This window comes from Chenopodium quinoa, unplaced genomic scaffold (genome assembly GCF_001683475.1).
Source record: "Chenopodium quinoa cultivar QQ74 unplaced genomic scaffold, ASM168347v1, whole genome shotgun sequence".
Classification (NCBI taxonomy): domain Eukaryota; kingdom Viridiplantae; phylum Streptophyta; class Magnoliopsida; order Caryophyllales; family Amaranthaceae; genus Chenopodium; species Chenopodium quinoa.
Window position 1 is genome coordinate 87762 of NW_018745538.1, and position 72089 is coordinate 159850.

Here is a 72089-nt window from a genome sequence, read left to right on the forward strand (position 1 = left end):
GTGATTTGGGAATGAAATGGAGGTGAGTATTTATAGAATTTTTGGGGAGCAAATTGGCAAAAAACTAGCCGTTTTTTTGGCTTATTAAGGAGCTAGCCGTTGCATTTAAACGGTAACATTACCGTTGGCCCGCGGGCCGTTCCGGGCCGTGCCTACGGGCCGTGCGTACGGGCCGTGCCTACGGGCCGGCACGACGGGCCGTGGCCGTGCTCGTGTCGGGCCGTGCCTGGGAATTCTCAGCCCTGTCCGTGGCACGGCACGTGGCACGGGAGTTGACCTTCGGGCCGTGTCGTGCTTGTATTCGGGCCGTGTCGGGCTGCGCCGAACGGCGGGCCGTGCCGGGCGGCACGCGGGCCAACCCGGCCCGTGCCCAGGTTTATTGGCGATCACTTGAATTATAATCACAATAACCCTAAACAAGATTATTAATTATCTTATTAAGCGTGGTTGCAAGTACCAATTCCCTTTAACCTACAATAAAAGGTGATCAAGCAATAACAATATACAATAATATGCATATCAAGCAACATAATGAATAATAATAATAATAATCAATCATAATCATGATAATAATCATAAATATTAGGAAGAACATAGGAAGCATCATACTTTTAATCATACTTAATATTAAAGATACCCTAGACATGATACTAGGAATCATAATAATATAAACATGATGTCTACATCATAAAATCAATTAATCAATAAAGTACTTACTTGGATGCCTCGTACCTCTTTCTAATTACAAAATACACACGTTAGTAACTTCAAGGAAAATAATAAATCAAAACAATTCAATTAAATAATTAAAAGAGAGATTTGGGACCAAACCCTCGGAAGTTAAAACCTTTCACGTCTAGGGCGAAGGCAACTTCGAATATGGCTAGGTGTATCAAGATCTTGTGAATGCGGAATTTTGTATGAAAAACCAAGGTTTAGAAAAGAATGCTAAAAGATTAATGTTATTGAAAATTGATGAATGAATGATGAAGATAAAGAGAGTTAATGAATAATTTTGTAAAGAGATTGTTGATGAATGATGATTGTAGATGGTGAAGATAGATGGTGAATTCGTCCATGAAAACGGATTTTTGATACGATATTTATAGAGAAAAACATCCAAAAAAAGATAATTTATCAAAACAGAGTCTGAAGATCGCAAAACCACCTTGGCGCCAACCCTGGCTCATTGGCGCCAGGTCCAATGGCTAGCGCCAGGCGCCAATGGCTGGCGTCTGGTGCCAATCCTGATTCCAGGCGCCAAGGCCTGGGGTTGGACGCCAAATTGGATTTCAACGCGTTTGCGAAAATCTGATAAATTTCCCGTACTGGAAGATAAAATAATATAATTTCAGTCGAAAATGCTATTTGATCTAATTAAAGCTCTAAAGAATCCTAATTGAATTAAGAATGATAAGAACCTTCTAGAATGTTCTAGAAGACTAAAACCATTCCTAATTACATTAGGAATGATAAATCATATTAGGCCCTCCCCTAGATCATTGGGCCGTACTTAAAACTCAAACCGGGCCCAGTTTAGTAAATTGGCCATAAATTCCTCAATATTCATCGGAATTGGGCTAATAATATATCGTTGGAAAGGTCTTTGCAAGCCCCATCCAACTACACCACTGTTGGACCCATATCATGGACCAACCAAACTGGATTGGCTGTTTTCTTAAAATAAAGTTTTCATAAACAGAGAGAGAGAAAAGAAAAGAAAAGAAAACTTTCCGCAACACTAGACCTTTCCACACTTTCGTTTCGTTCGATTATGATTCGACGTAAAAGGCACTCATCACTGGGTTTGGTTTTGGGGAGACACAAATGGGTGTCTACAGAAGCCCCCACTTTGACTGAGTTTGGAGAAACGCAAGTTTCGAAAAACGAAAGTCAAAGTATCGATAGGGACGGAGAATGATTCAGAACGTTCTGCGATCCTAAATCACTCTTGTAACGCCGATACCTGCAAAACTAGCATTAGTTAAACAGATAGAAGAGTTAAGAAATGCGTATCTTGCACCGTCGAGCACACGTCTCTGAAAGTAACCGATTGCTTTGATGACCTCCTGCAAGCTAGAGAATGTCATCCCGCTTGAAAACCGCTACGCCTTGTAACTGCTTCCAATTAGAAGATTGCTTCGCCTGAAACTACCCCTCTCCGCATTGATAATATTCCACGTTCAAGGGAATACCATCAAAGATTATTTCTCTTGAAACAATCCTCAGTTTTTTTGTGACAACCCTCCACAATCTAGGGAACGCCATCTTGCTGTTTGTTTTGACGATATTCCGCAATCTAGGGAATGTCGTCGATCAATGTTGCTACATCTTGAGCCTTTTCTTGAATCATAGTGACAACTTTTCCAATCATAGCAAAAGTCGTCGAAGACTGCCCATCTCGTGCTATCTTCTCAAATCTCGGGTGACAACCTCCACAATCTTAGCGAATGTCGTCGAAGACCGCCCATCTCGTGCTATCTTCTCAAATCTTGGGTGACAACCTCCACAATCTTAGCGAATGCTGTCGAAGACCGCCCATCTCGTGCTATCTTCTCAAATCTTGGGTGACAACCTCCACAATCTTAGCGAATACTGTCGAAGACCGCCCATCTCATGATATCTTCTCAAATCTTTGGTGACAACCTCCACAATCTTAGCGAACGCTGTCAAAAATAACTTTACTTGAAGTCATCCTCAATTGTTGCGATAATATTCCAAAGAAAATTACCGAAGACCAACACTTGTCGATCATTAAAGCTCGCTCGAACTTTGCTTCTGCTATGCCTGTACGTCGGCGCTTTCGTTGCTTTGAACCTATACCTCGGTGTCCTTTTGCAAATGAACCAGTATATCGGTGCTTTTTGTTAATGAGCCAATTCTTAGGCGCCTTAAGCTAAGTGAGACGATCTTTCATCAGGTCGATCACTTATTTGTTGTTGTAATCAAATCGACTACTCAATCATTTCAATATTGCTTATAGGGGCTAACTGGCGTACCAAGGAACCCGAAATATATTGCAGAAGGCTAGCACAACCCCAACAAGTGGCTGGCTGCTTTGACGTCGCTGAAAATCAATCAGCGCCAAACATATGGCATTAGCGTCAGGCTCTGGAATTGGCTTCTGGCGCCAAGCACAAAAAGTGACGCCAATGCCTAGGGACTGGCGCCAGCACGGATTCTCCTTTAAATTCAATTTTCCGTTTTGTTTCTTGCTCTGTTCGTCGCGAACGCTGCGATAGGGTCTTCCCTGTTCTGCTGCACCTGTATTTATTTTGACTATAGAACTTTGCCAATCTCCTTAATCATCTTAGGGTTGACCTAAGGCTTAGCATTGCTTGACTCATTGACTTGACACGACTCAAGGTATAAACTTGGCTCGATGTGATTGACTGACTCGAGGTTGACTCAACTCAAAGTGAAAAGACACGTGTGACTCAAATCAAAGTTATATGGCACGACATGAATCAATGTGTACATGACTCGTGTATGCATTGTAATGTGATCGTGCGACTCGAAAATGCAAAAAAAGCAAAAAATTTCCGTCAATTTTGTGGAGAGTACCGACTTTCTCCTGAAAAAGAAAGACGTGAAAAAGAAAATCAAAAGTTTGAAGATGCATGTTGAATGAGCTTAGCCAAATGTTGTTTGATACTATCTCTCAAGGTGCAAGGATTAGTCCATCCTAGGCTATCTCAATGGTTGACTCCATGATGAAAGTATTTGGGTAACTTAGGCACGGAGGCTAAGCACTTCATACTTCGTGATGCAATGATGAATTATGAGTGATTTCGACGAAGCATGCTTCAGCGTTATGATTTCATGACAAAGGGTTCCTAAGGGAAGTATATTGGTCATGTATCTGTGCGGTGTGTGAAAGTGACACTAAAGCTAGGCCGCAAGAGCTAAGTGTGTGAAAAAATATATTATTGAAAAGAGTCAAATGGTGGTGACTCTTAGGCTAGGTAAGCTAATGATGTAGGGATCAAGCCTCCAAGTCTAGCTCTAAGTGAAATGGGATGAGCATAGGGAATTCCTTGATATGTGAATATGAATGAATGTTTATTACGGTCGCACCTCGATGTGAAGTTGCCTACGTATCCGTTAGGAATCAGGCCGAACGTAGCTCTAGCCAAACCTCGCACAAGTGTGTGTATACCTCAAAAAGGTCTTTTAAGGGTTGTAACGTGGTTAGGCTAAAGGCTGAAGAAGAAGGGGATAAAGGCTCAAGACCCTAGATAAGCCCCCAAGGTGTGAAACTTCGCTTTTGAATCTTTGTATTTTTATGCTTGAGTTTCTACTCTTTTTTAGCTCTTTTTGCTTTAGCATTTATTTTATTTTTATAAGTGTGGGCAATCCCGATCATGCGTTCTATCACTCACTTGGAATTCATGTTTCTCAGGCACGGTACCGAGCACTCGATAAGAGACGCAATCTGAGACGTGTTCTTATCAAAGATACTTTCATATCAAAGACATTGGAACACTTGCCCTTTTGTACACTTGTTTTCGTATTTTATTAGTGCTTATTTTTTTTGCCATTGCTTTCTTTTGAATTTGCTCAAGCTCTCTTTAGAATTGCAAAAGTTGCACGCCATCCCATCCCAAGGTTAGGTAGATGTAGGTTGAAAAAAGAAGGGTCTATCGTTAGACGAGGCTCAAAGTGGTTTATGAAGAAAGGATGTGTAAATTGAAAGGTGAAAGGAAATATGATGTGGCTACAAGGGGTGCCTCAAATCCTTGGTATACCTTGTGCTTAATTCGACATGGATTTTTTTTTTTTTTTTTTTTTTGAAATGCAACGAAATGATCATATACAAGGAAATAAATGCTCATTTTATTAAAAAGGAAAAAGGAAAAACCTATAAAATTAATCTAAAAGAAAAGAAAAGGTGCCTATGCTAGACTGATAGGCCGTCGTCGAGCCTACCAAAGATAATAATTCCTATCTTGGTCTCACTAACAATAGTAAGGGTAAGAAAGGGTCGAACCCAAGAGAGGTGTTGAATCAACCACCGAGTACTACCGTTTAAATAAGCTAAACGAATTCTAAATTGGGTTGGTTTTGAGTAACTTCTTCTAACACAATTCAACTAAGCTAAGAGGAGGTTAACAATATTTAGAGGATTCTAGGGCTTGGGTTATACCACTCAACTTCATCACAAATCACAATTAGCATGCAACAATCAAGGTAAATTAATGGGATAAATTAGGGGAAGTCATCTAAAGCACCCAACTACTCTCTCAAGCTAGATGGATTACTTGAATCATGAATACAACCTACTCTCGTGGTTACATAGCATAAAACAAGTGTTAAAGCATAATCACGATGACATAAACATTCCCTTGACCGGTAATCCCTATTCTCATGGCATTTTGGGTCAATCAAGCATAAGGGAGCTAACTCAAGTTCATCTCTCGATCCTTCGTTGAGAAAGCTTGGATAAATAGTTCTAGCAATGGCCATATACAAGAACTAAGCAATTAAACCACTTAAGCTCAACTAATTAACATCCCACAACAACCAAATTAGCACATGCAACAAGTAATTAGTGACTACATTGAGGGTTTTGCCCAAACCCTAGAATTTAGACTACTCACAATCCATGGGGGTTAAAGCAATTAAAGATTTCAAGCAATTCATGAACAAATTCAAACTAAGGATTAAGCTAATTAACAATCCAAAACATGCAAGAACTAGCAAATAATTAACAACAAAGTAAAGAGAAGTAGAAAAGATGAGTAAGAAATGGTTACTATGAAGCTTCAAGGTGAGCAACAATGGTGGATTTTGTCTTCTACAATGATTGAATTTGAATAATTCCAAGCTAATAATTGAGAACTAACTAATGATTTGAGAATTTAATGTTCTAAGACTACAAACTAAGAGAAAAGCTCTGAAAAACTGCATCCCCCCGTACAAATGAGCTCTAAAGGGGTATTTATATGACCCCCAAATAAAAAGGACGGAGAAAACAAGGAAGGAGTTCGACTGCAGGTCTGCACGGACGTGCCAGATTCGGCACGGACGTGCAAGACTAAGCACGGCCGTGCCAAGTTTGGCACGGACGTGCAGAGGGGGCAGAATTGAGGCAGAACGTACTGCTAAGAATCGAGCAGTTCCGCACGGACGTGCAGATATTGGCACGGACGTGCAGCTACATCTGCACGGACGTGCTTAATTTGGCACGACCGTGCAGGCCTTGGCAGAATGTTCTGAGTTTCTGGAGCACTTCTGCACGGACGTGCAAAGTCTGGCACGGCCGTGCACCCTCTTCTGCACGGACGTGCCAGATTAAGCACGGCCGTGCAGGCCTTGGCAGCTTGATGAAGCTTTCTGGAACCTCCTGCACGGACGTGCAAGGTCTGGCACGGCCGTGCTGGGTCTTCTAAACCCCTTTTTTCATCTTTTCTTCTATAATGCTCCTTTCCTTGGCTTCTTTCATCCATCTTCTTGCTTCTAACCTCGGCTTTGTATCCATGGGCTCCATTTGGTCGCTCTTTTGAACCTAGAATCTCAACAAAAACACCAACAACCCGTGAAGCATAGGATACAGAAAAATTGCATAATAATAGAGTAAAAATGAACCAAAACGCAATTTATATCAAGTAAACTAGGTTCAAAACACCCTAAAATCGTATCAAATAGCAAGTTATCAAATCCCCCCAAGCTAAGCTTTTGCTCGTCCTCGAGCAAAACAAAAATGTCAAACCAAAGGAGGAAAACAAATTGCTAATCATCAATCCAAGGAGAGGCAACAAGGGGGAAGCATACATAAACAAATCTGCATGGTGACAACCGTCATCACTTTTAGCACAAGTGAGAAGCAATTTAAACCTCTAAGTCCCCTTAGAGGACGAGTTTTTATCTCGTGAGGGTTTCCAATGAGTTTGCCCCACAACTCACGCAGTCCACAGCACATTGCCAAAAATCGCACAAGTTCAATTTTTCGCCCAAGTCAACTCATCGGGATATGAGACACAAGCAAGACAAGTGAACGACTTTCAAGAATTACCGATCATACAAATGTACACATGAGTTGGGGGTAGAGAGGAAAACTAAAGAAGGTTGCACTAGGATACTTCCTTTGGCCTTTTACTAGTTCATTAGAGCACACCTAGATATTCCAAAGTTGTAATGAGCCCTCTTTCGGTTATAAAATCTCAAAATGCTAGTCCACCTCCCAAAATGCACACCCAAGCCCCCTTAATTACACTCTAACTCGGGAATTTCACAAGAAACAATAAGCAACAAATTCGACAATGTGTGGGAGGCATCCACAAGTTGACCTCTAAAGAAAAGAAAATCAAAATTTTGAGAATTTTTTTTGGGGGAGTTTTTTTTTTTTTTTTTTTTTTTTTGTTCTCCCTTCTTTTCTATTTATTTTTTTATTTTATTTTTTTTCTCATCATTTTTTTTACATTATTGCCCTTGCCTCTTTTAACTGTGAGCGGCTCTTTCTTTATTCGAAACGTGTGGCTTATTATGCCACTTATTACACATAATACAAGTATAACCAATTCCCTTAGAGAGTTTCATTTCGGGGAGGAAATGAGGCACATTAAGGGCACAAGGGACCGCAATTTGACTCAAACATATCCTACTTTGGGCAAATTTAACAATATCCTATGCTAGACGTGCAATTGAGCATTCATCGACTTTCATTTCATATACACTAATGCAACCAGGATTAATAGACCTCTAAATGACCCCAACTCTTGCATGCACCCTTCTAAGAGAACTTTTACTCATCACTCAAGAGTCAAGCAAGCAAAACATATTAGCGTCGTCATTTGAGTTTCATCCTTGTGCAATCTTTTCATTTTTCAATATTTTTTCGTTTTTCGATTTTTTTTTTTTTTTTTTTTTTTTTTGAGTAAGAAATGAAAAATTACAGCATTGGGCTAGCTAAACTAAGCATAAAAAAATAATAAAAAAAAACTATACATCTAAATGAAAAGATAAGAGAGGTATTCACAAGATAAGAAATTTGGATTTAGGGTATTGGATTTCAAAGGGAGCAAATTTGGATTTAAAGGATTTGGATGTCAGGGAAGAAGAGAATGGGAAAAACCAACATGCAAACTCAATCATGGAAACACGAAAACACAACACGAACCAATGACACATGAGAGAACACTCCCCCCCAAGCTATCATAAACATTGTCCCCAATGTTAAAGCAATGCAAGCACAAAGAGAAGGGGAGGAAGAAACTAACTCATTGGTTCGGGCCCCCTTGGGAGCTTGAGCCCCCTGGGTAGAGATGCCGGTACATAGTGCGGAAATCGCCCAACTCCGATTTGAGACCTTCGAAACTTGTTCTCATGTTGTCAAAAGAAGTCCTCATATCTTCGTTTGATCTCCTTAAGGTCTCGAATTCGGTGGTCATGCGGGCAAAATTCGCATTCATGTTGGCTACCTGCTGCTCAAAAGAGACGTATGGGTTATTTTCACCCACACCTTGATCTTGGTAACCCTCTTGGTCCCCTTGTTGGAACTCGTGTTGTTGATGAAATTGTTGATGATGTTGATGTTGTTGAAATTGTTGATGATGTTGCTGCTGTTGTTGTTGTTGATGGAATTGTTCCTCACCGCCTTGGGGTTGGTCATCTTCTCCACCCGGAATCCACTCAAAATCCGGCTCAAAGACCCAATTCTCGGGGTTGTAAATAACCGTGGCTTCCGGATTTGGCAAAGTTGCATAGGGGCGCCTACTTACCATCCACGTGTAGGTCCTACGCTCTTCATCTTCCTCCAACCAATGCATAGCCTTGAGGGAGCGGATGTCAAGTGTCGTTGGCCCGGGAATGATTTCCAAATCTGCAAAATTAAGATCGAGAAAAGCAGCAATAATAGTGATCATCCCCCCAATTGTTATCACTCCACTCCCCGAGGATACATCATCTAGGTGGTCTACAAGCCATGCCCCTAAGTTCAACCTCTCGTCACCCTCACTCAAGTGCCAAAGAAAAAGCAACTCACGATTAGAAACTACACCCGAACTATCTCCCCTAGCAAAAATAGTATTAGCTATTAGGCGCTGGGATAGTCTAAAGGCGGGATGTACTATGCCGTGGCCTTGTCGGTCCTAGGATCTCTAGTAAATAGGCCGGTGATTTTTCTCCAAAAAGATCCCGAGTTATGCTTTCGGGAAGGCTTATCCTTAGGTCCAAAATTGCCATCCGTTGGCCACCCAAATGCTTGGTTCACTTGTTCTATGGTCATCTTGTGATGGGTGTTCATCAATTGGAAGGTCAGGTAACGGGGGTTGTTGCGGTTATCTCGGTGGACATATAGTGAGGAGAGGAATTCTAAGGTAAGCCGTTTATAGGTGTTAGCATGCATTTCTAACCAATTTGGGACACCGGTTTGAAAAAAAAGTTGCCTCACATCATTCTCTACGCCTAAGGCTTCGGCTACCTCATGGTTGTAAAATTTCGTTGGCCGAATTCTTCTCCTACTAATTCTTAGGTAGTTGTCCATGAAATCCGAATTATTAAAGACAATACCTAGGGTGTCCACTTGTGGTGGTTCGACGGTTGATGGTGGTGGAGGGTTTCTAAGCCTAGCGGATGAGGTGTTTCTTGGTTGGTTTCTTCTTGACATGATCAAAAAAAAAAAAATTTAGAACACTTCAAGCAAGCACAACACCTAATGAACAAGTATTTGAACACACAAGGCTCTAAGTCTTCCACCTAACCAACACACAACAAGAACAAGCCCGAAAATTGAAAATTACCAACAATGATCTTATCAATTCAAACAATCAAACATCAAAATTGTCAATGTGCACAATTTACCAACAACAAATCAACAATCCAACACCAAAAGCATCCATACTCACACAAACCTATCACCAACCAAAATTTCAATGCTCTCAATTCACGCAAAATTTTTTTTTTTTTTTTATACTACTAAACGATCAACAATCACAATTACTTAACAAAATGTCAACAATTTCAACTATTACTACTCATAAAATCGACCAACAAGCATTTAAACTACAAAGGAAGAACTTGAGATTAGAAAGATTATACCAAGAATATCGTGGGTGTAGAACCCGCAAATGAGCCTTTCTAGTGCTCCTTGTTGTTGATTGATGGTCCTTGTTCACCCAATTTGCTTAAAGAATCAAAATTCAAGAAACCCCCAAATCAATTTTGAAAGTTAGGGTTTGAGAAAATTTTGGTACTTTGGGGTTTTGATGGTGAAAAGGGGTAGTAATTTGTGAAGAAGGTTGAAAGAGGAGTGAAAATTGTAGTTTAGAGTTAGGATTTAAGTGAAAATGGAGTTTGAAGAGTGAGAAATAGGAAGTATGGAGTTTGAAGGAATAGTATGAAGTATGGAGTATGGAGGATGAAGGAGAATTTGAGGATGAAAGAGGAGTGAGAATTGTGAGTATGGGGGGGGGGTCTTTGCTATTATAATTTTTTTTATTTTTTTTTATTTTTTTTTTTTAGTAGAAACCGTCATATTGCTGTGCAGGTTGAATCTGCACGGACGTGCAGATTTTGGCACGGACGTGCCAGATTCCTGGCAGAATGGCAATCTGTTCTGTCTTCGAGTGCACGGACGTGCAGTGGTTGGCACGGACGTGCCGATTTTTTGGCACGGACGTGCGAAGCTTCAGATTTCACCAGTCAGGTTCTGCCTTCGTCTGCACGGACGTGCGATGTTCTGCACGTCCGTGCAGACCTGACGGTGCACGATTTCTTCTTCTTTCCCTTTTTTTTTTTTTTTTTTTTTTTGAAAGGAGTGAGGAATTCGGGTTGCCTCCCGGTAGCGCTTCTTTAACATCACTAGCTTGACGACATTGCGGGATCAAATGTTAGTGAGGAATATCGAACTCATCAAGGGGAACAACTTTTGCCTCTTCATTCACAAAACCATCAAAGTACGCTTTTAGCCTTTGGCCATTTACTTTGAACGGTTCACCATTCTCTTTGGCGATTTCGATTGCACCATATGGGAACACCTTCTTGACGGTAAAAGGTCCACTCCATCTTGATTTTAGCTTACCCGGAAACAACTTCAACCGGGAGTTGAATAGTAGGACCTTGTCACCTTCCTTGAACTCTCTTTTGTTGATATGCTTGTCATGCCAAGCCTTGGTCTTTTCCTTGTAGATCCGTGCATTCTCATATGCATCCAATCTTAGCTCTTCCAAGGCATGGAGATCAAGTAACCTCTTTTCACCGGCACTTTGAAGGTCAAAGTTCAACATTTTAATAGCCCAATGAGCACGATGCTCAAGTTCTACCGGTAAATGGCATGATTTCCCATATACTAGCTTATAAGGGGTGGTGCCAATGGGAGTCTTGAATGCGGTGCGGTAGGCCCATAGAGCATCCTCTAGCTTCGTAGACCAATCCTTTCTAGACCTATCCACCGTCTTCTCTAAGATAACCTTTATCTCCCGGTTTGAAATTTCGGCTTGACCACTTGTTTGAGGGTGGTAAGCCAATGACACCTTGTGCCTCACACCGTACTTCTGAAGAAGAGCTTGGAAGGACCGCTTTGCAAAATGCGAACCTCCATCACTAATGACGGCACGTGGCACCCCAAACCTCGGAAAAATGACCTTTTTGAAGAGTTTGACCACCACCTTAGCATCATTAGTAGGAGATGCAACCGCTTCTACCCACTTTGACACGTAATCGACGGCCACAAGAATGAATTTATTCCCAAAAGAGGTTGGGAAAGGCCCCATAAAATCTATGCCCCATACATCAAAAATCTCCAACTCAAGAATGTTGTTCAATGGCATTTCACTTCTTCTTGAAATATTGCCGGTTCTTTGACACCGGTCACAAGCTTTCACTACACCCCACACATCTTTGAACATGGAAGGCCAATAGAAACCACATTGTAAGATCTTTGCCAAAGTTTTGTTAGCACTCATATGTCCTCCACAAGGTGATGAGTGACACATTGTGATAACACTTTCAATTTCATCATCCGGGACACACCTTCTAAAAAGGCCATCAACACCTTGTTTAAAGAGCAAGGGGTCGTCCCAAAAATATTGGCGAATATCATGAAGAAACTTCCTTTTTTGTTGATAGGTGAGGTCGGGAGGAAGAATAGAGCAAGACAAGTAGTTTGCAATGTCCGCAAACCATGGTGCCGGTACTTGAAGGATAGCAAATAGTCGATCATCCGGAAATGAATCATAAATTGGCAAGTTATCAAGATCACCTACAAAGATAGGCAACCGTGAAAGATGATCGGCCACAACATTTTCGGCACCCTTCTTGTCTCTAATCTCAATATCATAATCTTGCAAGAGCAAGACCCACCGTATCAATCTTGGCTTAGGTTCCTTCTTAGACAAGAGGTACTTCAAGGCCGCATGGTCGGTGAAAACTATGACCTTAGAGCCCAACAAGTAGGACCTAAACTTCTCAATTGCATGAACAATGGCTAGAAACTCCTTTTCCGTGGTTGTGTAATTCCTTTGTGCCTCATCCAATGTTTTGCTAGTATAATAGATAGCATGGAGCTTCTTGTCCTTCCTTTGTCCAAGAACAGACCCAACGGCGAAATCCGAAGCATCACACATAAGCTCGAAAGGAAGTTCCCAATTGGGGGGTTGAATTATAGGAGCCGAAATCAAGGCCTCCTTCAACCTATCAAATGCTAGCAGACAATCATTAGTAAACACAAAAGGGGCATCTTTTACCAACAATTGAGTGAGCGGCTTTGCGATTTTTGAAAAATCCTTTATGAACCGGCGGTAAAAACCCGCATGTCCAAGAAAGCTCCTTATCCCCTACACATTTGTAGGGGGTGGGAGGCGCTCAATTACTTCAATCTTGGCACGATCTACCTCAATGCCCCTACTAGAAATCACATGACCAAGAACAATTCCCTCCTCTACCATGAAATGACATTTCTCCCAATTCAAAACTAAGTTCACCTCTTGACATCTTTTTAACACTTTAATCAAGTTTGAAAGACAAGTGTCAAAAGATGAACCAAAAACAGAAAAGTCATCCATGAATACCTCAATTGATGATTCAAGCATGTCGGAAAAAATAGACATCATACACCTTTGAAATGTGGAAGGTGCATTACAAAGCCCAAATGGCATTCTTCGATATGCGAAGGTGCCAAAAGGACATGTGAATGTAGTCTTTTCTTGGTCCTCGGGGTGGATTGGAATTTGAAAGAATCCCGAGTATCCATCCAAGAAGCAATAATGACTATGTGATGCTAGTCTTTCCAATATTTGATCAATGAAGGGGAGTGGGAAGTGGTCTTTCCGGGTGGATTTATTCAATTTTCGATAATCAATGCACATCCTCCACCCGGTGACCGACCTCATAGAAATGGTCTCACCCTTATCATTTTTGATGATGGTCATGCCTCCCTTTTTAGGCACAACTTGAACCGGGCTAACCCACTTACTATCGGAGATAGGATAGATTATGCCCGCCTCAAGAAGTTTTAAAACTTCCTTTTTTACCACTTCCTTCATATTGGGATTGAGCCTTCTTTGGTGCTCAATCGAGGAAGCATGATCATCATCAAGTAGAATTTTATGCATGCATATGGTGGGACTTATCCCCTTAATGTCATCAATTTTGTACCCAATAACATCTCTATACTTCCTTAAAACAACTAGGAGTTTCTCAAGAGGGGTGTCATCGAGCTTAGCATTGACAATAACGGGATAATTCTCACTATCATCAAGAAAAGCATATTTAAGTAGAGGGGGAAGGGGTTTAAGTTCAACCTTAGGAGGAGGCGTAGTCCTCTCCTCTTTTGCCTCCACGTTAAGCACTTCAAATTTTATCATCTCGTGGGCCAAAGGTTGGTTGAGCAAGAGATCATACCCCTTTGCTTCTTCACCCTCCTCAACAAAGCTTCCCGTTAGGGTAGCTTGTAAAGGATCTCTTTCATACAATCTTTCTCGGAACTCTTCTATGTCCCTTTCCAATGTGTCAATTCTATGAACTTCATCAATCAATGGCTTTTTTAAATTTTGTGAGAATGAGAATGAAATTTTCTCATCTCCCACATTTAAAGTCAATCTTCCTTCCTTCATATCAATCACCACTCCCGCGGTGTTCAAAAATGGTCTCCCCAAAATGAGGGGTACTCTTGAATCTTCTTCCATCTCCATTACTACAAAATCACACGGCACAAATACTCTTCCAACTTGAACTGGCACATCTTCAAGAATCCCCAAAGGTAGCCTAACCGTGCGGTCGGCTAGTTGTAAGGACATTCTTGTTGGTTTCAAGTCTCCAACTTTCAAGGCCTTTGCAATAGAATAGGGCATCAAGCTCACACTTGCCCCAAGATCACATAAAGCATCCATAGCTTCCAAATCTCCAATCTTCACCGGTATTGCATAGCTACCGGGGTCACCAAGCTTTTGGGGAAGCTTGTTTTGGATGATTGCACTCACCTCCTTAGGAAGGGAGATGGTTGCACTCTCTTCAAGCCTACTCTTGTTGGATAGAAGATCCTTCAAAAATTTTGCATAGGTAGCCATTTGTGACATAGCGTGAAGAAAGGGGATGTTCACTTGAAGTCCTCTCATGACTTCAAGAAATTTTGAAAACTTCTCATTCAACTTCTTCTCTACAATTCTATGAGGAAACGGAATGGGGGGCTTATATACTCTCATAGGGGGCTTTTCTATTCTTTCTTCATCTCCCTCGTCTTTCTTTGTGGCTCCCTCATCACTCTTTTGCTCTTTTCTCTCAACTTCAACTACTTCATTTTCAAAATCATCCTCACTTCTCACCACAACTCTCTCATCTCTCTTTTGTGGCTCCTCCTCACTCATAACCGGGCCCTCATAACCCCTTCCCGATCTCAAAGTGATAGCCTTAGCTTGCTCCTTTGGGTTCACTACCGTTGAGCTTGGAAAGTGACCACTAGGATTGGAGGATGAACTTCCAACTTGTTGTGCAATTTGAGCCAATTGGCCCTCCATTATCTTATTATGTGCTTGGAGTTGTTGGATGTTTGCATTCATCTCCGCATTGTTCCTTATTTGTTGAGTCATGAAAGTTTCAAGAACGGACTCAAGGCTAGTCTTTTGAGGAGGTGGAGGAGGAGGAGCGGGTTGGTTATATTGTGATCTTTGGTGGTTTTGATCCCTTTGGTTGGGATGGCGGTATGGAGCTGGTTGGTTTTGTGATTGAGGTTGGTTGTAGTGGTTTTGAGGTTGGGTTTGATTTTGGTTGTAGTTATTTTGTGGGGGGCCTTGGTTGTATTGCTTCCATCCCGTGTTATGTTGGGGCTTCCAACTTTGATTGTGGGATTGGGAGTATTGTTCATTCCTTTGCCCAATTGCCGCCGCTTGCTCTTGATTCGTTGAGTTGCAATAGGAGGACAAGTGATCATTTCCTCCACAAGTCTCACAAGACATGACTTGCGAGGAAGAGCTTGAGGGTGTGAGGGTGGCTTGATCTAGCTTGTGAGCTAGCATATCAAACTTTGATGCAATAAGATCTATTGCACTAAGATCATGAATTCCGCCTTTCTTTGTTTGAGGTTGCCTTCTATCACCTCCATATGCATAATGCTTGGCCACTTCTTCAATCATCTTGTATGCATCGTCCACCGATAGCTTTTTGAGGCTACCACCGGCCCCGGAATCAAGGTTGGCCCTTGAAATAGGAGTAAGACCGTCATAGAAGCTTTGTACAATGATCCATGATGTAAAACCATGGTGGGGGCATTTCCATGTGTAATCTTTGAAACGCTCCCAAGCTTCACTCAATGTTTCATCAATGTCTTGATTGAAATTGGTGATCTTTCTTCTTAGTTCGGCGGTCTTTTCCGGAGGACAATACTTTCCAAGAAAGGCTCTAGTGACTTCGTCCCATGTACTCAATGATCCCTCTTCAACCGTTCTCAACCAATGTTTTGCTTTATCACGGAGGGAGAATTGAAACATGTGCATACGGATGAACTCTTCCGAAATGTTGTTTTGCTTGATAGTTGTACACAACTCAAGAAAGTTGTCCAAATTAGCAAAAGGACACTCATGAGGACTACCTCCAAATTGATCGCTTTGAATCATGCGGATGAGTTGAGGTGAAAGCTCAAAGTTGTTTGCATTCGTGGTGGGAAGACGTATGCCACTCCGAAGTTGGAATGCGTTGGGGTGGTCATAGTCTCTTAACAATGGTTGAGGAGGATTCTCTCCCATGTTATCTTCTTCGTTAGTTCCAAAAACCTCTTCCGGATCGGAATCCGAATATACAATGGAAAACTCGGGTGTGCCTTGCAAGAGTCTCCTCACGTTTCTCAAAGTCCTATTTAGCTCTGGATCAACGGGAATAAGCGGTGATTGCTTACTCTTTCGTGTCATGCAAAGTCAAACAAAGCTAAGAAAAACATTAGCAATGACTATCGCAAGTTAAACACACATGAACAAAAATTAAGGTAAGAAAACTACTATACATATACACACATCTAGTCTCATTCAACAATAATACATTCAATGTGACTTTGCCTCCCCGGCAACGGCGCCAAAATTTGATAGGCCGTCGTCGAGCCTACCAAAGATAATAATTCCTATCTTGGTCTCACTAACAATAGTAAGGGTAAGAAAGGGTCGAACCCAAGAGAGGCGTTGAATCAACCACCGAGTACTACCGTTTAAATAAGCTAAACGAATTCTAAATTGGGTTGGTTTTGAGTAACTTCTTCTAACACAATTCAACTAAGCTAAGAGGAGGTTAACAATATTTAGAGGATTCTAGGGCTTGGGTTATACCACTCAACTTCATCACAAATCACAATTAGCATGCAACAATCAAGGTAAATTAATGGGATAAATTAGGGGAAGTCATCTAAAGCACCCAACTACTCTCTCAAGCTAGAGGGATTACTTGAATCATGAATACAACCTACTCTCGTGGTTACATAGCATAAAACAAGTGTTAAAGCATAATCACGATGACAATAACATTCCCTTGACCGGTAATCCCTATTCTCATGGCATTTTGGGTCAATCAAGCATAAGGGAGCTAACTCAAGTTCATCTCTCGATCCTTCGTTGAGAAAGCTTGGATAAATAGTTCTAGCAATGGCCATATACAAGAACTAAGCAATTAAACCACTTAAGCTCAACTAATTAACATCCCACAACAACCAAATTAGCACATGCAACAAGTAATTAGTGACTACATTGAGGGTTTTGCCCAAACCCTAGAATTTAGACTACTCACAATCCATGGGGGTTAAAGCAATTAAAGATTTCAAGCAATTCATGAACAAATTCAAACTAAGGATTAAGCTAATTAACAATCCAAAACATGCAAGAACTAGCAAATAATTAACAACAAAGTAAAGAGAAGTAGAAAAGATGAGTAAGAAATGGTTACTATGAAGCTTCAAGGTGAGCAACAATGGTGGATTTTGTCTTCTACAATGATTGAATTTGAATAATTCCAAGCTAATAATTGAGAACTAACTAATGATTTGAGAATTTAATGTTCTAAGACTACAAACTAAGAGAAAAGCTCTGAAAAACTGCATCCCCCCGTACAAATGAGCTCTAAAGGGGTATTTATATGACCCCCAAATAAAAAGGACGGAGAAAACAAGGAAGGAGTTCGACTGCAGGTCTGCACGGACGTGCCAGATTCGGCACGGACGTGCAAGACTAAGCACGGCCGTGCCAAGTTTGGCACGGACGTGCAGAGGGGGCAGAATTGAGGCAGAACGTACTGCTAAGAATCGAGCAGTTCCGCACGGACGTGCAGATATTGGCACGGACGTGCAGCTACATCTGCACGGACGTGCTTAATTTGGCACGACCGTGCAGGCCTTGGCAGAATGTTCTGAGTTTTTGGAGCACTTCTGCACGGACGTGCAAAGTCTGGCACGGCCGTGCACCCTCTTCTGCACGGACGTGCCAGATTAAGCACGGCCGTGCAGGCCTTGGCAGCTTGATGAAGCTTTCTGGAACCTCCTGCACGGACGTGCAAGGTCTGGCACGGCCGTGCAGGGTCTTCTAAACCCCTTTTTTCATCTTTTCTTCTATAATGCTCCTTTCCTTGGCTTCTTTCATCCATCTTCTTGCTTCTAACCTCGGCTTTGTATCCATGGGCTCCATTTGGTCGCTCTTTTGAACCTAGAATCTCAACAAAAACACCAACAACCCGTGAAGCATAGGATACAGAAAAATTGCATAATAATAGAGTAAAAATGAACCAAAACGCAATTTATATCAAGTAAACTAGGTTCAAAACACCCTAAAATCGTATCAAATAGCAAGTTATCATAGACTTATTGGGGAAAGGAAAAAATGAAGAAGAAATAGAAAAGGAGTCCATGAAATCTTGTGGTTGCAATTCGCCTCTTGTCTTGTGTTGTTTCCTTTATCATCTCTCGCTCTTCCTGTTAACTGGAGGCATGGGAAGCTTGTTATTATCAATCAAATGTTGGATATCCTCCTTTAGCTTCCAACAGCTCTCAGTAGTATGACCCCTACCTTGATGGTACTTGCAGTGTTCGTCTGGATTCCAACTAGGCAATCTCTTTTCAGGTGCGGGATCTTGAATAGGTCCAATGGGAGTAATGAGTGCTTTGGCATGGAGTCGATCGAAGGCAGTATCGTAGCTCATCCCAATGGGGGTGAAGTCTTTCCTTAGTTGCTTCTTAGATCCCTGGTTATCTATGGCTAAAACTTCACTGAGATAAAAGGTACTAACATTGTTACTAGAGTGGGCGTTTTCGGAAGAAGAAGGATTGTCGTTCTTCTTTCCTTTCCAGCCACCGTGGTTACTATTGTTAATAGCTTTTTGCTTTGTAAGATCATCTTCGATTTCAATTTCGATGTCATAAACGGCCTTGAAAGTATTTAAATTGTGTTGATATTTTAAGTGCTTCGAATACTTTTCTTGGAGATTCTTGATAAACATCCTCACAAACTCCTTTTCGGTGGGGACTTCAATCATCTTGGCGGAAGTTTCCCTCCATTTATTAAAGAAAGAAGTAAAGCCTTCATTTTCTTTTTGTCTTAGCATCTCAAGTTGTCTATGATCGGTTTCAACTTGGATGTTGCACTTGTACCTATCAACGAAAGCGTTTGCTATCGATTCCCAGGTAGAGGTTTTCTCCTTGTCAAGGGAGAAGAACCATTGTTGGCAAACGGTTTCAAGAGATAGTGGGAACAGAGAGGGGAAAACCTTCTTATCGATACCCTTAATGGTCATTATAGTTTCAAAAGCTCTTAGATGGAAGTAAGGGTTATCTGTTGCCTTGAATTTAGGGATGTCAGTGGCGTTGAACTTATGCGGAAGAAGTTCCTGGTCCAGCGAGACCCCTTGCAAACTCATGCCCTGAAATTTATAGTCACTAGATAGCTTGCTTAGACTTTCTTGCATGAGATCCATCCGTTGTTGCTTCATGGGATCATCGACCTTAAGGGTAAGTAGCTTCAGTGTTTCAGTCATGGTAACCAATTGGTTCCTAAGTTCATTGACTTCTTCTTGAGTTGCCATTATCTTCTTAGCCTTTCTCTTTTGACGAATCGGTTTATCAAAAAGCGAGACTTGAACAAAGAGGTTGTCCTTGATTAATCGCCCTTCTCTCCTTGACCAACTACTGTGGAAAAGGAATTTGGGGATACTTATTGTAATTATTTGACTCAAACTTTATTCAACATAATGGATGGAGGAGGTGAAGAAAGATCGGAATAGAATGTGAAAGAAGATTTAGATGGAGGGATATGAAGAATTAGGAATAGAATGTACCCCCCAACTCAAATGACGGAAAGACCGACTCATGCATGGACCTAAGACATGGTCATGGTGATGTGTACTCAAAGTGTGTGCTAAGACTAGTGAGTGTAGGTGACATGTTAAGACTCGTGTCATGACCATGTGGCTAGACTATGTGACCAAGACTCGATTAATGACCTGACAAGGTGTTATTGACATCGGGAATTGACCGAATTAATTAGCAAACTGGTTAATTAGACCCTAGGTGTTGACTCGACCAATAATCCGAACTGTCAGCCAAGCAACAGGACTGGCGTCACAATATGGTGATTGGCGCCAGACTTTTTAGTAAATGTCTGGCGCTACACACCATACAGTGGCGCTACAGCTCAGACTTTGGCACCAACATTGAGCTTTGGTCTGGGACTGTTTTCGGTATTATTAGTCAACTGGGGTATGCCTAAAGTCGTACTAGGTCAATTCCGATTAAAAAAAAAAGACTTTATTGACTCAAAAATTAATTAATTAATTAGGCAAAGTTCTTTAAGTCATTAATTATAATCTCAACATAAATCAACAAACGGTTAAGAGGAGCATGGAATATATATGCACAACAAATAATGCACAATTAGTCAAGTAGGCACAATATGATGCAATGAGTTCGCAACCTAACCATGGCGCTAGTTCTCTAAAGTTCGGGATATGGTTTAGTCCAATAGGGTCCATGGTTAATTGTTCAGATGCACCGCGTAGAAGCCTAACCGTGAAGGGTTAACGCGTGTGGATAGAACACCGCGAGTTTTTTTAGAAAAAACTCACTTCCATGGTTTGGTGAATTCAACATCTCAGATGTACCCTTTGTTTCCAGGAGCGTTCAATCGGGTAGATAGAGCATGAATTCCCAGAGGGTTATGTCCATATGTAGAACACATATGGGTTTCAGAAAAATGAGAAAAAATTCAATCAAGAAGTAGGATCGAGCAAACAATACGAAAAACCGGTCGAAATTAGAACGCATATTTCTAGCTCGGTATTGGGGGAAATTGGCGCCAGCCAACAGAGACTGGCGCTAACTTTTAACTGTAGCGCCTGGCGCCAATACTGGCGTCTGGCGCTACGGCTAAAATTTTGGCGCCAAGCTCTGGCCCCTGACGCTACTTCCCACATGCCTCAGCAGCTTTCTGTGCTCGATAAAATCATCCGGTTTCGCGCGGTGTTATTCCAGTCCTAGTTGTGAAAGACATTTCTCGAATTTCCTACGTGTAAAATTCTATGTTTTTGACTCATTACGGATGGTCTTTCCAATGAGAACCTTTTTATGCATATGACAATAATGTTAATCAAAATTACGCACATGAAATACTTAGAACTTTTCGAGTCTCATCCACTCATTCTAAATCATTGCCGAAACAAATTCAGGAATTAAAATAGAAATCCTCCCCAGTGGAGTCGCCAAAAATTGTAGGGAATAGTTTCAAGCCTTTAAAAATCCCACTAGCTTGAACCCCACTGTGATCATACACTAAATTACGGTGGCGTCCAAAAGGGAAGAAGATAGAGCAAAAGAGTCGCCAACAAGTTTTTAAGGAACTTGTAAACCGTTCATAGGATGAAGGTTACACCCCTTAACGATCCAAGATATCGTCAACTCCATAAGGTCATGAACCAAATAAGGGTTCGGGGATGATGGTACAAATCCAACCTAAAAGAGATTGAACATGCCCTAATAATAGGCCTCTACTTTATTCTGCTCGTATTCATGTGCGCTTTCTGACTAACATACAATCAATAGGATTAACCCTAAACCTGTTTAATCTATGTTGGTTGAATTTTAATGCACAAATAAATCTATTATTGGCGATCACTTGAATTATAATCACAATAACCCTAAACAAGATTATTAATTATCTTATTAAGCGTGGTTGCAAGTACCAATTCCCTTTAACCTGCAATAAAAGGTGATCAAGCAATAACAATATACAATAATATGCATATCAAGCAACATAATGAATAATAATAATAATAATAATCAATCATAATCATGATAATAATCATAAATATTAGGAAGAACATAGGAAGCATCATACTTTTAATCATACTTAATATTAAAGATACCCTAGACATGATACTAGGAATCATAATAATATAAACATGATGTCTACATCATAAAATCAATTAATCAATAAAGTACTTACTTGGATGCCTCGTACCTCTTTCTAATTACAAAATACACACGTTAGTAACTTCAAGGAAAATAATAAATCAAAACAATTCAATTAAATAATTAAAAGAGAGATTTGGGACCAAACCCTCGGAAATTAAAACCTTTCACGTCTAGGGCGAAGGCAACTTCGAATATGGCTAGGTGTATCAAGATCTTGTGAATGCGGAATTTTGTATGAAAAACCAAGGTTTAGAAAAGAATGCTAAAAGATTAATGTTATTGAAAATTGATGAATGAATGATGAAGATAAAGAGAGTTAATGAATAATTTTGTAAAGAGATTGTTGATGAATGATGATTGTAGATGGTGAAGATAGATGGTGAATTCGTCCATGAAAACGGATTTTTGATACGATATTTATAGAGAAAAACATCCAAAAAAAGATAATTTATCAAAACAGAGTCTGAAGATCGCAAAACCACCTTGGCGCCAGCCCTGGCTCATTGGCGCCAGGACCAATAGCTAGCGCCAGGCGCCAATGGCTGGCGTCTGGTGCCAATCCTGATTCCAGGCGCCAAGGCCTGGGGTTGGACGCCAAATTGGATTTCAACGCGTTTTTGAAAATCTGATAAATTTCCCGTACTGGAAGATAAAATAATATAATTTCAGTCGAAAATGCTATTTGATCTAATTAAAACTCTAAAGAATCCTAATTGAATTAAGAATGATAAGAACCTTCTAGAATGTTCTAGAAGACTAAAACCATTCCTAATTACATTAGGAATGATAAATCATATTAGGCCCTCCCCTAGATCATTGGGCCGTACTTAAAACTCAAACCGGGCCCAGTTTAGTAAATTGGCCATAAATTCCTCAATATTCATCGGAATTGGGCTTATAATATATCGTTGGAAAGGTCTTTGCAAGCCCCATCCAACTACACCACTATTGGACCCATATCATGGACCAACCAAACTGGATTGGCTGTTTTCTTAAAATAAAGTTTTCAAAAACAGAGAGAAGAGAAAAGAAAAGAAAAGAAAACTTTCCGCAACACTAGACCTTTCCACACTTTCGTTTCATTCGATTATGATTCGACGTGAAAGGCACTCATCACTGGGTTTGGTTTTGGGGAGACACAAATGGGTGTCTACAGTTATACAAATTGTTCAATGTGAATAGCTCAAATAACTCCATCACTAACCACTCGAAGCATCTAAAATTAACAATAATAAAACCAAGGAAAAAAAATGGAAAGTACCCCTATATATAAGAAGTAAGTAAGGCCATGCATATATAAATAAATTTTAGTAACCTCTCCAACAATCCCTCTACACTACTAGAAAAATATTTATTTGCTGCTATTAATTTGCTGCATTTTTGTTAAAACGCTGCAAATTAAAATGGGTTTTAAATGTACATACTACAAAACTATTAATTTGCAGGGGTTTTTTTTTTATAGAATACGCAGCAAATCAATATTTTCCCTCTTACACTAAACCCTCTCATCCTTACCCGCCCTAAGCCCCTAATTCATTTCACTTCTCCCTCCCTCTTTCAACGTTTTGCTTCTTCTGTGAAAAAAAAAAAAACGTTCTTGCTTCAAACTCCACCACCACACTCTCCACCACCTCACTTTCCACAACCATCGCCGACCGTTCCTCCGCCTCAGTTTCTACAAACGGTCGCCGCAGCCTCACCATCGAAGTGCAGGACGAAACCCTAAACAGGTATATACTTTTTAATTTTTTTTTTTTTCTGTAAATCAACGAGTATCAATTTGAGTTACTCGTAGTATTCATCGACTGTCAATTTCACAATCGTTGGGTTTATTGAAGCTAGAAAAAACGGCTCATTGAAGCAAAAAAAAAGTCTAATTTTGGGTTTATTTTTTCGTGAATTGGCTTTCTACCTTGTTCCAAGTTTTAATTTTATCAACTTGCTGCTTCTCGGTTGTTCAGATTTGTGGTAAATTTGCTCATTGAAGCTTGTTCTAGGTTTGACGGCTACAGCAACGGGAACCGGATTGGCTGCTGAAATCATCGGTACATTCGTTCTTGTCTAGACGGTCTTCTCCGCCACTGACCACGGCCGTATCTGGGCAGGGCAACCGTATCTGGCCCCAAATCAAAAGCCCAGTTTTTCATTAAACTGAAAAGGCCTAATTAATTAAGGTATAAAAATTAATTCCCTGTTTTAATGAAAAAATGGATTAAGTGGTTCATTGGTAAGAGCTGTTTGTACTTCCTAGAATTTAATAGCGCTGTCTCTGTTCGATACTAATTAGCTAACTATTTTTGGCTTTCATTTTTTCTCACACTATATTTTTGAGCATTTATGCGTATGATACTTTCGTAATTTATATGACTTGAGCATTTATAAGTATGATAGATTGATAGTATATTAGATTGATAGTATGATACATTATACGGAGTATTTTTTAGCATTACTAAGTTATGATTTTTTTTTTAATTTTTTTGGCTAAAAAGTTTTTAATATTAGCTTGTTCATGGTTTTAATTTTTGTCGATTTGCTACTTATGTGAATTTGGTAATTTTTTGTTAGACAATTTTGATACCCATTTAAATCTGTTGATTCAATGAACTGGGTTTGCGTGTGATTTTAGATTTGTTTAGTGAACTGTTGCATTGGTGATTGAGAATATTAGGACTCCATTTTATTGTTCCATTGATTTCATGAATTGAGTTTGATTATAATTAGGATGTATCTGGTGTATGTATTATAATAATGTATGAATAATGAAAAAGGGAAAAGAGTAAAGTCATTGCCTTCAAGGTCAGAATATTAGGCAGAATATTTATTTTAAATGATGATTTAGTGTAATTGGTTACATTTTTATGCTAATGCATTAGTTCCCATGTTTTAACATATTACTTCTACAAAAATATTGTGTTTGTAGTGGTTGGACTGTAGAAATGGATCGAAGTTGGATGTATGGTCCACGAAATTCGATCGAGTTCTTGAGTGGGGTAGAGGAATTTTGCAAATGTGCTTTAGATCATCAATCTAGCATAGAGGATGATGAATTTTATTGTCCTTGCGTCGATTGCCAAAATGTTGAAAAGGTGCAAAATATCACCACACTTAGGGACCATATTATTCGATGTGGATTTCGGCAACAATATCATGATTGGTTATGGCATGGTGAGAGTGGAGTGTTCATGGGAAATATGTCTGAAAGTAACATGGAATTGGAGGCTAATCTCAGCCACATACAATTCCTCATAAATAACTTCTCTTGTATTTCCAGTTTCTTACCTATGATGTTGTGAGGTGTTTCTGATTATTTTTGTATACTTGTAGGTTAAGGATCATGGCTTGTAATTCTGAATTTGATGGTGATATGGAAGCTGATGATGACGAAGAATTGTCTGATAAATCTGAGAGTGGTCCCGAGTATGATGTTGAAAAAGAGGTTGATAAGGGTGAACCAGAGGACATTGTTAATGATGAATTAGAGCAAATGTTTGATAATTACGAAAGGATGGCTGATGCGGCTTCTGTGTCTGATGTCGTTATGACAATTGCAACACCTTCTACTGCTGCAAATACGACCCATCAAGCTGTGAAAAATGCTAAGAAAGGGTTGTGTACAGGAAGAGGTCGTGGCACTGGTAAAGGAAGATGTTCGACTAGAGGTTTAAGAGTGAATGAACCCATGCACCTTGAATTTGATCGTTTATTGCGTCCAACTGGGAAATGGAGGTTTAAGTATGGTCAGCAGCTTGGCTTGTGTATACGCAAGCTGAACATCAATTAGGAATGGGGTACTACTGTCAGTGAAGGTTTAAAGAATACTTTGTGGCAAGAGACACAGGTAACTCTAATTCAAAAGCTATCACCTTTTATTAACTAGTTATCTAAAATTTAATATTGTCACCTCTGAATTATGCAAATGGGGCTGCTGTTATACTGCAAATGTGAATAACTTTATGTAAATGATTAACTGATGTGTTTCTCCACTTATATTATTATTCCTAACAGGCCCAATTCCATATACCCGATGATCCAGAGATAAAAAAAGGTGTTTTTAAGTGCAGTAGCTAAGAGATTTGGAGATTTTAAAGCTAAACTAGTGTCTGGCTGGATAATTTTCACGCGAAAAAAGTCCTAACAAGAGGAAGGTCGCGAGCCATACCAACTTTACAGACACATAAAGGAAGGAGATTGGAAATTATTTAAAAAAACAAAGATGTCCAATACAGCAAAGGTAATATCATTATTTTAATTTATTGGCAATTTAATAAATAAAGTATTGAATTTAACCAAAACAAAATTCATGATTAGGCAAAGCGAGAGAAGGCCCAGAAGAGTGCGAGTATGAATATTCATCATCATGGTATGGGGCAGAGAAACTACGAGGACAGCAGAAAGATTTGGATTGAGGAGGGTTTTTATCCGTCTCGCAAATCCACATCGTCGAAATCATGCAAGGAAAAAACCAAAGAAATTACCATTGAAATCAATCGAGGTGATGATTGGTTATGTGCAATGCATAGGAAGGACAAGGCAACTGGTAAAAGATACATACCGAACTCCAAAACTAAGGAAGTGGCTGATGCATATGTAAGTATAATTTTTACGTAATACTAAATGTAAGATCATTGTTCATGTTAATATTACTATGCTATAGACTAAGGAATCTTGCTGTAAATTAATAGAATAGTAAAATGAAAGAGAGGAAAGCTTGAGGATTTTTAATTTTTAATTTTCCGTGCCTAATATATTAATCAGACTATTGTTACCTATGTATAATGCAGCTGAGTCAAATTATTCAAGTTTTTTGATAAGTTTTATTAATGCTTTATAATTGATTTTTAATTTACACAGCTTGACTATCGAGAGAAGCAAGAAAAAGGAGAATTTACTCCACACTGAAACAAGGATGCATTATTCATGGCTTTTGGGCAGAAGCCTGATCATACGGGTCGTGCAAGAGGTTTTGGAGGTGTTAACGTCGGGATTAAGAAGGAATTTGACAAGGAAGTAGGAAGGACCAAGTGTAGCCAAACTAGAACTTCAATTGAAGAACGAGAAGCTTTAAAAATTGAACTTCGTCAAGAGTTGAAAGAGGAGTTTGATGCAATCATGAGGGACAAAATGTCTTCATACTTACTTGACATGGGTTTCAAGTTGCCTAATGATACTACCTGTAAACCGGGGCAAGATACCAGTACCGGTGAGCCTTCTACTTCACCATCAAAGCAGAACGAGCTTCTGCCACTCGACCTACAGGTAACTAATATTTTTTATTTGTTGATTTAATACTTTTGCAATGAACTTAATACTTAACATTCTTGGTTGTAGGTAGAAAATGACTAACTATGTTTAATTAAATTGTAGGGTAAGACTTTATGTAATTTACTTCTAAAGGATCCTGAAACGTTATCGATATATGACGTGGGGAGTGCTACTGCTTATCCACCTGTTCAGAATGAATTGGTTCATCTTACGGCCATCTTACCTGGTCATGTGAAGGTGGAAATTCATACTATACATGAGGAGTTTTATGGCCTACCACTGCCCGTTCCTATCCCGACGTTTGAGATCAAAGTGTTACAACATGGGATTAATACATTTGTACAATGGTCGTTGTCATTGATAAAATGCCAGACTGAGGTAAGTTTTCATGTCTGACATACTTTTAATTTTTTTTATCCAGACCCTTTTTAAATTAACTAACTAAAAGCTGAAATTACTTTAGCAAATCAACATTTTTAGACCCTTATTAAATTAAGTAACTTAATTACATTACACATTTTAGGAATCACTCCAACCAAAGAAACTCAAGCCTTTGTCACCAGAGATCGCAAGCAATGACTTACGCTCTGGAGAGGCAACCCAAAGAACCGTACTTGTTCCTCAAATGTTGATGGAATCTCTTACCCCGGATTGTCAGTGGCTGGCAACATTTTTTGACTCATTGCCAGATGGGGAACCCATTGCTGTAATATTAGATCACACTATATTTCATTTTGAAAAGGATGGGATTGCATGGGTAAATAAGGAGGATGCCTCTCAGTTCTTAAGAGGAGCGAAGCTGAACATATCAATTATTCAAGTATTCATGAGGTAATAAGCAAGCCATTGTGTCATAGTGATTACAAATTTTGCGTTTATATGCACCTCCCTGTTATCATAACATACATTAAGTTGATTTTGTATATCTAGGTTACTTCAACAAGATTTAAAATCAAAAGACAAAGCTTTTGTGGTTGGGTGGTTGTGTCCAGAGCAAACTTGTGAAACAAAAATCCGTAAGAGCTTGCATGAAACTCATGACTATGTCTTCAAAGCAGTAAGCAAATCAGTTGAAAATGGGGCAAAATTCATTATGGCACCAATTTTTCAAGAGTAAGTATGTAGTAACAAAGTTCCATATGATGTACCCTTTAAGTATACATACATGTGATGAATTTTACATTCTTACCTTTTGGCATAGGGAACATTGGATGATTTTGGTAATATGTGTACCTACTTGCACTATTTATCAATTTGACTCTGCTCGACCAACTACGACAAGGAGAAATGTTAAAATGAAGACTATTGTGAGCTTGTAAGTCTATTTTATTGTTTCTTGTTTCTATATATACATTATATGTAAGACATATGCAACAAGTAATATACTTATAATTCTACCTTTGATCCGAAAATGAATAGTTTTTTCACGAGGTTTAAGCTAAATGGAAACCGTGTGAATAGAAAAGAACCTCTACGGAAACTTGTGAAGGTAATTAAATAGTATGTTTTAGATGATATCGTATGAATGGAATCTATTTTGGTACCCTTAAAACAATTATACACCTTAATCTGTTTTTTTTTATTGAATTTTACTTAGTGTGCTCAACAAAGAGGTGGTACCGAGTGTGGCTTTTACACAATGAGATACATGTATGACATACTCTCTAAATACAGTGAAGCAAATGATATTGATGAGGTATGAGTATGACCTTTCATTCTTATCATTACAAATGTCTTCAAAATGAATCTTTTATTTATATATAGCCTTATTTGAACCATATAAAGGTATCCAACAAATTAAAGGCGTTTTTTTTTATTAAAGTAATAATCTATTTGATGCTTCAGTTGGTGTTTGGGATTATACTTAGTACACATATTAAGGAGGCATTAATCAACATATCCTTTGTTTTTGTGCATCAAAGCTAGCATGGCTCTCGGGTTAGAACACAACCTAGTTATATGATAGGGGGGAGGGGGGCAACTCTCTACTATGTTATTATTGTTATTAAAATTACTTTGATGACTTACTATATATATTTTATCATGTTCATAGGTTTGCATGTCTTTAAATGAAGATCCTTAAATTGATGATGATATTGAAGAAGTGCGGAACATATGGGCATCGTATTTCACTAATCATTGTGTGTGATCATAGTTTCGCGGCAATATTTTTTGACTTTTGTTTTGGATTGATATTTTTTGTATGTAGAAAATTGAATCGTACAATACAATTTATCATATGTATTGTGGTAATCTAATTTTGGGCTAATTTAAAGTATTTTGTTCATAAAGTTCAGGAATACAGGTCCTTCATGGATATATTACACGTAAAAACAGAGGAGGTGCTGTCGAAATTTTGATTTATTAATTATTTATTACCAAATAATGGATTTTTTTTTATAAAAAATACTATTAATTAGCAGCGGGTGTTACACATAAAGCGCAGCAAATAATTTATTATTCTATTAGTAGAATGTATTTATTTGCGGGGGTTAAAATAGATATCCGCCGCAAATAAATGCATTGATTTGCAGCGGATGTCGCCGCAGCAAATCAATCAATTGATTTGCTGCCCTGGCTTTTGCTGCCATCCAAAAAACGCAGCAAATTAATGATTTTTGACCGCTGCAAATAAATGTTTTTCTAGTAGTGCTAGTAAACCCAATTAAAGTAACCCCTTTAACAATACCTTTATTTACTAATTTAATAACACATGTAGTAACCCCCTCATTACCACCTCAATAACCCCATTAGTAACCCCCATCCCTTTATTTACTACTTTGATAACCCATGTAGTAACCCCCTCATTACCACCTTAATAACCCCATTAGTAACCCCCATCCCTTTATTTACTACTTTAATAACCCATGTAGTAACCCCCTCATTAACACCTCAATAACCCCATTAGTAACCCCAATCCCTTTAGTGATACCTTTATTTACTGCTTTAATAACCTCTTTAGTAACCCCCTCAGTAACCCCTCATAAACCACATTAGTAACCCCCATTCAAATATTCACAAGAATAATCTATAGTAACCTTCAGTAACCCCTCAAGTAATTACATCACTAACCCCTCTACTAATACCATAAAAGTAACACACAATCAAATAATATAATAAAAAAAGTAACACTTAATAACAACTCAAGTAACCTCATCAACACAACAACCAAAATAAAAAGTACCCTTCATAAAAGTAACCCATATATTAACAAGCTACATATCAATATGAATTTTAACAAAGAAATAAAAGTAACCCATATATTAACAAGCTATATATCAATATGAATTTTAACAAAGAAATATAAAAATAAAACCTTAACAAACTCTATGAATTAAGTTCGTCTAAAATTCAAAAATTATATGAATAAAGTTCAATTAAAATAATACCAAATCTTAAATGTTAAAAACAATATATTTCTTACTTTCCTTTGAATACCGGTTTCTAATTCTTCTGTCTAGATGACACTGGTTTGGATTTGGATGCTGATGTAAGTACTGGTCTTGCTGCTGATACATTACGCATAGATTTTTTTCTTAAAGCTTCCTCTTTTGCTGCTATTGTAGCAGCCACCAAAGCAGCTTCTTCTTCTTGAACTGCTATTGTAGAAGCATCTTCTTCATTTCTTGATGATTTTCTTTTTGCAGCAGCCTCTTTTGCTGCTATTGTAGCTTTCACTAGAGCAGCTTCTTCTTTGGCAGCTTTAGCTTGTCTTTTCTTTTCAAGATCAGCACGTGCCTCTACCTTACGAGCTTCAGCTTCAGCCTCTCTAACAAGCTTCTCATTCATTAAAACTTCAGCCATAATTTGTGTGTTGTTTCTGCAATAATCTTCAGCAGAAGACAACACATTCCCTCAAACCTTATTCAAATCAGACAAAATGAATGAAGCACAAATCTCATCTCGATACCGGCGATGTTCAATTAACTACAAAAACATAAAAGAAAATAATAAAATAAATTAGAGCAACAAAAAAAATTCTTAAACAATAAAAGCATTTGATAAATACTTGATTCAAACGATAGCTTCTAAAAGGTTTGCCAAAATATGAGGCACAATGATAAAGACAAAAGACTCCGCAATCTACATTTTCACCAGCTTTTTGACCATCAACTTTAACCATTCTAATTGGGAAATCCATGACATTTATTCCTTCTTCACGGCCTTTAATGATCATGTATCTTGCCATCAGATATCTCTATTAAAAAAAAAACAGAAATGAAAAAACAAAAGAAAACAACTCCTTAAATAACCTCAAAGAATATAACTATAAAATATAAACACATCAAAATAAAACAATGGCAATATGTCACTAAGTAATCCCATAAGTAACTCCAATAATAACAGCATAACTCAATTTTAAACAATATAATATAAAAAAGTAAATTTAAAATCCTTACCAAACGAAATGTAATACTGTAATACACAAAAATGCAATCCATCAAAATTTGTTGTATTTTTCTTTAACACTGGATTATACATTGTGTATTTTCTGTTGTCAAGATAATCAATCGTTTTGTCAAAAAAGTTCACCACAGCAACATAATAGTGGTTGTCATACCAAATAGGAATAAAAACCTGCAACAAAAATATAAAAAATATAAAAAATTTACACAAATTTTTTATATTATATTCATTAATTATAAATGGAAAAAATGTTGACTATAAAACAATACATTACCAGCATGGCAGTCAAAAACTTAGTACATCTAACATTATAAAACCATTCATCCCATGCACCAAATACATCTTTCTCATAAATACATCCTTCACTAGCAACAAGACACTGCAAAACAGGCCACTACATACAGCAAAAAAAAAGAAATCATTGATTAACATAATATATTATCTTGTAAAATACAAGAAATAAAAAAAAAAAAAAAAAAAAAAAAAAAAAAAAAAAAAAAAGTACTTCATACTTACCATATGCTCATTTCCAAAGTAAACTCTATTATAAGTTAAACCTGCCAAAATAATAGAATAAAACCTAGAGGAGATTTTGGCAGGTTTTACTTATAAATACATCCTTCCAAAGTATACTAGATATTAATTGTCCTGGTATCAATGTATGAAAGTCTTCCCGGGGCAATTGATATATTTCAGAATAATATAATAAAACCTCCCTGTAATTAAATACAAAGGAAAAAAAAATCATTCATTAAAAACACTAACAAAACATCATTTATAGAGAATTAAGTAAGACTAGTAACCCTGCCTAGTAACTTCCATTAATGTAACCTCACTGTAATCGTAATAATATACCTGTCTAGTAACCCCATAAAATTAAACCCACTCGTTACCCTTGTAGTAACCCTATTACAATAACCTCCTAATAACCTTGCTAGTAACCCCTGTAGTAACCAGGATTAAAATAACCTTCCGGTAACTAAGTCCTCTAAATTATCCCAATAAATAACCCCTTCTCTAGTAACCCCTCCTCTAGTAACCCTCCTCTAGTAACATCAATAAGTAACCAGTCCACAGTAACCCCTTCTCTAGTAACCCCTTCTCTAGTAACCTCCCTCTAGTAACCCTCCTCTAGTAAAACCAATAAGTAACCAGTCCTCTAGTAACCCCCCTAAATAATCCCCCTGCTAGTAACCCCTGTAGTAACCAGGATTAAAATAGTCCCAGTACTAACCCCTATAGTTACTTTATTATAACCACACTAGTAACCCCATCAGAGTAAAAACACAATCTATCCATCATAAAAAAGTCATACAAATATGAAAAATTAATGCAACACCAAAAAGTCATACAAATCAAAATTTTATTTAAAGCCTGTTCAAAACTAAATAGTAACTCATTACACCATAAAAACTTATCATCAAAACCCCCAAAAATTAATGCATCCCCAAAAAGTCATACAATTCAAAATTATATTTAAAGCCTGTTCATACATTATTGAATTCATCATCAAAAAGTCATACAAATTAGATTTCTATTAAAAGCATGTTCATACACTACTGAATTCATCATCAAAAAGTCATTTAAAAAGTCATACAAATCAGATTTCTATTTAAAGCCTGTTCATACACTACTGAATTCATCATCAAAAAGTCATACAAATCAGATTTCTATTTAAAGGTTGTTCATACACTATTGAATTCATCATCAAAAAGTCATACAAATCAGATTTATATTTAAATCCTGTTCATACACTATTGAATTCTTCATCAAAAAGTCATACAAATCAGAATTCTATTTAAAGGTTGTTCATACACAACTGTATTCTATTTAAAGGCTGGATTAAATCAAGTTTTTTTCTAGTAAAAGACTTGTATTAACAACCTCTATTTTTTCTATTTAAGTTTGAGTGTTATATCTTCATCTTATATTTTTTTTTCTTCTATCAATATTGAAGACAATGGCTGATTTCTATGCAAATATGGAAAAATGTACTATTAATTACAGATATATTTATCGCAATAGTCTGGTAAATGCATTTTACATTAAGTTTTACATTTATAAATTTTTAATGTGGTTTAATAAAAATTTAATGATTTCTTTTTTTTTTCAGCCACTTCCTGTAGAATGGAGACACTTTCTTTTGAAATTTAATTATCCAGCTAAAGTTCACCGTGGGAATAATAGCAGATATTGGGAAGTAAGAGTGGTAAGTGTACCACAAGATACAGGAAGTTGTGGTGGATGTTTAATTGATGAACAATGGGCAAGCTTTGTAACCTCCAACAACATTGTTCATGGAGAAAGACTGGATATTTATTTTGACAAAGATACAAATTTTTATATTAGAGTTTTTAATAGTGATGGTGTTGAAAGGCTTCCTACAGAAGCAGAAACTAATATTAATGTATAAGTTTTTATATCAAGATAATATTTGTAATAAACATGTGTTTTAATGTGTTTTTATCTAAATAATAATAATTGTATAAAGTAAATCTTTTTCAAAATAAATAATAAGTTATGAGAGTATATGGACATAGTAACCCCCAAAGTAACCCCCCAAATAATTATCAAGTGTAAAAATATATGTGACTATGTGTTTTTATCTAAATAATAATAATTGTATAAAGTATTAAATCTTTATCAAAATAAATAATAAGTTATGAGAGTATATGGACATAGTAACCCCCCAAATAATTATCAAGTGTAAAAATATATGTGACAAAGTAACCCTCTATGTAACACCCTTCCATTAAAAAGCACATAATTAACTAGTAACCCCCAAGGTAACCCCCCAAATAATTATCATGTGTAAAAATATATGAGACAAAGTAACCCTCTATGTAACCCCCTTCCATTAAAAACCAAATAATTAACTCGTATGACAAAGTAACCCACTATGTAACCCCATAAAAAAATCACAATGTAAAAAAAGGGAAGTAATCCAAACAAAAATAAAGTCAAGTAACCCTTTTAATAATCCCTAGATATAAATATAACCACAAAAGTAACCTATTGATATAAAAGTAACCCTGTAGCAGTTCCTCATTAAGTATCCCCTTCTCTAGTAACCCGTACTCTAGTAACACAACAAGAAAACCCTCCTCTAGTAACCCCTAATAAGTAACCCCTCCTCTAGTAACCCACACTAAGTAACCCCTCCTCTAGTAACCCCTACTCTAGTAACCCCAACAAGAAAACCCTCCTCTAGTAACCCCCACTAAGTAACCCCTCCTTTAGTAACCCCTACTCTAGTAACCCCAACAAGAAAACCCTCCTCTAGTAACCCCCACTAAGTAACCCCTCCTCTAGTAACCCCTACTCTAGTAACCCCAACAAAAAAACCCTCCTCTAGTAACCCCCACTAAGTAACCCCAACAAGAAAACCCTCCTCTAGTAACCCCTAATAAGTAACCCCCACTAAGTAACCCCTCCTCTAGTAACCCCTACTCTAGTAAGCCCAACAAGAAAACCCTCCTCTAGTAACCCCCACTAAGTAACCCCTCCTCTAGTAACCCCCAATAATAAGTAACCCCTCCTCTAGTAATCCCGACTAAGTAACCCCTCCTCTAGTAACCCCCTATAAGTAACCCCTCCTCTAGTAACCCCCACTAAGTAACCTCTCCTCTAGTAACCCTCCTCTAGTAACCCCCAATAAGTAACTTCTCCCCTAATAACACCTAAGAAGTAACCCCTCTAGTAACCCCTTTATAACCTCTGAATAACAATAGTAACTCCATTAACCAAAAAAGTAATCCCCATAACAATAGTAAAAAAAAAATATTACTAAGTAAAACACTTACGTTGCTTTAACTCCAGAATAATTCTCCACGAATCAATAATCAGCAACCTTAAGCCTCAACTCCTTCATTCCATATATTTTCTTCTTGTAGTTTCTAACCCTTAAAGATTCTGATGTCAACTGTAATATATAACCACCAGGTTCACCACAGTCAATATTACAGCTTAAAAGACCAGTTGTATTTGAGCTAGACCCACTACTATCAGAACTTTCAACACTATTATCACAAGGTTGAAGAGCATCCTCAACATCTAGAAATTCTTTCATCTTTTCTCTCAGAAATTCAAGAGCCTCTTCTTCTGTATGACCAGGAACACTACAGTGCATAATTTCCTTTCTTGGTTTTTTGGAACTGCCTGAAGTGGATTTCTTTTGTTTAGACTCCTGAGATTTTGAAACTTTCCCCTTCTTGTTGTAGCAGCACCCTGAGCAGAATCAGTGCCAGATGGACCCTTTGAATTTTTTTTTGTAGAATCAGCCTGAGCAAACACAGGGGCAGAAGCACCAATAGCAACACGAGCAGATGAACCCTTTGATTTTCTTGTTGTAGCAGTACGCTCAACAGAAACAGGGGCAGAAGTATCAAGAATAACAGGAGGAAGATATACAACAACAGGAACAACAGCCAAAGGAGGATCTAAATTTAAAACTTCATATACTTGACTATCATCTGAATTCTCAGTTTGAGTTATCACCCATCTTATCTTCTGCCATCTCGCCCTCTACCATTTGAGAATCAACAATATTCTCAATTACTTGTACTTCTTTCTCAAACTGAAAAGATTTCAAAACCTCAGGAATTGATACCAACTGAGAATTATTATTTTCATTTTGTGAATCTTCAATATTCACAATTTCAGAAACTGCTTTCATTTCATATTTTTCAGTCTCAATTTGAGAAAGCTGAATTTGAGAATTTTTCAAACTTTCAGTACCAATGCATGCCTCTGATAATTGTTCCCCTCCTTCTGTATTAACTTCTTCCATTATTAAATCATTAGCATTCACATTCTGAATATTCTCAATTCCAACTTCAGAAACATTGGTTTCATCATCCATATCTTTAGAGCAGTGCTCTTCATTTATACCCTTGACAACATCGTTGATAACAGCACACGAAAAATCTTCCAAATTTTGTGAATCAATTTGTGGTGCAATTTCATCAGAAACTTGAGAAGAAACATTAATATTTTGATTTAAAGGAGTTAAAATTGGAGTTGAAAGATTAGGATTTGAATATGAAAAAAGCTCAAATGAAGGAAAACCTTTTTCAACAGTATTAGGCAATTGCTTTTCAACAACAGCACCCTCTTCCATTTCACAATCTTAAGCATTGTTAAAGTGAATATCCTCAATACCAGTTACAGAAGGTTGTTCTCCCTCAATACCAGCTTCTGAATAATGAATCCCAGGTTCTGAAGGATGGTCTCCCTCAACAATACCTTCAGAAATATTCCCTCCTTGACCTTCAGCAAGTGGTTGTTCTCCTTCAAGAACAGATCGAGAAAAATGATCTCCCTCAATCCCAGCTTCTGAAGGATGGTCTCCCTCAACAATACCTTCAGAAATATTCCCTCCTTGAACTTCAGCAAGTGGTTGTTGTTCTCCTTCAAGAACAGATCGAGGAAACTGATCTCCCTCAACAACAGCTCCAGCAGATGCATTTACTTCAAAAGGTTGTTCTACATTACTCAACCTTAAAGCATCATCAACCAAACCAGTAGCAAAATCTTCCAAAATTGGAGAATCAATTTGAGGCCGGAATTTGCTGAGACACTTCAGCAAAAAGGTCTTTGTTCACATTTTGAGCAGTGTCAATTAAAACCTCAGGTGTTTTATTTGATAAAAGTTGAAATGAAGGCAACTCCTCCTCAAATTTCTTAATTGCAACAGTTTGACTAACAATCATATGAATCTGTGCCCAAAAAGATGGATCATTGAATAGTGGATCCAACTGAGAAAGCTCAGGTGATCTTTCCTTTTCTGGAAGCTTAGAATCTTCTGCCACAGCTGCCGACTGGACCTTAATCGAATCAATAAGTTGCTCAAATTGATAACATAGTAGTCTCATATCTCTCTTGAGAAACATATAATTTTCCTCAACATCCTATGTAAAACAATATAAAAACATAGACAAATAAACAATGAATATATGTTTTCCTCAACATCCTATATAAAAAATATATAAACAAGAACAAATAAACAATCAATATATAAATAAATTAAAAAACTATAAATAAACAAACAATCAATATATAAATAAATTAAAAAACTATAAATAAACAAAAAAAAACCACTCATTAAAAAAAAGTCACATTAATAAAAAGTAATATATCCCACTCATTAAAAAAAATTATATAATAAAAAGTAACCCCTAATAAAGTAATCCTTAGGTAACCCCCTTGTTAATCAGTCAGACAGTATTAAAAAAAAGTAATATATCCCACTCATTAAAAAAAATTATATAATAAAAAGTAACCCCTAATAAAGTAACCCTTAGGTAACCCCCTTGTTAATCAGTCAAGCAGTAAGTAACCAAACTAAGTACTAAACCATAAACCCTTTGATAATCAGTCATGCACTAAGTAACTTACTCATTAATCACTCACAAGTAAACCCTTTGGTAACCCCCTTCCTAACCAGTCAGTAACCCATATCAATAACTTATTAGTAACCCCTCAAGTAACCCTCTTAGTAACCCTCATAGTAATCCCTTTAGCAAAGCCTTTGGTAACCCCCTTGGTAACCAGTGAGATAGTCAGTAATCCTACTCATTATCAATTTAGCACTAAACCATTTGGTAACCCCCTTGGTAACCATTAAATAAACCCTGCAGAAACTCCCTTAGTAACCCCATTAGTACAGGCTAATATAAAAAAAACAATAACACTTAATAAAGTAACCCTTTGATAACACCCTTAATAATCAGTCAGGCAGTTAGTAAACCCTTTAATAACTAATCAGACAGAAAGTAACCCCAGTCACTAATCACTAACAACTAAACCATTTGGTAAACCCGTTGGTAACCCCCTTGTTAACCAATAAGTATTCCCAATCAATAACTACTTATTAATCCCTCAAGTTATTTGAACAAAAACTATTAACCTCAAAGATATACAATAAAAATAACTGAAAACTGTTAAAAGTAACCCCAAAAAAGAAACAAGTAACCCCAAAATAAAAGTAACCCCAAAAAAACAATAAAAATAACTAAAAACTGTTAAAAGTAACCCAAAAAAGAAACAAGTAACCCCAAAATAAAAGTAACTCCAAAAAAGAAACAAGTAACCCCAAAAAAAGAACTAGTAACCTCAAAAAAACAATAAATCAAGAACAAAACAGATTTCTAAAAATAACTAAAATTAAAACTGTTAAAATTAACCCCAAAAAAGAAACAAGTAACCCCAAAATAAAAGTAACTCCAAAAAAGAAACAAGTAACCCCAAAAAAAGAACTAGTAACCTCAAAAAAACAATAAATCAAGAACAAAATAGATTTCTAAAAATTACTAAAATTAAAACTGTTAAAAGTAACCCCAAAAAAGAAACAAGTAACCCCAAAATAAAAGTAACTCCAAAAAAGAAACAAGTAACCCCAAAAAAAGAACTAGTAACCTCAAAAAAAAAAAATCAAGAACAAAACAGATTTCTACTTACATTCTTTGCAAGTTGATTGATTTCTTCATTTGATTGAATTTCTTCAGGTAGTTCAAAAGTGACAAACCTTCTAGAACAACCATGATTCATTGCCCCATCAGGCAATGCTGCCACTTCATGAACTTTTGATACAAATTGTTCGGAAACAACAGGAATGTTTCCTTTTTCTTTTTTCTTTTTAGACTTTTTCTCTGCTTTCTTCTTAGCAGAAACATCATAAACAACAGAAGCTTCTTGTACTCCTTTTTTTTTTCTACTATCAGCAATTTTTTTGTTTTCAAATACAACTCCTTTCTTCTCTGGTTGATTCTTCTCAACCTTCTTTTTCTCCTTTCCATCCTCCCCTCTTACTCCTTCAACCTCCATAATAAATCCTTCAACATTCTCAATCTTCTTTTCCTCCTTTTCTTTCTCCTCTTATCCCTCTTTTTTCTCATCAACAAAAGGTTCCAGCTCTGGAACAGAACCAATTTCAGTAATTGGATATGTTGAATTATCCAGTATACCATCACCATGATTACCATTTTCAGCAAGCAATCTATTTCTGAAGTCTTCTACAGTCCAGTGCTTAATCAATGGCAGAGAAATGGCACAAGAAACAGTATTGTCTCTCAATTTTAACCTATGGAAATAGCACAATTGCAGCAACAAAATACACCCAGCAACATAATTCTGCTTGGGATTATATTTCTTCATTTTGTCAGCCAAGTCATCAAGAACATACTAACACCAATTGTATTGACTAATTTTATCCCCATCTTCTAAAGCTTCTACAAGCTTCATATCAGCCAATCTATTGGAAGTTGGCGTAAGTAATGTAATCATTGAATAAATTACAAAGCATTTTTTGAAATCGTCATTTCCTAATTTCATTTCTGGGTCAGATATCAAAAACTCAGACAATTGCTTCACAGTAACTTTTTGACTTGCCCCACCATATTTGACATTCCAAGACTTTTTCAAATCTGAATATACAGTAGCCTCTGGAGCAGGTAAATTGCCCATTGGGATACCAAAAACATCATGTACATCAGCTGCAGTTAACTGAAATTGATCCCCACTTGGCAGTACAAACATTCTAGAAGAATGATCAAAACACTTGCACAACCATCGCAGCATCCCCCTTGGAAATTCATTCAAATTTATATGACGCAAGCTTTGAAATCCTACAGCATAAACAGCTTTGAACTGTTCTTTAGTTAACACTTTCATCAAATCAAACACACCAGTAGGTCTACATCGAACGGTCATCTCATCACCCCTACAACAAAAAAAAACAACAAAATAAATAAGTAACCATACTTTTAAAAATAATAAAAATAAAAATAATAAAAACAAACAATTAAAAATAATAAACAGTAACTCCTAGTAACCTCTAAATAAAATAGTAACCCCTGTAATAATCTAAAGGGACCCCATAAGTAATCCCTGTAATAATCCAAGTGACCCCATAAGTAAGCCCTCTAATAATCCAAAGTAACCTCAAAATATAAAAGCATCCCATGTAATAAGTACAAGTAACCCATAAATATAAAAGTAACCCCTATAATAACTGTAAGTAACCCCTCTAGTAACCCATATAACCACAATAGTAACCCATATAACCACAATGGTAACCCCTCTGAACATCCCTTATGTAAACACATCTAATAAAATAACCAATTAAATTGATCTTTTTTAAGTTACCTCTTCAATTACCACTCAAATAACCACTTAATTTTACAATTTAACTAAATATTCCATATAATAAATTTTCTTATATATTAACATAGAATAAAGAAAAAGAACTTCATATGCACATATGTAACTTACTCTTCTTCAATATTCAAAACTTCAACAACTTCTTTAACTTTACTTCCTCTTACTCTTCTCACAGCAGGCTTCACATCAGGCTTCACATCACTTTCTTCAATACTTTGAGATGCCAAACGTTTATTTGTTCTTGGCTTTCTAATAGCTAGTTTAACATCATCATCCTCCTCAACAACATCCCTACAACGCTTCTTAGGAGTAGGCTGTGACTCCAAAGCATCTTTAGTCAATAAAGAGTTTTGCTTTGAAACAGGTACCAAACGCACAAGCTTAAAGTCTTCACCCATATCAGACTCTTCAGACTCTTTAGATATATTACCCTCTTCAGTAGGATTGGATTCCTTCAAATCCTTTGTATTCTCATCCTGATTAACATCCTTGAAAGGATGAACAATCATACTTCTACATTCATTAACTGCAGAAACAGATTCAACAGGTTCAGAACCAACTTCTTCTGTGTGTACACCTTTATCATCTGTTCAAAACATAAAATCCTGTTAAAAACTAAAATTTACATTTAAAACATACATAACAAATAATAACAGTAACTAGTAACCCTTGAATAATACACATGTATGACCTAGTAACCCCTATACAACATAGTAACCTCTATCAAAGATAATAACCAACACCTAATAACATCTATGACCTAGTAACCCCTATACAACATAGAAACACCTATTAAAGCTGGTAACCCCTAACCAAGTAAACTCTAACAAACCTACTAACACATAAAGTAACCCCTGACCAACCTAGAAACACCTCTGATTTGATAACCCCCATGACAAAGTAACCATTATCCAACCTAGTAACCCCTTTGACATAGTAACACCTAAACAAATAACCAATAACACTCATACTTCACAATCTAGTAACCCCTAAAACCTAGAAAAATCTAACCAACCTACAAACACTTTTGAGCACTTTCCAACCTAGTAACCCCTATTCAATCTAGTGACCAATATCCAACCTAGTTCCCTTATCAATTCTAATTACACCTAACAAAGTAACCCATCATTACTATATTATAACATACAAACTAGTAACCCCTATTCAAACTAGTAACCCCTAACAGACCTATTAATAATGACTTGGTAACTCCTATGACATAGTAACCACTATATAACCTAGTAACCCCTGAGAAATAGTAATTCCTAACCAAGTAACCCCTAACTCCTATGACATAGTAACCACTATATAACTTAGTAACCTCTGATAAATAGTAATTCCTAACCAAGTAACCCCTAACTAAATAACCTCTAACCAACATAGTAACAACTTTGACCTAGTAACCCCTATAATAGACTTATTAACCCCTTAACATAGTAACCCCTAACCAATCTAGTAACAACTTTGACCTGGTAACCCCTAACCATGTAACCCCTGACAAACTTACTAACACTATACAAATAACATAATGAGAAGTCAAGCACAAATATCCCTCAGTTTGACAAGAAGTCCACATATCACATGTCAAAGAAATACGACCAGAGACTTTACGAAGAGTTGCCTTTAACTTGGCCTTATAAATTTGATGCAATTTTAGACAGTCAGCTTTAGCAGTGTTTCTACTTTCTAGTAACCCTGGGCACCGTGCCGGGCCGTGCCGCCGCGGGCCGTGCCTGGCGGGCCACGGGTCGGTTCGTGCCGTGCCGATCGTGCCGCCGTGCCCAAAACCTCGTGCCGTGCCGTGCCGGCCATTTTCACAGGCCAGCCCACGGCACGGCACGGCCCTCGTGCCTGGCGGGCTCGTGCCGTGCCGTGCCACGTGCCGGCCTGCGGGCTGGCAGCAGGCTGGTGATTTTTTTTTTTTTTTTTTTTTTTTTTTTTTTTTTTTGACAACATTATAAATTAATAAGTTTATAATGTATATAAGTTATAAAATTATAATTACAAGTTTTATAAGGTTATAACTTATAAGTTTATAACTTATAAGTTATAAGTTATTAAGTTATGAATTTTATAATTATAAGTTGAATATTTATGTTTTGTAATTTGTATATTCAATATTTATATTTATATATTTACTTTATACTATTACTTTAAAATTTAATGTTTATGATTTATTAGTAATTGGTATAAAATTTTTTTTTTTTAATATGAATTTACAAATTGTAACAAAACGGGGAAAAAAGGCAAATTGGACTTTGGATGTGAATAATGCGTACTTTATATTATTATTACTTGAGTTGAGAAAATTGTACAATGATAACAATGATAAAAATCATACAATGATGGTATTAAACAAAAATTGGAAAATGATAAAATTGATATTTTTAAAATCGTACAATATACAATAATTGTCTATTCTTCTTCTCCTTCTTCTTGGTCGTCTTCGTCTTCGTCTTCGTCTTCGCCTTCGCCTTCGCCTTCGCCTTCAAGGTCATCGGCTAGTTGCATAGATTGGGAACTAGACGAACCCGAACCGGAAGCGGAGGTTCCTTCTTCGTTGTCGTTGTGGTCGTAAGAACGGTCTTGTGAGCGATTTTCCGCATCCAACCAATCTTTGAAACACACGCACATTTCTAGTGTTTCGGGTTTTAGACTTGTTCTTCTATCGTCTAAAACTCTTCCGGATGCGCTGAAAGCTCGTTCGGAGGCGACGGAGGAAACTTGGATAGCAAGAATGTCTCGTGCCATTGCCGCCAAAGTTGGATGCTTCGAGCTTTGTTGTTTCCACCATGCATGGAGGTCGATGTTGTTTATCTCATCGTCGTCCATGCCTTTGGTGAAGTCGTAACTCAGGTACATCTGCAACTCCGAGACGTCGCTTTGCGTTCTCCTGATTGATGATTCACCTGAAAACCTTGAAATCAAGTTAGTAGCTTGTGAAAATAAATGTTTGGCCTTCTTACTTACGTTTTTGGATGGTTGGGAAGGCCCTGAGCGAGGAACGGTGCCATATTTGGCTTCATAGACTCTATATAAAGCAAAAAACTGATCCTTCACATTAGTCTTATAGTTTTCTACATCATCGTCAAGAACCATGCATTGAAAGTAAATGTCAACTAACATAAATGTGTTTTCATACTTTTGCCTAGGATCTAATATGGAAGCAAAAATATAAATCAAAGGAATCTCACTATAATATTTACGCCACTTTTTTTCCATTGCTGGAAGATACTGATCATAATCACTTTGATGGCGATGATCAGCGAAAAGTTGGGCGAGTAAGCATGCATTAGAAAGAAAGTTTTGAGCACAAGGATTGTAAACAGTAGAAAAACAATACGTCATGTTATATAATAACTGTAAAAATTGCATATATCTTTCACAGTTATTCCAATCATCATCATACAAAGCATTTTGTGGAAATTTTTGGTTGTAAAATAATGTTAACGGGCCCTTGTACTCAATTGCCTTTGTTAACATGTCATAGGTGGAATTCCACCTAGTTGGGCAATCGGTTCTAATTTTTATTACCCTTATCTTTTGTTGTTTTAGAAAACTCTTCCATTCTTGGTATCTCATGTTAGAGCTATTAATAGACATAATAGCATCTCTGATTTTGCTGTAGTATGGGCCAATTGCCCGAACTCCATCCTGTACACATAAGTTAAGTACATGGCAAACACATCTAGTATGAAGAGCTTCACCGTCTAATAGTACATCGGTTAAGTTTTGTTTGATAAGATTAGCTGTGTATGTCATAGAGGTTGCATTATCAAAAGTCATAGACATCATTTTATCTCGAAGGTTGTATTCGTCTATTGCTTGCATTAAATGGTGAGCAATGTTAATGCCGGTGTGTGGGTATTCCAGCATTTTGAAATGTATTATTCTTTTTTGTAACATCCATTGATCATCTACCCAATGGCAAGTCACACATAAATAGTGATATTTATAACCACTATCCCAAGAATCGGCTGTTAAAGATACTCTACAGTTAAGGTTACTCAATTCGGCTTGTAACCGGACTTTGTACTCTAGGAAATTTTTCATTGCGGCGGAACGAACAATTTTCCTAGAGATTCTTTTATGTTGGGGTTGTAGTGCTTTGTTAATGTAGGTGTTGAATGCGTCACTTTCCGAGAAAAGAAAAGGTTGTTCGGCGTGTACTATCATTTTTCCTAGTTCATCCCTATCCCTCTCATAGTTGTATGTAAAGCCGTATGGATGGAATTGGGAAATTTTGGGCTGGGTTGGATCACTAGCTGGTTTTGCACAAGCTTTCATGTGTCTAGATAAGTGTCCCGTCCCGTTTTTGGTAACTGCCGTGAATACACTATTACATGTTTTACATTTTGCCCATTGTTCACCATCTTTACTTAGGACAAAATAACGCCATACCTCACTCCTTCGGTTTTTCAAAAGTAGCATCTCAGTTTCGGTTAACCATTCATGATGTGTGTGATGGTTAGTAGTGGGACTAGTGGGAGTGGCAGTAGAACCGGAGGGAATTCGGGTACTTTCTTGGCTACCTTGGCTAGAACAATAATTAGGTGGAAATTGGTATGGTGGTAGTGGAAATTGGTTTAGTGGTGGTGCTGGCTCATAGCCCGGGGGGAAGTAAATGGGGTCATTGGTTTGACTCGTAATTTGGGGGGTCGTTGTATTTGGTGGTTCCCTAGAACTACTACTACGGATAAGTCGGCCTTTCCCCCTAGACCTAGATGTTGGGTTGTTCGATGCCATAATTAACAATTAATTTTTTAATAAAAAGTGGTTAACTATAATAATAATAATTAATAACAACAATTTTAACAATAAAAATATCAATAATAATAATTAATAACAACAACTATAACAATAACAATAACAACAAAAATAAATAATAACAACAATTGTAACAATAATAATAATTAATAACAACAATTATAACAACAACAATAACAATTAACAACAATAATAATTAAACAAGATTATTCTAATAATAACAATAAAACAATAATAAATTTAAGATTAGTTTAGATCTTACAACCGTGCTTCAACGCTCCACTAATTACGATTACGAACTTTTTAATTTTTTCCGATATTAGGAAAATAATTAGAGAATTTAAGAGAATAATTAGAGAATTTAAGAAAATAAGGATTATTAGAGATTTAGAGAATATAAGAGATAAGAAGAAGAGATTGTGATTTTGTGATTTGGGAATGAAATGGAGGTGGGTATTTATAGAATTTTTAGGGAAAAATATAGCCGTTAAGTAGCCGTTTTTTTGGCTAATTATGCAACTAGCCGTTGCTTTAAAACGGTAACATTACCGTTGGCCTGCGGGCCGGCACGACGGGCCAGCACGGCGGGCCATGGCCGTGCTCGTGCCGGGCCGTGCCCAAGATTTCGTAACCCTGACCGTGGCACGGCCCGTGGCACGGCCGTTGAACTTCGGGCCGTGCCGTGCTTGACTTCGGGCCGTGCCGGGCTGCGTCGAATGTCGGGCCGTGCCGGGCGGCACGCGGGCCACCCCGGCCCGTGCCCAGGTTTACTTTCTAGTAATGAATTTCACATCAGCATTTAGATATGCATGAATATCTCTATTACCATCATGTTCAACCCAAGAAAAAGCATAACCATGTTTTATTATGGCTTTAGCTACCAACTCTCTATACACTTGTTGGTTAAAAATTTTACCTGTGGCTCCTCCTTTGTTTTTCAAGGAATTCTGATATGGGGTACATTTACTAAGATGCCTTTTCATATTGCCCGTACCATAACGTGAGTTGGCATTGAAAGATGAGCTTTGACAATGTTTGCAAATGCACCTTGATTTCCCATCTGTACATTCCACCATGTCAATCATGAGGAATTCCTTCCAAACCAAGCTCCGTCTCTTGTCTAAAACAGCAGAATTGGGCTCCGCAATGGTCACATCCTTCTCAAAAGTAGTAGATTCAGGAACTTCAGGTGAAACATGAGTGGCTTCTTCTTGTGATGAAAAAAAATCTGCTTCTGGCTCTTGTGGATCTGGTGTCATCACAGACTCTTCATACAAAATCCAATCCATAGCTGCAAACAAATTGGAAAATTAATAACAGTGCATAAATAAGGGGGAATTGATCATCATAATCATACAATCCACATCCCATCCAGAAACCAGACAAATTGGGTCTAATTATTAGTGTTTATATATATATATATATATAGTTATGTAGTAGTTATGTACAATGTACTTACCCTTCTCTTGTGGTTGTGGAAGCTCTGACTCTGTGAGGTTCAAAATTCCAGCATGGTATACACATGAAAAAAAGGATACATGCATTAGAAAGCAATTACAGATATGAACTCCTAAAAGGGGAAAAGATATTAAAGTAGGTAAATACCTAGTAGAGGATTAAATTTTAATTCAGACACATAAGGTCATAACCCATCCAATAAACATAATTTGAATACATAATTATAATGTCAATATAATTTCATGAGCTAATAAACTAAAACCCAAGAGACAACATTTGAATACATAATTAATTAAGAGAAGAATAATGAAACGAAAAGGGCATGCAAAACTAATACTCTGCAACAAAACTAAGAGAAGCTTGTTTCCCTTTAAACAAAACTAAAAGAAAATCAGTTTATCCCCATTAATCCATTACATGCAACCATTCAAATTCATTCCCCATTTTTTTAAGTTCTAACCAATTGAGCAAAATAATCAAAGAAATACACAATTACCTAACATTTCTCACTTGAGTTGAGAAGACGAAGAATAGAGTAGACGCTTGAGCGGTTGAGCAAATCCAGTGAGGACGGATAATTGAGATCTGAAGAGAAGATGGAGAATGGGTGAAAACTGAAAACGCCTGTTGATTTCTAGGGTTCTTGATTTTGTTCTACAAAAGGTCTTCTTACTTCTTTAGGAGAACTATGAATTTAGGAGACGAGAGTCAGACTCTAGTCTTTACTCTTTACTTCTTTAGTCACGTTTTTTGTTTATTTCTTTGTTTTTTTTTTTCTTTTTGTGTAAATATTAAAAAAGTTACTATTGAAGTAAAATAAGAGGGAAATTTCCCTCTATTTTTTCAACTAATTTTATTTTGGAGGGAAAATTTTCACTCTACTTTTTAATCGAGTATTAAGTAAATTGTTTGAATATGGTCTATGGCAGTATGGCACAAAAATTCCCTCCAAATTTTTCAAGTGTAAGTATGTAACTTTTTAAATATTGAATTTCACAAACAATTAATTAGGAGTGTAAATGAGCCGAGCCGAGCCGAGTACTACTTTGTTCATGTTCAGTTCATTTAACTTAGGCAAGTCCGAGCACGATCCCGAGCTTTCAAGCGAGCTCGAAAATCAGTTCAAGCTCGTCTCATTTAGTATAATGTATGTTTACGAACAGTTTATGAACAACTCATTTATTAAACGAGTTGATAAATGAGTGATTCATGAACAAGCTTAATAATAAACGAGCTTTTATAATAAACGAGCTTCATACTTTTGACCTTTGAAAATATCAGAATTAGTATAATGATTAAATTTTAATCATACCGTATAAACTTAAGAATTAAATTAGCAAATGTGAATAAATCAATAATTCATGAACATAAATAAACCAGTAATTCGTGAAAATAAATAAACGAGTTTTTCATGAACATATCTGAACGAGCATATCTATGTTCGTCTCCAACCTCATTTATTAAACGAGCTTCAAAATTTGTTCAAACTCGGCTCATTGATTAAATAAACGAACATGAACGAGCTTCAACCAAGCTTGTACCTGAGTAGTTTATTGTTTGGCTTGGTTCATTTACACCCATACAATTAACGATCTTATTCCTAAACTATATCCAAATATCTCACGATATATAATTTTGAATAACCTTCAGGTGCTCCGCGCGTTTGATCATATAATTGTCATAACGTCCTCTCATTGGATCTTATTGTATCATATTAACAATGAGTTATACATGAAAGCACCCATATTATTTAACAATTACCTTACTCTAATTGAAATTTCTCATTAAAAAAAAAGTTGAACAATCTATAATTATATCATAGTAGGATACGGTCTGAGACGTGTCGTCGTGTAGACGTGTATCTCACGAACAGTCTAACATAGTGTTTGACACGAACACAACTATTGGATGAAGTGTCCATGTATCCTAGTATACTACAGGACAATAACGTTATAACTTAGAAGTAGTATTTATACTATATTAGTATAGTACTATAGTAACTATCGCCCATGAATTTGTTACGAAGTAATTCCTCCGTTTCAATTTACTTGACTCATAGTTCTATGGCATGCAATTTAAGGAGTTAATTAAAGAAGACAAACGATATTTTTAATACAAAAAAAAAAATAAAACTGCCAATAAAAGGGATGAATTAGGGTTTCACAGTATTAATTATTTTTTATTTATCTTATGTTAATCTTCTTTAATCTCTTCCTTAAATTGCGTGCCAAAGGACTATAGGTCAAGTACATAGAAACGGAGGAAGTATATTAGTTTAGTTGTACGTGTAATACTTGCAATATTGTCAATATATACCGATATGCGTATTAAATGAAATAATTGAGTAATGACCAGTAACTCAATAATCAATAACTATATACTAAAAGACACACTAGCAATAACACGTGTCATCTCCTAGTGTGTCCTTAGTTTTTTTTTTTTATAAAAAAATAATATTGTATTTCGGAAATAAATCTAATACTATGTACATAAATAAAAGATAACAATTTTTTACATAAATAAAATATATCAAATGTATATATAATAACATAAATAAAAGATTTAATGTATTTTTCATAATATGTATATATTGACAACTATATTTATCATTTTTTTTAACAAAATGTGTCGTATGGAGTGTTTTTTTTTTTTTTTTTGACAACCACAAACTAAAGAAAAACACTAAATAGAAAAGCTTAATAAATCTACTCTACATCTAGTAGCAATGTCATGTGCCTCAGCCACCTGATCCCTGCTAACTTTCCAGATTAGACAAGTTTGAAACAGTTGCCCTTCCTGCAATAAGTCTTGAATTGTCCATAGTAGACGCAATTCCCTTCTTCTCGGATGTTTGATCAGTTGAACTGTCGCAAGAGAATCAGTGAACAATACAATTCGTCGTTTTCCTTTCATTCGGGTCCACCTTAGAGCAGCCACACAAGCTAAAAGCTCGGCATGTAGAGGGGAAAGGGCCCTTCCATAATCCCCACCACCTGTACTAAAAGCTTGGTTATTCACTGAGTAAGCCCATCCCGCCCCTGCATTCCCATCTCTCTTGCTCCAGGAGCCATCCACCTTGATAACCATTTCTATCCTTGAATCTGTAGGGGTACTAATGTCATCCGTAGCACATCCTATGTTGACCCGCTCAAACCCCGGTGGGAAATTATGAGCCAATGTCTCTTTCCCTCTTATGACATCTCCTCCCTCTAATTTGCGCCAAACTGAGAGTTCTTTCATTGCCAGATTGTAATTCCTAAACAAATCTACCAGATAACCTCCTTCATTTCGAAAGATTCTTCCATTTCTTGTTAACCAGAGGCTCCAAAGTACCCCAATAAACGTTGGTACATGGTCACTCTTCTTTCCATCCTCGCTATGAAAAAGCAGGATATAATGTTGAATCCAGTGTCTCAGAGGAGTAGATTCATCAATTTCTGAGGAGATATGCAAAGGGCAATTATGCCAAGCATACCTCGCAAAAGAGCACATCCTAAAAAGATGCTGAAGGTCTTCATTTTACATACCACAAGAGTCACAATGATCAGCTATATCAATTCCCCTCCGGGCTAAATTACCCTTAACCGCCAATCCATTCATCACCAGCTTCCACAGGAACAAACTCCATTTCGGTGGGATGTTTAGCTTCCAGATTAGTCGGTAGAAGCTATGCTCCAGACTAGCATCTTGTTGCCCTGATAACTCATTCATTAGAAAAGCATAACCTGTTTTCACAGTATAAACTCCTGAAGCATGGCTACCCCAGTATAGTCTATCCGTCTCCTCAGTTGAAGGTAGCTCCATTTCCAAAATCTTCTGCGCTGTGCTCCATTCAAACTTTTGTCTTATCAATGCTACATTCCAAGATTTAGTATCACGGGATATTAAATCTTTCACTCTCTCCAAGCCCACCCCCCTCAGGGGTTGATCAGAATTGAAAACCGGAACTGAACCTTGCACCCATCTCATATTTGCGACTTTCACTCTATCCCCATTCCCGATCTTCCAATTATAGCCCTTTACAACCTTATTTGCCACATTAAATAAACCACACCTACCCCACGAAGCACCACCCTTAAGATCCATCCTAGACTCCCCCGTACACAAGGAACAACTATGAGTAGGCTCCATAGATCTAGCCACTAATAACTGTGGGTTGCAGTGCATTCGTGCTACCTGTTTGAACAGAAGAGCGTCATTCAAATAGGACATAGATCTTATACCAAGACCACCCATACCCTTCGGTCTTTGAATAATCCTTTTCTTTACCCAGTACATGCCCTTCTCTCCCTTATTTCCCCACCAGAAACGAGTAATTAGAGAGTCTATCCTATTTGTGACCGCAACTGGTAACTTAAAGCACTTCATCACGTGTGCGGAAATGCTAATCAGCACAGTGTTAATCAGAATTAGTTTCACTGATTGTGACAAATTCAGAGCTGCCCAAGAGAGGGTTCTAGTAGCCACCTTATCAATCAAATATTTAAAAGCATCCAACTTCCTAGCCGTAAAATCAATGGGGGCCCCCAAATGTTTTTCCATCACAGAGACCTGACCTACCTTCAAAATCCCTTTTAGAACATCCACCTCCTCCAATTGAGCATGTTTACTAAACTTTACGAAAGATTTGTTCAAGTTCAGCTGTTGCCCTGAGATCTCACCAAACTTAGACAAAATATCTATCACATGATGACAAGAGGTAGGAGTTGCATGTAAGAATAACATTGCATCATCTGCGAAAAAAAGATGTGTAATCGAAGGAGAGCGCCTCGTGACCCTGAGTCCCTTGATTTTCTTGATGTGCTCAGCCATAGTAAGCATACGAGATAAAATATCCATACAAAAGAGAAAGAGGTAGGGTGAAAGGGGATCACCTTGCCTCAAGCCACAATCCGGTTTAAACATTTCCGAAATCTGGCCATTGATGAGAGTCTTATAAGAAACCGTTGAGATGCACTGTGAAATCCACTGAATCCACTTTTCTGGAAACCCATAAGCCTTTAGAATTCTCAGAAGGAAAGTCAAATTCACCCGATCATAAGCCTTGGACATATCCAATTTAATCACCATTTTTGTGGACTCACCGTCACTAGTGTTAACCAAATGAAGCAATTCATGGCTCAGCATTACATTATCCTCAATATATCTTCTCGGAACAAAAGCATGTTGAAACTCCGAAATCAGGTTTGGTAATAGGTGCTTCATTCTATTTACCAAGCATTTAGCTATGCATTTATAGATAGTATTGCATAAAATAATAGGCCTGAACTGTGTTGGTAATTCCGGGTACTCCACTTTTGGAATCATAACAAGAATGGAAGCGTTAAGTTCCTTTAGTAGATAGCCTGTGGAAAAGAAAGATTGAACCAATTCAACCACCGAGGACCCAACCTTCTCCCAATTTTGGTGGAAGAATTCCGCAATTTATCCATCCGGACCTGGCGCCTTAAGATTGTGAATAGAGAACATCGCCTTCCTGATCTCTTGGTGTGAAAAAGGCTTGACTAAAGAAGCCGCATCCGTTGAATCTATAGGAGGTAACTCCAACTCTCTTAACACCAAGCCAATGTTATCATTCATTATTTCCTCAACTACCATCGGCGGGTTATAAACTTCTTTCAAGCTATTTATAATGAGAGCTTCCAAATTATTCTGACCTTGAATCCACTCATCCTCATTCGTTCTAAGGGTAATGATCTCCCTCCTTTTCTGTCGGTGCTTCACCCTACCATACATCATCTTTGATGAAATGTCGCCCTCCTTTATCCATTTATCCTTCATTCGTTGTTGCCAATACCTAAACTCTAGACTACTATGAATGATCGTGTCGTTAATTGCCTCCACATACCTACTTCCTTGATCCAAAGTAGTCACCTTCTCACCCTGCACTGACAAATCTGCAGAAAACTTCCTCCAATTTATCCCCCACACTTTTTTGTTGTCTAGGCACCACCTTTTGATTTTATTACGCAGCCATTTCGACCTTTGCAGAAATTTGTACATAACTGAACCCGTACAATGAGTACTCCACACCTCATCTATGAAGCCCTTAATTTCCGGAAAAACTAAGCACCAAGTCTCAATTTGGTAAGGCCTATTAGACTTTGTCACTTGGTTGTTAGTGTCATATATAATCGCCGCATGATCCGAGACCGTAATTGGTTCATGGACAACCCGTCCATCCGGAAAATCATTGAACCATTGTGATGAAGAGTAGGCTCTATCCAATCTTTCCATAATCAAATCCACCCCCAATCTCTTATTTGACCAAGTGTATCGGGGTCCCGAGAAAGGTACTTCTAATAAATTAGTTTGGAATCTCCAATCCAAAAATACATCCAACCCCTTAATTAAAGAAGCACCCCCCAATTTGTCACTATAGTATTCAAGTTGATTAATATCTCCCATCACCAAGACATTAGGAATAGTAGCAATAAGAGTTGAAATTTCCTCCCAAACACTAGCTCTATCTTCAACTTTCGAAGCCCCATACAAAAACAAAATGTGCCTACTACTTCCACTAATGTCACCAACATTACAAAAGATAAAATTTGGGGAAGAAGCTACACAAAAAACATCCCCCAAATACCAACTAAACAACGCTAACCCCCCTTTTGTACCAACCGAGTCTACTCCACAAGAAAAGTTAGGAGTAAACTTAGAAACTAACTTACTAACATCACTAAACATCATTTTAGTTTCGGAAATAAACATAAAAGTAGGCAATTTAGTAGCTAATAACCACACTAAATAAGGATGTGTAGGCGAGAGTGTGTCATTTAATCCCCTACAATTCCAAGTAACAACCTTCATGGCCCCGTGGGTGGCTGTCTCGGTGTAGCCACCACATCACCAATGTCACCTACAAATTCACCATCTTCCATAGCCATGTCCATCTCCATGTCACTGTCAAACTCATGCAAGTTTGAGGTTACTTCTTTGCTTCTTTGCTGGACTCGAATGCGGTGAAGAAGAACTAGAGCTTCGCCTTTTCTTGCCCAAATTACCAAAAAGAGGATCCTTAATTCGAACATCCCACTGCCTTGCCATATCGACATCTGAAATTGCCTTTGATTTAAACTCAAAGAACCCATCTTCATCCTTATGCCATATATTGAAACCTCCTTTATCCGCCCAACGGTTCAAGGTCTTCAATCTCTTCCTATCCACTCATCCTGAATCATAAGAGGCCTCCCTCACCAAGTCATCATCGCACGACTTTGAGGGGACCCGATCAATTGTTCGTGTTCTTTTTCGGGTCACAGCAGCTACTTCAATGCGTGCTTCTCTTTGATCAGTTGGCGTGACTGGTGAATTTGGCGGATCATACTCAACCATTGGCAAGTTTGGCATGTTGGAAGGGAAGGTATTTGGTGAGTACGGTAAGAAGGGGGATCTTGGTGAAGGATAAATCCTCCTAGTCGTATCCCTATAAGCCGCCATAGTTCGAATAAAAGATCTTTCAGCTTCAACAAAATTTAAGTGGTTAGATTCCAAAAAAAACTCATAGTTATCAGAATTTACCCCCTCATTGAAGCTCTCATTTTCCAATAGGAATATCCTCAGGTTCTTGCGGCCGTGTCAAATTAACCGCCCAATTTCGATACCTAAACACATCAGGCAAACCTCGAACAAAATTAGTGTAATATGGATAATCTAAGGGGCCGTGAAGCACCCTCAGACCATCTCTTTCAACTGCCTCTAAACGCCTCATCAAGCGTCTAGTTGCAACCTCTCTTCGCAAATTGCAATTACTAGTGCTATGACCAACACAACCACACGTTTTACAGAAACGGAAAACGCCCTCATACCTGAAATAAACCCAAATAACACGTTCACCTTGAACTGGTACGAAGCAGCCTGGAATTAGTGGTTGCGTGACATCAACAATCATGCATGCGCGTAATTCCGCTCTCTCCGGCAGCCTACCATTCGTTATTGGCTCTAGAGAATCCAAATAGCCAACATGGACAAAGATACGCCTCGCCCAAGCTTCCGTGAGAAACTGGAGAGGTAAACCATAAACACGAACCCATAACCTTGCCGTAGAGAAATTGATTTGTTGTGGAATTAAATTCGCACCATATCTCCTCAGATTAATAATACGACCATCAAAGACAGTAGAATATTGTCTAAGCAAACCCTCCAAATCGCTCTGAACTAAGCACTCGAACAAGAAATAATCTCCTGTTCTATGAACACGGACATGCCCCCTAGACACCCATCTTTGATTGATTATGTGTTGAACGTAGGTAGCAGATGGTGGGTTTGGACCCACAAAAACTCCAATTACAGAATTATTGAAGTTAATGTGTGATAAAGCATTATAATTTGGTGGTGGGGTAACAAGGATTCCCATTCTATGGGATCTAAGTCGGTTAAAATGAGGAAGGTCGCTTTCATTATTATGAGGATAATTTGTAAATAACCACCCAAAAATAGTATCAATTTCTAAACAACCACCCAATTAAAATTTTATTTTAAATTACCACCCATTAAATTAAAAAAACGCTCAGATTACCACCCATTTTGTTTTTCCGGTGGAATTTCCGTCAGTGGGCCCCACTTTTTTTATTTTTTTCCTTTTTTTCTTCTATTTTCTGGCTTTCTCACTCTCTCTCCCCGATTTTTCACTCTTCTTCTTCCTACCTTCTTTCTTTCTTTTCCCAACCACCACCACCACCATTGCTCCACCTTTCCCCTCCTCTTCCCCCGTCGCACCTGCCAACAACCCGCAACAACAACATCAACAAACAACCACCAGTTCAGCCACCATAATTACCACCAGTTCGCCTACCGCAAACACCAATACGACAACCTCTGCAGCCCGCAATCACCAATTGGCCCTACTGTAAAGAGCAATTCGGCAGCCAATTACTCCAATTCCAGGATTTAATTGCAGCAATTTGGCAAAGAACATCTTCAATTCGATTTAGGGTTCATGCTTCAATTGAATTGGGGGTTTTCTTAAATTAGGGTTCCTATTTTAAGAAAACCCCCAATTCAATTGAAGAAAACCCACAAACCGCAAGGTGCTAGTGCTGGTCGCGGTGACAGCGGTTGTGGGTGGCTGGAGAAGTGGAGGAGCTGCGGTGGAGTCGGGGGTGTTTATTGTGGTGGTTAGTTGAAGGTGAAAGTAGGCAGGGGTTATTGTTTCTTATTGCTTTGCAATGTTATTTAATTATGTTCATTTTCCTGTGGATCTCAGTGCTGGGCTAGTTGATTCATTACTTGCATATGTATACCTTTGTCTCTTTCTTTGTTAATTGTGATTGTTGTTTGCTAAATCATGACATGACCCTTGTCTCCATAAAGTCTCGACCTTATTCGTTGCTCTCCTGTTGTTGTATTCCTTGTGTGCATTGTACTGATGATTAATTTGCTGGCGGTTTGTGGTTGGGAAGAAGAAAGAAAGAAGGTAGGAAGAAGAAGAGTGAAAAATCGGGGAGAGAGAGTGAGAAAGCTAGAAAATAGAAGAAAAAAAAGGAAAAAAATAAAAAAAAGTGGGGCCCATTGACGGAAATTCCACCAGAAAAACAAAATGGGTGGTAATCTGAGCGTTTTTTTAATTTAATGGGTGGTAATTTAAAATAAAATTTTAATTGGGTGGTTATTTAGAAATTGATACTATTTTTGGGTGGTAATTTGCAAATTATCCTTATTATGAGGGTCATTTGGATTTTGGTTCACCATACTTCCACAAAACAGGAGTATAGACAGTGAAAGAAGAGGATAGAAGGAGAATAAGAATTAGAGAAAGTGATGGATGAGAGAAACAATTAATGAACTCGTTTATATAGCAGCAAAGTTCAGTTGACAGAAAAAAAGCTACTACTGCATGTTGAACAAATGGCAAGAAAAGCAACCAAAATTAATTGCTTCTTGTAGTTTCCAAGTGATGCACCGGTGATGGGCTCAAGGAGAAAGAGTGCAAAAACTCCCTCACACTGATTGGTTCAATTGAAGAGCAAAGATTTGAAGCTTGCAACCATTGGTGGAACACAAATATGGGGAGATTACAGGATTTCCTACTGAATTGCTGTGAAGATATTAGGCGTGTGTTTGCATGCTACAGTTCCCAAGAACAAGAAAAGTGTTCAAACTTTTGAATGGTGCAAAAGGAAGCTAAAAGGTTAAAGGAGGAGACTCACAATCTTAGTGAGAGAGGCTCTCGTTTTAGAGAGAGAGTACACAATATTTAGATAGTATTGTGGAGCATGTCGTATGGAGTGTTATGTACTACAATTATTACAACGAGGATTTTTATTGTTTTGAATTTTTTTTATTTGATTATTTTAGACAAAATTATGTTATATAATTAAATGTGATGTTAATATAAGAATTGTTATTACAAAGTATTGTGCATGACACGGGACCTAACCTAGTAAACAAATAATGTAATTTTGGCTTGTTTGAGACCACAAGTCATAACAATAATTTTGTAATAAAATGAATCATTTTATAACAAATATTCAAATCTGTTACAAAAAGATCACGAACACGCTCACTCATATACCACGTATTACTCAAATAGACTATTGGTGAATAAGTAAAATAACTAGTAATAGTAATTAAGGAAAAATGATTTAGATAACTCTTCATATTTTATATATTGGAAGAATAATAGTATTATCCTATAATTTTAGATTATAATTCTTATAATCTTATATAATCAAATAATCAATACATGACTACATGTATTTTGTATAACCTTATCGGAATTGTTGATCATAAAAACATATTTGAGAAGATAAAATAATATCATTATTATTTATTTATGATTGGATTTAAAAACTCATCTGACCCGAAATTGACCCGACATTTGAACCTGAAAGGTGACATGACCTGAAGTGACCCAACCCGAAATGACCCAACCCGAACTTAACCCGACTCGAACTTGGCCCGACTCGAACTTGACCCGACAACTTGACCTGATAATTGACCCGATCCGAATTGACCCAACCCGAATTGACCCGACCCGAAATCGACCCGACCTGAAATTGACCTGACCCGAACTCGACCCGAAGCGTTGACTCGACTTTGACCCGAAACCCGAATTGACCCGACCCGAATCCAACCCGAACATTTCTTGACCCGAATTTGACCCGACCCGAATGACCTGTTTGCCAGGTCTAATTAGAGGTGACATTAATAAGATGGTGTAATAAATATTATTGATTAATAATAAAAAGGCAAAAGCAAATGAACACCATTAACTAAAAGTTAAAATATTAAATAAAAATAAACATTAATTACACCGATTGACGCTTGACTTTGGCATTCATTCCTATATTAATACCACTTTAGAACATATATTAAATGATTATCTAACGCCCCGAGGCAAAAGCAAATGAACACCATTAACTAAAAGTTAAAATATTAAATAAAAATAAACATTAATTACACCGATTGACGCGTGGCTTTGGCATTCATTCCTAAATTAATACCACTTTAGAACATATATTAAATGATTATCTAACGCCCCGAGAGCGTTCGTTAGCAAGATCCTAATAAAAACTCAACATTTTAGCTTTACGCATTCATAAAAAAGTCTGTCAAACCCCTCAGTATTACTGTTATCCTTAAGGGATCTACCGTCATGCAGTTTCAACTAGAGCACAAGGCCTAATGAACAAAACCCTTACGATGATACATAGTATCATATATTATTAATACAGAGTATAATATAAGACCAAAATCGTACAAATCTGAGTTCAAGAACATATGTGATCACTGTAATGTGTGAAAATATATCCAATAGTCTTTATTTCCTACTCGTCGATTCAAACTGGAGATCAATTTCTGATTTTGGTTGCACCAAACAGACCTTTTAAGAAAAAAAAACAGGTAAGTATCAACGACAAGTTTCATGAGGATGCAACAAACTCATCAGCACATAGAAACTCAAATTCGCCAGGTTATTTTCTTTGGAACACGAACGCGATGTGATTCATTAGCACTCTTGACAGTCTTGAGCAGCCGTCTTACTTCAAGTTGCTTCCACTGCTCTAGGTATCGTCTCTCAGCTGGTGTGAGCCGCTCATCATAGTTAGCGGAAATTTCATTCCCACCATCCACATTTTTTTCAGTAGTCATCTCCACAAGATCTGTCAAAATTACCATTTGTTTCCAGCTTCAGCCCATTTATGCAAAACACAGCAATAGCAGTGATGCTAATCCAGTTGAAAAAACACGGTAGACCACAGACAACAAGCAAGCATACATCAAATAACAGGTAAATAAGTCCTGCATTCCTAATTAAATTAGGAAATACGTTGAACTTAATTAGCTTAAACAAGATTTTGAGCAAAGGGTTTATAGAATCAAAGTTATAAGTAGAAAATTTTAATTTAAAAGTCTCCCCGATTGACATTTTAAGGAACTCGCACTAATTGCACAACTTTGTTCCAGCAACACGGTTATCCCTTTAAGTAGACTAAATGTTCCCCCGTTGACATTTAAAAGTCTCCCCCATTGAAATTTTAAGGAATTCGCACACCCCCCCCCCCCTCTCTCTCTCTTCTTTCTTTTTTTCTTTTCACCTGGTTTCCTTTGCTCTGTATTGTCCCTTTTTTCCTTTGTCATAATCTTCTTTCATTTAGTATGTTACCTTTATACTAATTTATTTTGTGATTATCAATGGACATGTGAGCTCACATAAATCTTAAATATCAAAAAACTCCATCCTTTTTGTAGATTAAATCCAATTACAGAAAGAGAAAAAGACAATCGAAGACTTACATCATAAGCCTTAGAAATCAACTTTAAATTTAGCTCCAGTTTCCTTGAGGCGTTTCTCACCCAGCTTGCATAGCCTGAAACAACCAGTATATGGTAAATTTGTCATCTTAAAAATAATAAAATGTACAGAGAACAGTAAGATATTGTTCTATAAATTAATAAGCTATTGCCAAGCAAACCCAATGGAAACCTCTTATATTGAATAAGCAACTACTAAAAATAAAATAATAGCCCCAACCCTGCCTCCCCAAGCATTATATAAACACCGGAGTTACCTTAACCCTTCAACTTATATGTTTACTAAGGCTAATACTTTATATCCAATTGTTGCTAATTATCAAGCGTTAGCAATTGCGAAAGACATGATCTTTAAAAATGGGCATATAATGTATAGAATTTCCACAAACAGTGTTGGTGCTATTTTCACCATCTTTTTTTTCTTCTCATTTTTAATAAAGTCAAAAGTTGCTGAATTAAGTTGAACAATTCATAAAGTCGAACAAACTATTGCCTAAAGAAAATGTAAGGAGGAATTTATCTACAAAGTATTAACACAATGCAGGGTTACCATGTGATCTGTCTCTGTATAATTTTTCAAACATGAAGATTCCTCAATAATACTGCAAACTTGCTATTTCAAACATTACTCATTAGACATTTGGTTTTCCCGAATAAACATCTATACGATAAGAAATTCAATAAATAATATATATGCGATATAATCTCTTTTCCTCATAAATTATAAGTGGCAAATTTGCGATACAGTTGAGTTGCGACAAATTAGGAAGAGCTTACTCTTGCAAGAACAGAACAAGTCTTCGTCAAAAAACCAATGTAATTTCCATCCCATACAAAAGAAAAGAAAAATAAATCAAAAGCATGCTTAATTTATAACTTAAAGTAGGAAATTAAACAAAACTAAGACCTTATACAGTTGTGTCAATTAACTATCAATAAAGTCCAGATACGTGGATATTAATTCAAGCATATTCCGTAAAGGGTAAGGAATGAGTCACAATACTCCCTTCACTCCTGTAAATGAATCAGACCTCATATCAGCTATATTATCAAATAATAAAATATAGACGAAGTGTGTCACAATACTGTTAGCAGACCTCTTCTCATAAAAGATGGTGAGTTAATTGAAAATCAGAAAGTGTATTTAGATTCTAACTCTAGCTTAACATTGAGCACTGTCGCAAAATCTCAACTTCAGAAATGAGCAACAATGATAAAATGGTTTGCTCAAGTTCAATCAATTCAGATTAAAAAACCAACAAAGTAAATCTAAATACATTTCTTGAGAGGTATTCAAAATCTATCAAACTCCATCACATGATTCACATCAACAATAAAAAAAAATGAGCAATACATAATTCTGAAGTTCGGACTATACAAAAATCAAACCAAATGAAAAACTTGGTCAAAATTAATAATTTAAACGAAAAGCAAATTGCAAAAGATAGAAAAAGAGAGAATGTGAAAAAATCTAGAACTTAGAAATGCTAACCATTTAAACATCTAATTTTTAGTATAGATCACAAAATGAACTGCTAAACTCGAGATATGAAAAGGTGCTTAAGAACGAAACAAAGTATCCCTGAATAGAGGACAAGATATCCAAATCTAGAGCACTCCATGATGAACAAATTGCAGTCAATAACTGATGATAACAACTAACCTCTCTCTCCACCCATGAAGAGCTTCCAGAAGAGGTATTGGGTGTATGTTGAGCCACCATAGCAAGGGGATCAAGTACTTGGTCATAGGCTGGATCAGATGGACTACAGTATTGTCCATCCTGCAAAATTTCAGCCCAAAACAATCACTAATTAGCAGCATATCACGTTTTACACCTTCCATTCAATATATAGACGACATTTGGATTTTTGAGCAAGGTAAGACCATTAATTTGAAGAAAATTGAACCACACGGAAATCAAACAGTTAGATGTTTGAGCAAAGTAAGACCATTAATTTGATTCTAGCTTTCTTATGAATTCCTCTTTGGATTTGGATCCTTGCCTCGATTTATGAAGCTGGTGCATTGTGTTGAGGGCACAGTTGGGAGTGTTGAAGCTCACTTGTATCAATCTGCCTTTTTGCTGGGGCAAGTTCTTCAGTGAGCTCAAAGACTCACCCAAGTCATGCTCTGATGGGCAAATTTGTACAAACAATATTGTCTTAAAATCACCTCCTGCAAAATACACAAGAGTAGAAAGCAATATGTGAATTCAGAAAAATAAGTATCTATTCTTGGAAATTAAAATTAAAGGGATATGATTTCTACCTAATGAGTCATGCAGCAGATGTGTGAGTTTGGAATTCCTGACAGCATGTTGTGAACAAAGGTCAGAAAATGAGCTCGTGCTGTGTAGCCGTGAAATATACAAGATGATCAAAAATACTGACCTGTACTCCTTCTCAAATTATCTTCCCGTGAGTGATCGTAGCTCTTTTCATTAGCATTAGCTGTTTGCTTGCTTGGGCTTTGAGGTAATCCAGCATGATTTATGTCTGAGGTTTCAACAACATCTTTTAAAGAAAGAGCTATAGCCTGCAGTGCAGATATATACCAGAATAAGAAGAGTATTTACAACAAGTACAAAGCATTTTAATTTTCATTTTAAGTCAGTCCATAATCCTTCTAAATTCAACTTTGGGCATGAATACATGATCTTACATGTCACCCTATAATCAAAGTTTAGGCCATGAAAAGTGTGAACTGCAGAACGAGCATGAGAAGTGAATTTTTCATTTTTTTGGCATGGGGCTGAAGGGTGTTCGAATAAGAGGTATTCATTAAGATGAGGAAAGGAATGGAGACATACCACAAGAGGTAGGGTCAAGAAGCTCCAAATCGGCCACAAAGCCCAGGTGAATCTGCAAAATTTCAAGTTTAAGCACGCACATATTCAAGAGTGATTTCACGAATACGTCAGAATTATGGTTGGCACTCACAGGCAAACGGAAGTTAGGCCCAGAAGGGTAACCAATGGCAAGGCAGATGCACCAAGTATCTCCCAGTTTTCATTCGATTTTCTAACACCTGATGTTGACATGCTCGTATAAACGAAATAAGCAGCACTCAAAAGAACACCTCCAAATCCTAGGTACAATTGTATCCTGCAGGTTAAGAAGCAAAATGACTATCAAGTTGGACAAAATATAGACGATGTGTGCAACAAGTATTGCACAACCACAGTACCATGCCAGTATTGCCTTTGAAAGTCAACATAAGAATAATAAGTAGGTATTAAGTTCCAGAATAATTTAAGGCCATCATAATACAGACAAAGATGACTCAATCAAACGAAAAAACATATGCATAACAGAAATAAATATGCCAAAACAGTTGAAAAAGAATGTTTCATATAACCAACTTAATACATTATAAATGAGCTCTCAGAAACCGATATAATATTATACAAAGTATCTAACTGCTTAGAGAAACTAATACAACACAGGGGAAAACAAGGTGAAGGATCGATGAAACATATCTACCTTCTACAGAACATCAATACTGGCTATAAATTGTTGTCAATACAGGACATGACAAATTGACAATGGATGAAGTATTCATAACAGACTGGAACCTAATGGTGGGGTATGGATGGTGGCTGCAGTGGGTTGGTTATTAAACCCTCTTGATTGTTCATGGGTCCACAGTATTTGATTGTTTTCCTTGGTATCTGACTATCTGTAAGAAATGTGAGAAACGGAATGTACAAGGGAGACAGGTAGTATATGAAAAGGAAAAGGAAGTACTGTACGTTTTTCCTGTTTTTTTTTTTTTTTCTTTTTTCCTTTTTTTCGAACTTACGTTTCTATAATGCTGGATTTCAGGATGATGTGCAAGGAGATGGCCATTCTTTTCACTCCGGAGATGACAATTTTGACAATTTTAATGAAGAAACAGAGGTAATAATCTACTCTTCTTATAATGTTTGATTTTGTATTTCCACTTATATACTTTAAGAAAATATTATCACTTGTTAAGTTTCAAGTACTTTGACTATTTTTAATGTTATGTTTTCAGTCTACTTCTACTAGGGGAAGGGGAGGAGGAAGAGATGGGATACCACTGCGACAGCCCCAGGTGCTAGGAGATGACAATGCTGTTCACGCTGAAGAAGAAACAGAGGTAATAATCCACTCTTCTGATAATGTTTGATTGTGTATTTCCACTTATATACTTTAAGAAAATATTATCACTTGTTAAGTTTCAAGTACTTCGACTATTTTTAATGTTATGTTTTCAGTTTACTTCTACTAGGGGAAGGGGAAGAGGAAGAGATGGGATACCACCGCGACAGCCCCAGGTGCTAGGAGATGACAATCTTGTTCACTCTGAAGACGAAACAGAGGTAATAATCCACTCTTCAGATGGCTTAAGGTGAGCTTTACATTGATTTATACTACAATTCTAGAAAAAAAAGGTTTGCAGCAACAAAGCTTCACTACTTAGTTTGACCGCTTATGCTTGAAAACAGTTTCAAGCTCAGATGGTACCATGACCGTGGGTATCCTTTCTATGAATTATCCAAATCAGAAAAGAACACTAAAAAACCTCATAAATGGTCACACCTTTAAAAGCAATTTGTAAAATTTAAATGAAATAAAAGAAGCCAAAAGTTATTTGGCTTTTCCCAAACCTAGCACAAGTGGAGGATACATTGGAACAGATAAGATTAACAATAAGTCTATGAGAAAGAGAAAATTATGATCATTAGAAATATTAATCTCACACAAATAAATTAGGACAACATCTATTAGACGATCTATTACAATAACTTGCAAAGCTAAGAAAGTGTATTTTATAGCGCTAAGACAACTGATAGCATATAATAAACTGTACAGGTACCAATGCATAAGAGTGATTACAAGAACTACCTTATAATTAATGGATTGGATGATGTCAGTTCTTCACGTAGCACAATTGTGTTGCTGTAATCATCTGAGGGCAAAAACAAAACCAAATCAGCATAGAAAATGATAAAGTGATACTAAATCACTAATTAACCATGAAATTTTTGTATAGAAAATTTCAGCTCAATTAATGGCTTGAGATTACTTCCTAGTTGATGTTTATCATTTGTTATAGTTGATATGTATCATTTTCCATACTTGCTATTTGAACTTGTGTTTGTTTGTACATTTACTTGTTCATGCTTTCATGTCAAATTCCAGAGCATATATATGTATTACGGTCCATGATTCTAGTATATAATATGATTCAATAATGTCATGAGATGAAAATTGAATAATATATACTGAAAAAATAATGGAGAAGTTTAGAAAGAGACCCAACCTCTCTATATGTCTCTCTGTCCCAAAGAACACAGTAATTTCTACAAACTTAGAGGAGTTAGAGATATGTCTTATATTGTGAATTTGTAGGGCAACAGTACAATACCCAAAGTAAGGGGAAAAGGAAAAAGACAAGGGTCCTCTCCTTTAGGGAAGGAAAAAAGACATCATGGCATGGTCTAAGTGTCTAACCACTCCAACCCCTTCCCTCTTTTCAACTACAGAGTACCTTTTTCTTCCTAATCTAATTAGAAAACCCAAATCCTCATCTCTGTTTGTCATTAATATATTATTATCAGAAAATTTCTAAGACCACAAATGCTCTACTGACATTGTCAATCACAATCCTCATCTATGTTATTTGCAAATATTTATTAGAAAATTCTTAAAACCTATATACTTTAAGAAAATATTATCACTTGTTTTCTTGTTAACTCTTTACATATCTATTAGAACATTATTGGGAGTATTAGATATGTTAGTTATAGCTTTGTTATTTGAATGTTATTTGATTTTATGTTATGTATTAAGTCCACTAGGGGAAGAGGAAGAGATGGGATACAATCGCAACAGCCCGGGCAGCCGCTGACCAGAGCAAGAAGCTCCCCTCGATTTCAGGAGGGGGTGCAGACGGGGGTTTCGGAGATGATGATGATAGAGATGTCTCACTTCCTTCGAGAGAAGTAAGACAGGTACGGGTACGGGTATCCGATGTCTCTCCGATGAGCTTTCTTTCCCTTATGTCCCTTTTATGTTGTTACTTCTTAGGTGTCATCTTCTTACCTTAATCATCTTTAGTTCATGCCTCTCCTTTTGTATTTACCCTTGCTTAATTTATTTATGCATGGTTTTACAACACTTGTCATTTTTTTAATGCTTATGTTACTTACTCTTGGTTGAGGTGTCATTGGATTTCATGGCTCTCTGTCCTTTTTTACTGTTTCATTTTTACTGCCTTACGTGTCCTTGGTTCTCGTTTGGTAGTTGATCCCTGGTTTAGTCTGAGGTCAGTTTATTTGAGTTTCCCGCCCTTTCTTAGCTCTTCTATATATAGGTCTAGTCTTGGGTGCTTCTCTTCCATTCGTACCATCTTTTGCTTAATCTTTCTCTGCTTGTTTAGTTGTCAATTCTCTCAAATATCCATCCCTCCTTCTAGCTATGCTTCTGCAGTCTCATCCTTTCCTGTTAGTCATTCCAACCGTGTGCTCCAACCAGACTATCAGGGACATGTCTCTGACCCTAGTTCTGGAGTTGGAGGTACTGCCTCACCCCCACACCAGCAGGTTGTTGGAGGTAATCATCTCTAAGGGTGACCCTCCCAAGTCACCCTTAACAGAGTTTTCAGCGGATGGAAAGTTGATAATCACACCTTGTCCAATGATGAGGTCTCTAGGGTAATGGAGTCTAACTGTTTGGTTGGTAAGATCTTTGGTGATGTTATCCCTCTTAGAGTTATAGAAGGTCAAATTAGAAAAATCTGGGCTTTAAAAGGTGATATTTCAGTCCTTGCTATGGGTAATGAATGGTATCTTATTGAATTTAATAACAATGAGGATTTCTTGGAGCACCCTGTGCTCTTGGAGCACCCATGACATTTCTTGGGATAATCTTTCAGACCCTTTTCTTTTTTTACCTTCAGTTTTTATTCAGATTTTGTGAGCTTTTATATCTTTTGTTTTTATATGCAGATTAGCCGGATTGGATGCTCTTATGAGACTTTGTACGTTGCCTTTGGTTTACTACTATCTTCCCACGTGTAGGGAGCTACTTCAGGTTTTGTTATATTCACAATGCCAAGTTCAACCCAGCTTTCTTTATCTAGTTTGTTGTATACTTTGGCTTAGGAGTTGGTGCTTTGCTTTCTTAGTCAGTTTGCTTAGTTTGTTTTCACAACTTCTTTTATTTTGGCCTATTTTAGTTGGCCTCTTTTATGCATATTACACTGTACTCCATTGCAGTCCTTACTTTGGCTATCTCTTTTTGGTTGGTTGTATGCATGCTCTGATGGATTTTATTCACTATACTTTCTGTACTTATTGCTGTAATGTAAGCTATCAGGCTAGCCTTTCAAGGCCACTGACCATGTATTTTGGATACAATTGCGACGTTCTTGTTGAAAATTTGAAAGTTCAGTATTTTTTTTGTCGTCTTGTTCAGTGAATAGTCCATGAATAATGAGTTGGAATATATGTGGGGCTAAGAAGTCCCAAGCTATTAGTGAACTTATTTTTATTCGGAAAAAATTTAATCCGGATATTTTATTTGTTAATGAAACCATGGTTTCTATAGTAACAAGTCGGAGATTATCACGAACTTTAGCCTTCGATGAAATCCATTTTATTAACCCGAATGGCCACTGTGGAGGAATGTGGATTTGTTGAATACCAAATGTATTACTGTACATAATATTAGTTTTTCTCATCGGTTAGCCCATCTTCGTATTACTGATAACACTTCAAATTTTGTTTTTGAATTATTTGGTATTTATGCCTCGGCCCAAGAAAGTCAAAAGATGGGTTTTTGGAACCCGTTTTCCCAGCTTGTTCAATCTTGTTCCCTTCCTTGGTGGATAATAGGTGATTATAATGAGTTATTGTGTTTGGCAGACAAGAAAGGAGGTGTTTTGCCTTTACCTCGTAGGTGTTAAAAATTGCAACGTTTTGTACAGATTACGCAAGTGGTTGACATTCGTCCTATTGTTATGGCCTTTTCTTGGAAAAAACAGATTCATACACATTTAGTGTATGAACGTTTAGACAGATGCCTAACTAGCTAAAGTTGGGCACTGCAATATCCTCATGCAGCTTTATCTTACGAATCTTTCACATGTTCTGATCATAGCCCAATTTGTCTAATCTTCAAAATGGAGGTTTGAAAAAGATATCATCTTTTCGTTTTCAAAATGTTTGGACTCCGAATTTTGAGGCTTATGATTAGTCTCAAAGAATTGGGCACATAGATTAACTGGTTCCAGGTTCTTTTGCATAACTCAGAAATCAATTCGGATTAAAACTGATTTCAAGCATTGAAATTTTAAAAAATATGGTAATATCCAGTCAAAATTGGCCACTAATCATGAAAAACTAAAGAATGTAGAGGAACAGCTACAGGCTTTTCCCTTTAATGTGCACATTAAACAACATTTACTGCGTCTCCTAAAGCAAAGGGAAAAATTACTGTTGTTTGGCAAGAAATATTGGGGGAAACTAGCTCGTAAATCTTGGTTAACTCAAGGAGATAGAAATTCTCGATATTTCCATGACACGATGAAATATTGAAAACATCGATCTCAAATCTTTAAATTAAAAAAGGATGATGTAGATGTTTGGGTTGATTATCCTACAGAAATTACTCAACTGTTTTTTGATGAATTTTCCAAACGTTTTAAATCAGATTATAATTACTCAAGACCTATGTCTATACCATGGGTTCACCCTGTTATCTCTCTCTCAGATAATGATGCATTAACCAACCCTTTTTCTGATGATGAAATTAAAGATGCTTTCTTTGATATGTGCCCTTATAAAGCTCCTGGTTTTGATGGGTTTGGACCCGAATTTTTTCAACATTACTGGCCTATCATAGGAATTGATGTTTGCAAAGCTGTACGGGGGTTCTTTTATAATGGTATTATGCAACGCCAACTTAATCACACGCTCATTTCTCTTATTCCGAAAATTGATGATCCGACTAAGGCTAGTCAATTTCGACCTATTAGTTTATGTGCGACATTATATAAAGGAATTTCAAAAATTCTGGTTAATTGTTTAAAGCCTTTTTTAAAGAAGATCACAAGTCCTTACCAAAATGCTTTTGCCCCAGATACGGCTATTCAAGATATACTGAATATTTTTAATGTCAAAAAATAAAACAGGTTGGTTGGCACTTAAATTAGATATGGAAAAGGCTTATGATAGAGTTGAATGTGATTTCCTTTGGGCAACTCTATCGGCTTTTGGTTTTAACGATACTTGGATCCGTTCGATAAAGGGATGTGTTACCTCCGTCTCCTATTCTCCAATAATGAATAACAATACTATTAATATGATTATCCCTTCCAAAGGATTACGCCAAGGAGATCCTTTATCACCAGTCTTATTTTTTTATATGTATGGAAGTTCTCTCGAAGAAGCTTCTTTCGGATTCTTTAGATCGAAAATCTGGTATAGGTTTTAAAATTGCCTCATCTGCTCCTATTATCCCTTGCCTCTTATATGCAGACGACACGTTATTATTTGGCCGTGCTACTCCAGCGTCTTGTTTTCACATCCAAACATACTTAATGATTTTTCGGCCATGTCTGGTCAACTGATAAATTTTCACAAGTCCTCTATTGTTTTTTTTTTTTTTTTTTTTCTAAATTAGTCCCTTCCTCAAAAAAAAAAAGAAATTTGGCTAGTTATTTTCATATGACTCTAAAGTCTTTTTTGGGTAGATATTTGGGCGTTTTATTTACAACCCGATCTTTTACGAAACAAAATTTCCAGCATTTAGTAACTAAAGCATAACAGAAATTGAACAACTGTTCTTTCAAAAAAAGAAATTGAACAACTGGTCTTCTAATACAGTATCCAAAGCTGGGAAGACTGTTCTCATACAGAGTAATTTGGAAGCTTTACCTTCTTTTTCAATGTCCACAACCCGCCTTCCTAAAAGTATTACTATCTCATTGGATTAGATTATTAGAATTATTTTTTTGGAAACAGTCCCCACAAAAAATGGAATCCCCATGATTTCTTGGGATAAAATTTGTCAGCCCAAAAGTTATGGTGGTTTAGGCTTGCGTAAGACTGAAGCTGTGAATTCGGTTTTTTTAGCCAAGTTAGGGTGGAAAATAATCTCAGACCCAAATAATCTTTGGGTACGTTCGGTTACCGCTAAGTATCTCACTAAACAAACCTTCTTTGAGTATAGGCCTCAGCCAAAGGACTTTAGGATTTGGAGAAAGATTCTCCAAATCCGCCCTCTTCTTCTTAAGGGACTTCGTTGGAAAATTGGTAATGACACTACTGTTCTTTTCTAATTGGATAATTGGTGTTCTTCTGAAAATATTATTACTATGTTAAATTTAGATATTTCAGATATCCACACTCTAGATCTTACTGTGGATGAATTTATTACGGACTCTAATGAGTAGGATGTTACGGCCCTGTCTCTTCTTGTTCCTAATAATTTAGTCCAGATTATTCAAGGCATCCCTCTTCCTTCCTCGTCTATCCAAGATGAACCTTGCTGGAGTTTGTCTAATACTGGCGATTTTATTGTAAAATCTGCTACTTGGTTAGCCCATAATATATCTTCCCACACTAAGTGAGAATTTGCTTGGATTTGGAAATTAGATATCTCTCCAAAATTGAAAATTTTTGTTTGGCAACTTCTTCATAAGGCTCTTCCTAATAGAGCAAATCTTGCTCATCACCAGTTGGACGTTCCCTATACATGTCCTTTATGTAATTTACATGTTGAAACCCAGGATCATATATTCCTTTCATGTTTGTTTACAAAACGTTTTTGGACTGCTAACCCTACTACTAATTGGCTAGGCCATGTTCCTCTTGATAATAATTTTTATCATCTTTTCAGGATTTTACGTGGGAATTTTACTTTTTCTGTGATTAAAATTATTACTTCTATGTGGAGTATTCGGAAAACCAGAAACACAATTGTTTTTCAGAACATGAATTTCTCTTCTATGGCTATTTTATCCCGTGCCCAAAAAATCTTTCACGAATGGAAGTTGTGCTCTTGTTTGGATTCTATGGATAATCAGTTAACTCCTTCTCCTTCTTATGCTAATCCTCGGACCATTCGGATTTTCTGGTCTCCTCCTCATCATGGTGTTGTTAAGATAAATTTTGATGGCTCGGTGCGTGGTGGCTCAGGTGCTGAGGTGTGGTTATCAGAGACCACTTCGGTAATCATATTTGTAGCCAGTCTTATAATATTGGCACAAGTACGCCTCTTATTGCTGAGGCTACTGCCCTTCGCAATGGCCTTCTTCTTTCCCGGTCCCACAGTTTTCCTCATATTTTTATTGAAGGGGATAACTTACTTATAATTAATATTTTGCAGGGTAAAGCTCAGTGCCCGTGGAAGATTCAGTTACTGCTGGAAGATATTAGGAGCTCCTTCGTCTTTTCTTTTCCGTCGAGTCCAAGCATATCTATAGAGAGGGCGATAGAGCAGCAACTTATGTTGCTTCTTTAGGTCATTTCATGCATACGCACCAAGATATTGATCCTTTTTTAGATAGTAAGTTTTCTTTTTTTTATTACTTCATATAGGTTGAGTTACAGTCTTGAGAGAAGACTAGCCTAACTTCTTGTATCTTTCCTTTTTTTTTTTTTTAAAAAAAAAATCTAATTATTCTAAAATCATGATGTTATTTTTTAATTTTGTTATTAGGCATGGGCTTAATGAACAAAATTACTTACTACAACAGACTGACAGAGTATGGACTGGGCTAATACCATAGAATTCATGCGAGTTGACTTTTACTTAAATCAAAGTACAAGATCAACTTAAACCAAATATAGGGTGAAGGATTGAAGGCCTTGCCTAACTTGGATTGTTAACGTGGGATGCTAGCTACTTGGCTACTTATTGCACATCATCGATTACATGTGCTAGTGAGCCTTGTACTCAAGCTAGTCATGCTTGAAACGATCAAAAAATAATTGTGTATGTTGGGCTCGTGTCAAACTATTGTAAAAGAGGCCCAAGCATGGCCTTCATGTAAGTGATCCCATTAATACTTTTTTTTGTTAATTTGCTAATCGATTAAAAATAGATGGTTGTGTGTAGTCTGACACACAAGCACTCATTATGCTTGTGTGTTTTTGAAAATAATGGTCCTGTTTGGGAGAAAGTTGAAGGCTGAAAGCTGAAGCTGATTGAGTTAGCTGATTTTGACTAGCTGATTTTATTAACTGATTTGACTAACTTATTGTATTAACTGATTATATAAAAGTGTTTGGTAAATAGCTGATAGCTTAAAGGTGATTGAGTATGTGAAATGACCAATAAGCTAATTGTGGGGTAGGTAGTTTAGATAGAATTTTAAATTAAATGAGATTATAAGTGTCATTTCACAATAATTAATGAATAAGCTAATAGAAAAAGCT

General features: G+C 37.1%; 4 protein-coding genes and 1 long non-coding RNA gene across 8 annotated transcripts; 2 read left to right on the plus strand and 3 right to left on the minus strand.

Annotated features, from left to right (window-relative positions):
* The first annotated feature begins 23276 nt into the window (after positions 1 to 23276).
* LOC110715995 lies at positions 23277 to 29443 on the plus strand. 2 transcript variants are annotated; one of them, XM_021894619.1, is made up of 13 exons: positions 23277 to 23592; positions 23824 to 24036; positions 25187 to 25700; positions 25868 to 26093; positions 26171 to 26449; positions 26714 to 27118; positions 27227 to 27502; positions 27648 to 27955; positions 28055 to 28237; positions 28326 to 28439; positions 28544 to 28613; positions 28722 to 28820; positions 29178 to 29443. In XM_021894619.1, exons 6-13 carry the CDS (start codon positions 26780 to 26782, stop codon positions 29205 to 29207), a joined length of 1419 nt encoding a protein of 472 aa, XP_021750311.1. In that variant the 5' UTR covers positions 23277 to 23592; positions 23824 to 24036; positions 25187 to 25700; positions 25868 to 26093; positions 26171 to 26449; positions 26714 to 26779; the 3' UTR covers positions 29208 to 29443. The 2 variants fall into 2 exon arrangements, with proteins under 2 accessions (XP_021750311.1, XP_021750312.1); XM_021894620.1 differs by having other exon boundaries at positions 23860 to 24036.
* A 16409-nt stretch (positions 29444 to 45852) lies between these two features.
* On the minus strand, positions 45853 to 47941 carry LOC110715997. Its single transcript, XM_021894621.1, has 3 exons — positions 47412 to 47941; positions 46917 to 46946; positions 45853 to 46748 (listed from the first exon to the last, which is right to left on the minus strand). The coding sequence occupies exons 1-3, from the start codon at positions 47416 to 47418 to the stop codon at positions 46225 to 46227; spliced, it is 561 nt and encodes a 186-aa protein (XP_021750313.1). The 5' UTR covers positions 47419 to 47941; the 3' UTR covers positions 45853 to 46224.
* Positions 47942 to 49597: 1656 nt separating this feature from the next.
* On the minus strand, positions 49598 to 53608 carry LOC110715993. The gene is made up of 3 exons (XM_021894613.1): positions 52354 to 53608; positions 50443 to 52260; positions 49598 to 50352 (listed from the first exon to the last, which is right to left on the minus strand). The coding sequence occupies exons 1-3, from the start codon at positions 53606 to 53608 to the stop codon at positions 49598 to 49600; spliced, it is 3828 nt and encodes a 1275-aa protein (XP_021750305.1).
* Positions 53609 to 58544: 4936 nt separating this feature from the next.
* Positions 58545 to 63139, minus strand: LOC110715999. Of its 2 annotated transcripts, XR_002510365.1 has the most exons (9): positions 62617 to 63139; positions 62487 to 62538; positions 62068 to 62212; positions 61946 to 61983; positions 61627 to 61852; positions 61338 to 61457; positions 60452 to 60472; positions 59657 to 59730; positions 58545 to 59022 (listed from the first exon to the last, which is right to left on the minus strand). It is a non-coding gene; the product is annotated as an uncharacterized LOC110715999 (long non-coding RNA). The 2 variants fall into 2 exon arrangements; XR_002510364.1 differs by lacking the exon at positions 60452 to 60472.
* A 124-nt stretch (positions 63140 to 63263) lies between these two features.
* Positions 63264 to 66983, plus strand: LOC110715998. Of its 2 annotated transcripts, none has more exons than XM_021894623.1 (5): positions 63264 to 63576; positions 63695 to 63799; positions 63918 to 64022; positions 65497 to 65663; positions 66654 to 66983. In XM_021894623.1, the coding sequence occupies exons 1-4, from the start codon at positions 63403 to 63405 to the stop codon at positions 65650 to 65652; spliced, it is 540 nt and encodes a 179-aa protein (XP_021750315.1). In that variant the 5' UTR covers positions 63264 to 63402; the 3' UTR covers positions 65653 to 65663; positions 66654 to 66983. The 2 variants fall into 2 exon arrangements, with proteins under 2 accessions (XP_021750315.1, XP_021750314.1); XM_021894622.1 differs by having other exon boundaries at positions 65497 to 65657.
* Positions 66984 to 72089: the final 5106 nt, after the last annotated feature.

Excerpts from the sequence above, each read along its gene's own strand:
- LOC110715995 (XM_021894619.1), top strand. The coding sequence starts at position 26,780 with ATGGCTTTTGGGCAGAAGCCTGATCATACGGGTCGTGCAAGAGGTTTT. Across the intron at positions 27,119-27,226 it reads TTCTGCCACTCGACCTACAG|GGTAAGACTTTATGTAATTT; the intron begins GTAACTAATATT and ends ATTAAATTGTAG. Across the intron at positions 28,238-28,325 it reads ATGGCACCAATTTTTCAAGA|GGAACATTGGATGATTTTGG; the intron begins GTAAGTATGTAG and ends CTTTTGGCATAG.
- LOC110715997 (XM_021894621.1), bottom strand. Across the intron at positions 46,749-46,916 it reads TCCACAACCACAAGAGAAGG|CTATGGATTGGATTTTGTAT; the intron begins GTAAGTACATTG and ends ATTTGTTTGCAG.
- LOC110715993 (XM_021894613.1), bottom strand. The coding sequence starts at position 53,608 with ATGATGTTTAGTGATGTTAGTAAGTTAGTTTCTAAGTTTACTCCTAAC. Across the intron at positions 52,261-52,353 it reads TCACAATCTTAAGGCGCCAG|GCTATCTACTAAAGGAACTT; the intron begins GTCCGGATGGAT and ends TCTTTTCCACAG. Across the intron at positions 50,353-50,442 it reads TGATCATTGTGACTCTTGTG|AAATTGATGAATCTACTCCT; the intron begins GTATGTAAAATG and ends ATATCTCCTCAG.
- LOC110715998 (XM_021894623.1), top strand. The coding sequence starts at position 63,403 with ATGAAAAGGAAAAGGAAGTACTGTACGTTTTTCCTGTTTTTTTTTTTT. Across the intron at positions 63,577-63,694 it reads ATTTTAATGAAGAAACAGAG|TCTACTTCTACTAGGGGAAG; the intron begins GTAATAATCTAC and ends TTATGTTTTCAG. Across the intron at positions 63,800-63,917 it reads ACGCTGAAGAAGAAACAGAG|TTTACTTCTACTAGGGGAAG; the intron begins GTAATAATCCAC and ends TTATGTTTTCAG.